A 72,089-nucleotide genomic window follows, 5' to 3' on the forward strand; every position below is an offset into this window, starting at 1 on the left:
AAAACCCCATCTGTACATCACCATCATCAAAGACCAAAGGTAGATAAAACCACAAAGATGGGGAGAAACCAGAGCAGAAAAGCTGAATATTCTAAAAACCAGAGTACCTGTTCTCCTTCAAAGGATCACAGCTTCTCGCCAGCAATGGAACAAAGCTGGAGAATGACTTTGATGAGTTGACAGAAGTAGGCTTCAGAAGATCGGTAATAACAAACTTCTCTGAGGTAAAGGAGGATGTTCAAAGCAGGAGGTACAAGGAGGGGCTGGTACCATTCCTTCTGAAACTATTCCAAACAATAGAAAAAGAGGGAATCTTCCCTAACTCATTTTATGAGGCCAGCATCATCCTGATACCAAAGCCTGGCAGAGACACAACAAAAAAAGAGAATGTTAGACCTATATCCCTGATGAACATGGATGCGAAAATCTTCAATAAAATACTGGCACACTGAATCCAGCAGCACATCAAAAAGTTTATTGATCATGATCAAGTTGGCTTCATCCCTGGAATGCAAGACTGGTTCAACATATGCAAATCAATAAATGTAGTCCATCATATAAACAGAACCAAAGACAAAAACTACAGGATTATCTCAATAGATGCCGAAAAGGCCTTTGACAAAATTTAACAGCCCTTCATGCTAAAATCTCTCAATAAACTACATATTGATGGGACGTATCTCAAAATAATAAGAGCTATTTATGAAAAACCCACAGCCAATATCATACTGAATGGGCAAAAACTGGAAGCATTCCGTTTGCAAACTGGCACAAGACAAGGATGCCTTCTCTCACTGCTCCTATTCAACATAGTGTTGGAAGTTCTGGCCAGGGCAATCAGACAGGAAAAAGAAATAAAGGGTATTCAATTAGGAAAAGAGGAAGTCAAATTGTCTCTGTTTGCAGATAACATGATTGCATATTTAGAAAACCCCATCGTCTCAGTCCAAAATCTGCTTAAGCTGATAAGCAACTTCAGCAAAGTCTCAGGATACAAAATCAATGTGGAAAAATCACAAGGATTCCTATACACCAATAACAGACAAACACTGAGTCAAATCATAAGTGAACTCCCATTCACAATCACTTCAAAGTGAATAAAATACCTAGGAATCCAACTTAAAAGGGATTTGAAGGACCTCTTCAAGGAGAACTACAAACCACTGCTCAATGGAATAAAAGAGGATACAAACAAATGGAAAAGCATTCCATGCTCATAGATAGGAAGAATCAATATTGTGAAAATGGCCATACTGCCCAAGGTAATTTATAGATTCAATGCCATCCCCATCAAGCTACCAATGGCTTTCTTCACAGAATTGGAAAAAACTACTTGAAAGTTCATGTGGAACTGAAAAAGAGCCCGCATTGCCAAGACAATCCTAAACAAAAAGAACAAAGCTGGAGGCATCATGCTTCCTGACTTCAAACTATACTACAAGGCTGTAATAACCAAAACAGCATGGTACTGGTATGAAAACAGAGATATAGACCAATGGAACAGAACAGAGTCCTCAGAAATAATACTACACATCTACAACCATCTGATCTTTGACAAACCTGACAAAAGCAGGAAATGGAAAAAGGATTCCCTATTTAATAAATGGTGCTGAGAAAACTGGCTAGCCGTATGTAGAAAGCTAAAACTGGATCCCTTCTTCACACCTTATACAAAAATTACTTCAAGATGGATTAAAGACTTAAATGTTAGACCTAAAACCATAAAAACCCTAGAAGAAAACCTAGGCAATACCATTCAGGACATAGGCATGGGCAAGGACTTCATGACTAAAACACCAAAAGCAATGGCAACAAAAGCCCAAATTGACAAATGGGATCTCATTAAACTAAACAGCTTCCACACAACAAAAGAAACTACCATCAGAGTGAATAGGCAACCTACAGAATGGGAGAAAATTTTTGCAATCTACCCATTTGACAAAGGGCTAATATCCAGAATCTAAAAAGAACTTAAACAAATTTACAAGAAAAAATCAAACAACCCCATCAAAAAGTGGGTGAAGGATATGAACAGACACTTCTCAAAAGAAGACATTTATGCAGCCAACAGACACATGAAAAAATACTCATCATCACTGGCCATCAGAGAAATGCAAATCAAAACCACAATGAGATACCATCTCACACCAGTTAGAATGGCGATCATTAAAAAGTCAGGAAACAACAGTTCCTGGAGAGGATGTGGGGAAATAGGAGCACTTTTACACTGTTGGTGGGACTGTAAACTAGTTGAACCATTGTGGAAGACAGTGTGGCGATTCCTCAAGGATCTAGAACTGAAATACCATTTGACCCAGCCATCCCATTACTGGGTATACACCCAAAGGATTATAAATGCTGCTCCAAAGACACCTGCACACGTATGTTTATTGTGGCACTATTCACAATAGCAAAGACTTGGAACCAACCCAAATGTCCATCAATGACAGACTGTATGAAGAAAATGTGGCACATATACACCGTGGAATACTATGCAGCCATAAAAAAGGATGAGTTCATGTCCTTTGTAGGGACATGGATGATGCTGGAAACCATCATTCTGAGCCAACTATCACACGGAGAGAAAACCAAACACTGCATGTTCTCACTCATAGGTGGGAATTGAACAATGAGAACACTTGGACACAAGGTGGGGAACATCACATACTGGGGCCTGTCGTGGAGTGGGGGGAGGGGGAGGGATAGCATTCGGAGAAATACCTATTGTAAATTACGAGTTAATAGGTGCAGCACACAAACATGGCACATGTATACATATGTGACAAAACTTCATGTTGTGCACATGTACCCTAGAACTTAAAGTATAATTTTAAAAAAAGAAGAAGAAGAAAAAGTAGAACTAGTGGCAGAATGAGGCAAAAATCCATATGACATCTGACTTGGGATTTGTAGTGAACTTTTCAGGCATTTTCAGATACACAAGTCAATAACACTGTAGGCTGAGCTTTCATTCTATTTAAAGTCCTATTAAATTCACTGAAAAGGTAGATGTCAGCCGATGTGACTTTTCAAACTGTACTAAGGAGTCCAGAGGATTCTTGGACCTTGCATCCAAGGAGTCAGTAATAGAATATTCTGAAACAGCCTTATTGAGATATAAATCACATACCATACAATTCTCCTATTTATACAATTCAATGGTTTACAGTATATCCATCAAGTTGTGTGACCATCACCACAATCAATTTGATAATATATGCATCATTTCAAAAATAAATCCATCAGCAGTCACTTTCCATTCCCCTCCCTAATCTTTTGTTATGGGCTTCATTTATTTAGTGTAACGTTTTCAATATTAATACATATTGTAGCAAGTACTTTCTGTTGTAGCAGTATTTCAGTCCTTATTATGGCCAAATGATATTCCACTGTATTGTGATGCCATAGTTTGTTTATTTCATTAATTAGTAGCTTCACATTTGGGTTGCTTCCACTTTTTGACTACTGTAAATAATGAGGCTATGAACATTCATGTTCACATTTTTGTGTAAACACGTGTTTAAAATTCTCTTGAGTATATATGTAGAACTGGCATTTCTGGGTCACAAAATTGTATATTTAAATTTAGAGCAACAATAATACACTTAAAAGCTATAAGGTATCTGGAAATGATAGTTTCAGAAAGACTACCTTCTCCTCTGCACTAGAACAGGGAACAAATTCACATCAGGAGTCTAGCAGAAGTTACTGAGATCTTTTAGGTCTGGTTTGGTGGCTTCAGGTTTCCCCAATTCTGGGGATATGACATGCTACCAATTCTAAAGGATTCGTCCCATAGCAAGGTCTATGAGCTGTGTCTCCTGACATATGCTGTGGAAGGAAAGAGAAGACTACTGACATGCCTTGTAGGAGAGTCACCTGACACAAAGTCTAAGGATAAATGAATGGCATGTGAGGATTTAGGACTCAGAACCCTCCAAGAAGGGGAAGAAAAATCCCCCTTCATTTTTATACATAGAGAGAACACACCAGAAAATCTAGTCAGATGAGTCAATCTAATGCTTCTTGCTCACCTAAAGTTGAAATGAAAGGAACCACATTGGCTACCTGATAGACTATGGGAAAATACATTTTTAGCATGTTTGCTTTAATCATCTGAGAGGGCATAATAAAATATATTGAAATTACACTTTTATTTAGCCTTCTATGCTTACCTGCTTCATCTAAAGTTATTTTAAAAACATAATTGGCTACAGCCACTGAAATAGTAACATATGCTTTCATCATGAGGGATAACTTGGTGTGTATATAGTGAGCCTATAGTAACACACCTGCCATAAACAGAAAATTTGGAATGAAAGAAAGAGCAATTCAAGTGACATTTATTTAATACCTCCTGAGCGCCTGGCACCATGGTAGATGTTTGGATATTTTCTCTCATTTAGTCTACCCAGTGATTCTGGGTGATAAGGATAATTATCCCCATTTTACAGATAAAAACCTGAGGCTCAGAAATGTTAAATAACTTTTTCTGGGTCACAGAAGTACTGAATGGCAAAGGTAGATTTCTAACTATGATCTTCTGATTCCCAAATCTGGTGAGAGCTGAAGAAAGTTGTATTAGAAACAACTTTCCATTCCTTAACTTCTCATCAGTGAAGTATGCTAACTTGTATGGTGGTGAGTTCCTCTATTAATAGAAATATTAATAAAAGTAGTCAAGAATACATCAGACAACCACTTACAGGTGATATAGTAGAAAGAATTTAAGCATGTACTATCACCTGGATAACATATTACATTATTTCACTGTGTTTTAATATTACATGTATGAGTGTGTATGCTAGCTTTGATGATTTATTGATGAAAGTTGTTAGACAAAATATTTCATCATCATGCAAGATTTTAATGAAATGCCCCCTTTCTCATCAATAATAAAGCATAAATATGTAAAGTACATAAAAGGAAATGTATAAATTACAGTTTAATTCACTCATTTACTCAATATTTATTGAGTGACTACTATGTGCCAGACACATAGTAGATATTACGATATATCTGAAAACAAGACAGATAGGGTTTCTTCTCTCATGTGTCTTATTATCTAGTGATGAGAGAAAAGCAATAAGCAAGGAAATAAGTAAATATATATGTGTATGTGTGTATATGTATACACATTAATATGCATATACATAGTATACATATACAATAATGTTTTATCTATACAGCAGGTTAGATTGTAATATGTGGTATGAATAAAAATAAAGCAAGATAAGATGATAATTAATGACTAAATGGGATTTACTTTAGATTAGCTGAAGAGATGATCTTTGAGCAGAAATGCAGATGACAAAAGAAGTAAGCCACGTGACATTACATGGGATTATTGTCCCAAGACCGAGGAGGCAGTAAGTGCAAAAACCCTTATATAGGAAGGAGTCTAGGTTTCTTTAAGAACATGAAAGAGGCCAATGAGGCTGAAGCAGAGTGAGGAAGAGAGATATGAATAGGAAAAGAGAACACAGAGAGTACTGTGTCAGATCATGTAAGATGTTGTAGGCCCTGGTAAGGTTCAGTGTATTCTGAAAGACACAGGAAGCCAATTGGAGTTCTACTTAGGGGAATGGCATAATCTGGATTCACATTTCATGAAAGCTGACTTTCTCTACTACATCGATGGGGAGAACAAGAGTAGAAGCATGGAGTAGAGTTAGAGAACTCCTTCAAAAGTGAAGTCACGATTATTTAGACCAGAGTGAGAGTAGTGAAACTGAAGAAAAGTGGACATACAAGCCATGTTAGGGAGGTATCCCTGAGAGTATGTGGTAATGGATTGGATATACAGAGTGAGGAAAACGTAGGAATACAAAATAACTGAGTTTTATGGCTTGACAGCTAAGTGAATGGAGATAGCATTTACAGACAAGTGGAAGCCAGGAGTAGGAAGGGATTGGATGTTGGTGATGGTGAATAAAGAGTTAAATTTTGGACATACTACATTTGAGATTCTGTGCTGGCTATGGATTTAACGCCTTTCAGCTCCAAATTGACTATTACAGTCTCCTCTGTGAAAATGGGTCTGGACCCTTTAAATATTTTCCCTCTCAACTGGCATGATATTATTTGGTCAATAGAGGGCACTGAGGAGACATTACTGGAGAAAGGAATTTTGTTTTCTGGTTCCTGTGTGCTCTCTTGGTAGGATCTTGCAGTAAGGTAGCTTCTGCTTTAGCATCTACCTAGCTCCTGCAGCGTGGGCACCTTACCCAGTACTCAGCTCCCAAACTGCAGGCAGATTTCCTGGTGCCCATCTCCTACAGGGTGGACAGATTTTCCAGCACCCAGTTACTGTGACAGTTGCACCTTTGGTGTCCAGTTCCTACAGTGTATTGCAAACAGCATTCAAATGTCATACAGTTTCCCTTGGGGTAATACAGTGAAAATCTAGGAAAAACTTAGTGATGTGAGATAAATAAAATAGGAAAAGAAAATGATATATGTCAATATTTCAATGGAATATAATCTTATTTCTTTTAATTGATTTCTAGAATTTGATATATTGAATATTTTTGATGGTTGAACAAGGTTTTCTTGACTATAATCCAGTTAAAAACTGAGCACTTCAATGTAGGGTGTACAAAAGCCTGGCAGACTGATGGGAATGACTAGGATAAACTTCCTTGCTCATTTAAATGTAGTACATAGCTAATATGACTGCTTCTTTTGTTGAAGTTCTCCATCTGTGACCAGAGGATGCCGATAGGGTTTGGCTCTGTTTCTCCCCTGAAAGCTCATTTTAAATTGCACTCCCAATGCAATCTTATACCTGATGTAAATGACGAGTTGATGGGTGCAGCACACCAACATGGCACAAGTATACATATGTAGCAAACCTGCACGTTGTGCACATGTACCCTACAACTTGAAGTTTAATAATAATAAATAAATTTTAAAAAAAAAAAGAAAAAAGAAAAAATCCTCAAAAAAAAAAAAAAATAAATTGCACTCCCATAATTCCCACGAGTTGTGGGAGGAATCCAGTAGGAGATAATTGAATCATGGGGGCAGTTTCCTCCATACTGTTCTTGTGATAGGGAGTAAGTCTCATGAGATCTGATGGTTTTATAAAGAGGATTTTGCCTGTACAAGCTCTCTTTCTTTGCCTGCTGCCATCCATGTAAGATGTGACTTACTCTTCCTTGCCTTCCACCGTGATTGTGAGGCTTCCCCAGCCATGTGGAACTCGAAGTGCATTAAACCTCTTACTTTTGTAAATTTCCCAGTTTCGGGTATGTCTTTACCAACAGCATGAAAAATTGACTAATACAGGTGCCAAGCTAAGGCCCAAATGGTGGTATCAGGAAGATTCAGGTTGAAAAGAGAATCCAGTTCAACATTCTTTCAACTATATAACCTGCAGTATCTAGATGATGTGATTGTGCCCCTCTTTATTTGTTTTATTAAACCTGAGAGTATTTCCTTAAGGATAGATAAAAAAAGTCATTGGCACATTTTGGAAAGCTGTAGGATAGGGAATAGAGGCAAAATGGCTAGTGTGCCTCAGAAATTTGAGTTGGGTGCAGGAGTTTAGAGCTAAATACAGACATAAGTCTTACTGGAAACTTATATTATTTTATATTGATCTATCTCATCTATATTATGTATTATATGTATATGAATATATGATTATGGATATATATATGCATATATTTATAATATATATGCATATATTTATTATATATGCATATATAGATAGCATATATGTATATATTTAAATTTATACACACACCCTGGTCCTCTCTCTGTCTTATCTCCTTCTCTGCCTACATGTTTCCACTGCTTATTCTCTGGTTCTGGAGTTGAGGTGGGTAATTCTGGAAGAGGTGTTGGGACAAGCGGTAGACAGAGGGCTATAAGGATGACTTGGATGATGCTTTCCACTGAACAATTAATTTTTGGAGAATTCAAACCAAGTTTTAATTTGCCAATCATATCAACTTGCAACTGTGAAAGATAATTCAGGCAAGGATTCTAAGTCCCAGAGTAATAGGAAAAAGTGAAAAATATATTCTCTTCAGACCTGAAATCTGTCACATAAAAGATGTCTGTACTGGGGATATAAACACAGAAAGCATTTCAATCCATGGATATGACAAGAAGTAACCATAGATAGGACCAGATGGAGTCATGGAGCACTAGAACCCTCAGACATGAAGGAGAGGAGGAGAAGCCAATAAAGCAGAACTGAGAAGCGATTGCCAGTGAAGGAAGAAGAAGATCTGGAGAGTGTGGGTTCCTAAAAGACAAGTCAACAATACTGGGCCAAGTTGTGGAAGCTGAGGCAAAAGTAAAATTGTTCCACTGAATATACATGTTTTGGATGTACTTTTTAAATTGTCTTTTTTTACCCCAGAATATTAAAGTAGATTTAAAAAGTTGATTTTTAAATGTTATGTGTATGAGCTCACTTCCACTGTGACCAGGAAAGTGAAAATATTTTAACAATTTGGATGTAAACATTTAAACCTTATACAATGTTATGACTTTTACTAGACTTACTTTTCAAGTTTTCAAGATGTTTTAAATACTTTAATGTCCTGGTACAAATACTGACATAGTTGGGCTCTGTGTCCCCACCCAAATCTCACCTTGAATTGTAATAATCCCCACATGTCAAGGGTAGAACCAGGTGGAGATAATTGAATCATGGGCACAGTTTCCCCCATATTGTTCTTGTGATAGTGAGTGAGTTCTCACAAGATCTGATTATTTTATAAGGGGGTTGCCCCTTTCCTCAGCACTTTTTCATTCTCCTGCCTCCCTGTGAATAGGTGCCTTCTGACATAACTGTAAGTTTCCTGAGGCCTCCCCAGCCATGCAGAACTGTGAGTCAATTAAACCTCTTTTCTTTATAAATTACCCAGTCTTGAGTATTTCTTCATAGCAGCATGGAAACGGACGAATACAGTAAATTGGTACTGAGTAGTGGGGCACTGCTGTAAAGCTACCTGAATATGTGGATGCAAGTGTGGAACTGGGTAACAGGCAGAGGTTGGAACAGTTTGGAGGGCTCAGAAGTTAGAAAGGTGTAGGAAAGTTTGGAACTTCCTATAGACTTGTTGAATGGCTTTGATCAAAATGCTTATAGTGATAGAGACAATGAAGTCCAGGCTGAAGTGGTCTCAGATGGAGATGAGTGAACTGGAGTACAGGTCACTCTTGTTATGCTTTATCAAAGAGACTGGCAGCGTTGTGCTTCTGCTCTAGAGATCTCTGGAACTTTGAACTTGAGAGAGATGATTTAGGGTATCTGGCAGAAGACATTTCTAAGTGGCAAAATGTTCAAGAGGAAGCAAGACATAAAAGTTTGAAAGATCAGTAGCCTGACAATGTGATAAAAAAGAAAAACCGATGTTCTGGGGAGAAATTCAAGCTGGCTGCAGAAATTTGCATAAGTAACTAGGAGCCGAATGCTAATCACCAAGACAATGGGGGAAAATGTCTCCAGGACGTGTCAGATATCTTCGTGGCAGCACCTCTCATCATAGTCCCAGAGGCCTAGGAGGGAAAAGTGGTTTCCTGCCAGGTCCAGGGCCCACCTGCTGTGTATATCTTCAGGACTTGGTGCCCTGTGTCCCAGACACTCCAGCCATGGCTAAAAAGGGCCAAAGTACCGCTTGTGTTGTGACTTCAGAGGGTGCAAGCCCCAAGCCTTGCCAGCTTCCAGGTGGTATTGGTTCTGCAAGTATACAGAAAACAAGAATTGAGGTTTGGGAACCTCCACCTGGATTCCAGAAGATGAATGGAAACCCCTGGAAGTCTACTGCAGGGGTAGATTCTGCATGGAGAACCTCTGCTACGGCAATGTGGAAGGAAAATGTGGGGTCAGAGCCCCAAATAAAGTCACCACTGGGACACGGCCTAGTGGAGCAGTGAGAAGATGGTCACCATTCTCCATATCCCAGAATGGTAGCCATCTGGAAATGGTAGCTTGCACCCTGCACCTGGAAAAGCCACAGACACTCAACCCCAGCCCATGAAAGCAGCCAACAGCGGGGCTGTAACCTGCAAAGCCACAGGGGTGGAGCTGCCCAAGATCATGGGAACCCACCCCTTGCATCAGTGTCACCTGGATGTGAGACATGGAGTTGAAAGAGATCATTTTGGAACTTTTAGGCTTAATGACTACCCTATTGGACTTGCATGGGGCCTGTAGCCCCTTTGTTTTGGCTAAAGTCTCCCATTTGGAACAGGTGTATTTTCCCAGTGCCTGTACCTCCGTTTTAACTAGAAAGTAACTAACTTACTTTTGTTTTTGCAGACTGATAGGCGGAAGGGACTTGCCTTATCTCAGATGAGACTTTGGACTTGGACTTGGGTTAATGCTGGAATGAGTTAAGTGTTTTGGGGACTGTTAGAAGGGCATGATTGTGTTTTGAAATGTGAGGACATGAGATTTGGGAGGGGCCAGGTGTGGAATGATATGGTTTGGCTCTGTGTCCCCACCCAAATCTCATCTTGAATTGTACTAATCCCACATGTCAAGGGTGGGACAGGTGGAGATAATTGAATCATGGGGGTGGTTTTCCCCACACTGTTCTCATGATAGTGATAGTGAATATGTTCTCACAAGATCTGATGGTTTTATAAGGGACTTCCCTCTACACTGGGCTCTCATTTGTGAGGCAATTAAACACCTTTTCTTTATAAATTACCCAGTCTCAGTTATTTCTTCACAGCAGCATGAAAATGGACTAATACAAATACATTAAAATGAATAAATATAAAAGAACATACATACACATACACACAGACACACCCATATATACAGGAGTATGTGTGAGGGGGCTCAGGCTCCACAGCTCCATTATGGCTTAGCCCAGCACTGTTAAACATCATCTTTATTTAAAATTTTGATGGTTTGTTTGTCATAGATATTTTAATTGATTTTAATTCTTTCAAATGTTACATCAAAGTATTATTTATATTGATTACTGGATTTCTGGCATGCCCCTTAAATTTTGTGCCTGAGTCAAGCAAAGCACCGAAATTTTTCCCCCAATCTCAGCCTCATGAATGAATACAGTGTTACAAGGAAGAGAGAAGCAATCCACTGGGCCAGATGCTGCTAAATGGCCAAGTAAGCTGGGAATACAGATTTGACCATTGGGTTTAGCAACATGAAGGTCATTGGTGATCTTGACAAGAACAGTTTTTGTTGGAGTGCTGGAGGTGAAATCCTGACAAGAGTGGCTTCAAACCTGTGTTAAAATGTACCAGTGGGATTTTCATTTATGTAAGTGGCTCACTGACAACATGGAGAGACCAATGCCACTGAAAGAAGATTTTTATTACTTACAGTTCTTGAGAGAAATAGCTTACAATAACATGCTGGGAACACAGGCATGCCACATAGGGAAACACAGGTTTGGTCAGGAGGCAGAAGCAGGACTGAAGAGAAAGCATGGCCAAGAGTCTTTATTGTGCTTTCCAGCCTGGGGAAATAGCTCAGGGTTTTCCAGTTTTAATAATGTCAGTGGGTTCTAGGCTATAAGGATGGCATCTACTTATCTGCTACTTGGTTCTGGGTGATTTAGGGCAGGATAAATATTTACTTAGTGTGTGAAAGTTACATAAAGGAGGTGGTTGAGGATATGGACTTGGGATTGTTTGGAGGACTTGTAATATGATTTTCACATACCCATGAAAGCTGGATAGCAAGGGAGATGTAAACCACTTTGGCCATTAGTTTGGCCCTGTGATTAATGAACACCAGGTAGACAAATACATAAACTAAGAAAACACAGAACAAAGTCAGACAGGTTGGTAAGGACCAGAAGGCAAAAATGTTTTTATCTTTGCTTGTTTATTTGCTATTTGTTTCAGTCTGGCCTGGTTTATTTTGGGCCAAATAGCCAAGATTTTCTTACAGTTTTAACAAGCTATGTTAAAACATATAAATGAAAATAACCACTGAATTGACATTTCTTGTGAAATGTCCAATACAATAGCTTTTCACAATACCAAGCCGAGGAAAAAGGCACCCTTGAATCAAAAACAGAAATCTAATAAACTTGAGATAAAGTATTACTTCCTGTTGACATTTTATAACACTTAATTTACCTTTAGAAATGTCAAATGGTGTTTTCTCCTTTATTTAGCATGTCCTCCCTGCTTTCTTTCAAAATGACTCCTCTCTTGCCCTCCTAGAATTTCTCAACACAATGTAATAACTCAACCAAAATGAGAGAGAAAATGTCAGCAAGCCACTGCATTATGGCAAATGCATACTATTTCTCAAGACAACTGAAATTAAGGATTCCAAAATATTTAGACTTGATCATCATAACAATCATAACTACCAGAATTCCTATGTGGTACAGTAATTTGCACCTCTCCAGCTCATGGAGCCCTTTAGTGATTTAACCCATAGACAAATAAAAAGTTAAAGTTGGGGCTGGTTGAGGTAGTTCATACCTGTAATCCCAGCACTTTGGGAGGCCGAGGCAGGTGGATCACGAAGTCGGGAGATCGAGACCATCCTGGCTAACACAGTGAAACCCTGTCTCTACTAAAAGTACAAAAAATTAGCCAGGCATGGTGGCATGCACCTGTAGTCCCACCTACTCGGGAGGCTGAGTCAGGAGAATTACTTGAATCGGGGAGGCAGAGGTTATGGTGAGCCAAGATCACACCATTGCATTCCAGCCTGGGCAACAGAGTGAGACTCTGTCTCCAAAAAAAAAAATAAAAGAGTTAAAGTTGGAAGAGATTAAAAAAAAAAAAAAAAAAAAAAAACAAAAGCTGAAAGAGCCCTTAGAGATCATGCACCCAACTGTTTCACGTAAATCCTCAGAGACCTGCAAATGTGTCCTGAACATACATGTCCTGAAGATACATGAAGATACAGGTGGTTATTGTGTCTGTTTCAATTTCTATTTTTAAAAATCCACTGACTATAAAATAATTATTTTGATGTTTGGTTTCCTTTAAATAATATATACCAAATGGGTATATTATGGTTGGCCAGATAGATGAGATTGCTCCCAGTGCATTTTTATAACCATCAGCTGACTTCAGGATTTTGATTGGTACGTAATAGAAACTTCATTTATCCTTATCATGTGCCTTATTTTATTCAAGTTTCTGTAATAAAAACCAGAGGCTGGGTAGCTTATAAACAACAAAAATTTATTTCTCACAGATCTGGAGGCTGAGAAGTCCAAGATCAAAGTGCTGGACAATTTGGTGTCTGGTGAGGGCCCACTTCCTCATAGACTATGTCCTCACATAGTGGAAGGAGCGAACAAGCTCCTTTGAGCCTCTTTTATAAGGACACTATGTTCCAACGGCCCCTCCTCCAAATACTCTCACATTGAGTATTAGGTTTCAACATATAAATTTTGGGAGTACATAAACACTCAGACCATTACATCACGTATGGTTAATTTCCACCTTTAATAGACCAAGTTAAAGACAGAAAACGTAGGGAATACTGATGATGATATACAGCATGTGACAGAGGAGTATAGAAATGATAATTTTTCTAATTTGCCTTCAGTGATACGTGACTTATCACTCATTAACATTTTTATATAATACATGACCCTATCTCTAGGACTTCAAAAGCCAATCTTAGAAAGAGGCAATGTAATGAATATATAATTTGTCTATTCCTTTATAAGTAATAAAAGCTATACACAGGCAGAAAGCATCATTTGTGGAGAAATTCTTTCAAATAGCTGCCTGAAATTCTTTCTTTTGTGTCAATATTTAGCCACTGATCCACACTGTAAAAATAAACAATTGATTGGTAACTACAGAGAACAAGCTTTTCAAACATCTATATTTATCAATCAGTAATCCAGATATTTTAAAATCATTTAATTCATTGGTCTAGCAAATTGCAAAAATGGGAGAAAGCAGAGGAAGCCCATTATTTTGCAGAAGAATTTGTTCTTCCAGGCAAAGGAGCTACTATAGCTCTCTGGTGACAATTTGGTAAAGCAACTGGATATGGTACCCTTTTCCATAACACATTATTTCAAAGTACACATTATATGAAGGCAAATGCTGAATTCATTATTATAAGAAAAATGAAATAAAACAACCTATTATGTTTCCTAATCAGATGAGGTGATGTTTCTAATTTAGTTATTGTAACATGCATTTAGTCCCCAAACCAAACATGATACAATATGTGTTTTCAAAGTTATATGTCAACAGAGAGGGGGAAAAAAGGCTGGGAAATTACAGTTTAGCCTACTCACCTAACTTTACATCAGGACGAAAGGAGTCTTGGAGAAGGGAAGAAACTTGTCCAAATCCACATAGCAAGCGAGAGCAGAGGAGAAAAAGAACTCAGGTTTTTTGCCTCCAGGCCCACGTTGGCCCCACTGCACCCTCTGGTATCCCAGAAGGTCTTTAAGGGCTCTCATTCTGTACATTCATTTTAAACAATGTTCCTAATAACATCAGTGAATAAATTAGCTAATCTCACTAACAGAATTAATTCAGATATTGACAGCTCCTTTTGATCCTAGTATCAGTACATGGGAAAAAAGGAATGTATTAATCTGTTCTCACGCTGCTATTAAGAAATACCTGGGACTGAGTAATTTATGAGAAAAGAAGTTTAATTGGCTCACAGTTTTGTGGATTGTATAGGAATAATGGCAGCTTCTGTTTCTGGGGAGGCCTCAGGAAACTTAGAATCATGGCGGAAGGTGAAGGTGGACACAGCACTTCGCTTCACCAGAGTAGAAGCAAGTGAAAAAGCAGGTGCTATGCACTTAAAAACAAACAAACAAACAAACAAACAAAACAGAACTCATGATAACTCACTCACTCACTATCATGAGAACAGTACTTATGATGGTGCCAAACCATTCGTAAGAAACCGGCCCCATGATCCAATCACCTCTCACCAGGTCACACCTCCAACATTGGGGATTACAATTAAACATGAGATTTGGGTGGGGACACAGATTCAAACCATGTCAGGAAAGATGAGAGATAGAGATTAGCAGACCAGAAGCAAGCCAATGAAGACAGGCAGCTAAAAAGTCTATTGTTATTGTCCTAATATAAAGCAGTAAGAGCCGAATAAAATGACAACATGAATGGAAAGAAGGGAAAATTCTGAAGGCAAAGTTGAAAATTTGCCAGGATTTAGTGACCATATGCATGTTGTTGAAAGGATTCTAAATGTTCTTATTTAGATATATAGAGAACATAACTGAGTGTGTGTTTTGTGTGTGTGTGTCTGTGAGAGTGTAAAAGGAGTGAGAGGGCACAAGCAGAAAGAATGGGAGTGAATGAATTGAGGTTTGAACCTCAAGGGAAATGTGGGTCAGATGTTATTGTTGATACTCAACATTACCCCTCATCACTTTTTTTCTCAGGGGTTGCAGGACTGGAAACTAAATTTCCCAGACTTCCTTGCCATCAATGTTCTATGATATTTTGAAGGCAAAATACAAGAAAAAGCAGGATCTAATGGCAGATGTGAGGCTTGTGGTACCTCTGAGCAATCTCTTTTTGATGCTGCAGGCTGCTAAGAACACGGTTGACAGTTTCTTACCATTGTTATACTTCCTCATGTCCTCATCTTTCCTGATCTTTGCGCCATTCCTAGAATTTTTTGAGCATAAAATTCCTTGGGTTATGTCCCCCTGCTAAAATACCTAGAGTGGTTCTGTATTTCTAACTATAACATGACTGACATAGACCCTTGCTACTCAAAATGTGGTTCCTGCTAATGTAACATCAGCATCTCAAGGGAGCTTATTAAAAACACAGAATCTCAAGCTCCACCCCAGACCAACTGAATTAGAATCTGCACTTTAACAAGATCTCCAGGTGAATGGTACGTGGATTCAAGTTTAAGAGGCCTTGCTATAGAGCAATTTGAGGGGTGGGAGGTCAGCTTTTGGAGAAGAGTTTTGGTGGGTTGATAGGGAAAGAGAAGTCAAGTTGTAGGAAGAAAGCCATAAATGGGAAGGAGGAAAACTGAGGCAATAAATAGACATCACTGTTTAGAATAATTTATCCGTAAAGTAAAAGTGGTCAATTGTAGAAATAATTTATCTTCCTCCTATCATCTGTGGCTCTAAAACTAATTGCATAGTTTTAGTGCAATTAGATAGTGGTTATTACACAAGTGTCATTTCCTAAGGTATTTTTGTCTTCTACTTCCCTTTGACAGTAGCTATTGTGCACTTGAATTGTGGTTGGTTCCACTTGAGATATGCAGTAGGTGTAAAATCTACAATGAATTTCAAAAATGTAAAAGGAAAAAACAATGCAACGTATCACATTTGTCTTATGAGATGTTAAATGATAATATATTAGATATACTCTGCTAAATAAAATGTTTTAATAAGGTCATCTATTGCTTTTTATTTTTAATGTGGCTAATAAACAATATACAATTGCATATATAGCTAACATGATATTTCTAGTAAACACTGCTGTCCTAGACAGCTGAGATAAGGTCTTCATCATAGCTGGATCCCCAGCACCATGAGTCCTGCCTGAAAAACAACATGTGCACTGTTAGTCAGCACTGAGTTGTTAAATACAGGTAAAAACTCCTAAGCAATCCAGTCAAAATCTATTTCCCTTTCTTTCCTGAATGCCCAATGCACTTAATATTTTCACATCCTTGTACCTGTATTAGTCTGCTCTCACCTTACACCTGTATTAGTCTGTTCTCACATTGCTATAAATAACTACCTGAGACTGGATAGTTGATACAGAAAAGTTAAATTGACTCACAGTTCCTCAGGCTTCACAGGAGGCATGGCTGAGGAGGCTTCAGGAGACTTACAATCATGGTGGAAGGCAAAAGGGAAGCAAGGGAAGTGTCATATCTTCACATGACAATAGGAGAGAAAGAGAGAATAGGGAGGTGCTGCACACTTTTAAACAACCAGATCTCATGAGAACTCACTATCACAGGAACAGCAAGGTGGAAATCCATCCCCATGATCCAATCACCTCCTACCAGTTCCCTCACCCAGCACTGGGAATTACAATTGGACATGAGATTTGGACACAGAGCCAAACCATATCACTGACTATATATAATTTAGAACTTATCTGGCATAGTTTCATATTGTTAGTTATGTCATGTGTATAAGTATGTTCACCACTTTTGTGCATTCTATTATGCCTAACATAATAGAAGAGACACGGTGGGAACTGATTAAGTGCCTGTTAAATTAAACATGATTTTTTTTAGCCATGTTCTTGTAGTGAACTTTGCTACCACAGTAACAGAAGCTTGGTTTACATATGACATGTAGAACTGACATACTTAAAGGTAACCTACCTTTAACATCAATGTAGCGGCATAACAGTGAGTTAGCACAATGAGATATTTGTTTATGTGATCAAATTCTTCAGACTTATGTCCCAAAATTAAAATCTCACTTAAAACCACTATCAATTAAACAAATTATTTTTAATATATGTTTTTAAAAGAAGCAATTATAGACATCTTTCACCTCCCTAGTTGTATTCATAGGCATTTAATTCTTTTTTTGGCAATTGTGAATGGGATTGCAATTCTGACTTGATGGTTGTTGATGTATAGGAATGCTATGGATTTTTGTATGCTGATTTTATATTCTAGGACTTCACTGAAATTGTTCATCAGCTTAAGAAGTTTTTTGGAAGTGACTATGTGGTTTTCTAGATATAAAATCATGTTGTCTGCAAAACAGAGATAGTTTGACTTTCTTTCTTTCTAGGTGGATACCCTTTATTTCTTTCTTGTTCCTGATTGCCCTAGCCAGGACTTCTAATACTGTATTGAATAGGAGTTGTAAGAGAGGGCATCCTTATCTTGTATCAGTTTTCAAGCAGAATGCAAAACACTGCTCAAAGAAATCAGAGATGATACAAACAAATGGAAAAACATTCCATGTTCATGGATAGAAAGAATCAACATTACTAAAGTGGCCATACTGCCCAAAGCAATTCATAGACTCAATGCTATTCTTATCAAATTTCCAATGACATTCTTCACAGAACTAGAATAAGCTATTTTAAAATTTATATGTACCAAAAAAAAAGAGCCCAAATAGCCAAAGCAATCCTAAGCAAAAAACAAAAACAAAAACAAAAACAAACAAACAAAAACAAAACAAAACAAAAACTGCTGAAGGCATCATGCTACCCAACTATACTGCAGGCTACAGTAACAAAATAGATAGTACTGGTACAAAAACAGACCACTGGAACAGAACAGAGAGCTCAGAAATAAGACCACACACTTACAACCATTTGATCTTCGACAAAGTTGACAAAACAAGCAATGAGGAAAGGTATTCCCATTCAATAAATGGTGCTGGGATAATGAGCCTGCCATATGCTGAAGATTCAAACTGGACCCTTTCTTTACACCACATACAGAAATCAACTCAAGATGAATTAGACTTTAATGTAAAACCCAAAACTATAAAAAACCCTGAAGACCACCTAGGCAATACCATTCTAAACATAGGAACAAGCAAAGATTTCATGATGAAGATAACAAAAGCAATCACAACAAAAGCAAAAATGATAAATGGGATCTAATAAAGCTAAAGATGTTCTGCACAACAAAGGAATCTATCAACAGAGTGAACAGAGAACCTAAAGAATGGGAGAAAATTTTTGCAAACTATGCGTCTAACAAAGGTCTAATATTTAGCATCTATAGAAACTTAAATTTACAAAAAAAACCAAAAAAAATCCCATTAAAAAGTGGGCAAGACACACGGACACTTTTCAAAAGAAGACATATATGTGGCCAACAAAGCACATGGAAAAAGCTCAATATCACTGATCATGTCCGTACATGCAAATCAAAACCACAATGGGATACCATCTCACACCAGTTAGAATGACTATAATTAAAAAGTCACAAAATAACAGATGCTGGTGAGGGTGAGGAGAAAAGGCAACAGCTATACACTGTTGGTGTGAGTGTAAGTTAGTTCAACCATTGTGAAACACAGTGTAGTGATTCCTCAAAGACCCTGAACCAGAGATACCATTCATTTTCGTAATCCCATTACTGGGTATATACCCAAAGGAATATAAATCTTTCTCTTATAAGGACACATGCATGTGTATGTTCATTGTAGCACCATTCACAATAGCAAAGACATGGAATCAACCGAAATGCCTATCAATGGTAGACTGGATAAAGAAAATGAGGTACATATACTCCATAGAATATGCTATAGCCATAAAAAAGAATGAGATCATGCTTTTTTGCAAGGACTTGGATGGAGCCAGAGATCATTAACCTTAACAAACTAATGCAGGAACAGAAAACCAAATATCACCTGTTCTCACTTATAAGTGGGAGCTAAATGGTGAGCACATACGGACACATAGAGGAGAACAACAGAACCTGGGGTATACCAGAGAATGGAGGGTGGGAGGAGGAAGAGGATCAGGAAAAATAACTAATGTGTACAAGCTTTAATACCTGGGTGACAAAATCATCTGTACCACAAACTCCCATGACATGAATTTACCTATATGACAAACATGCACATGTCCCCCAGAACTTAAAATACAAATTAAAAATAAGTAAAAATAAATAAATTAAAAGTTAATAAAACAATTAGTAAAATCATGATGACCCTGAGCTCTCATATTTTTTGTTTTTACAATCATATTTTTAAATTTTCTAAAATGTAAGAGTCTGTGTCACACTTGCCCAGAGTTGTTTTTTGTAAATATGGTTTTTTTTAATTGTTTTTCTTCCCAGCTACATAGATTGACTCAAAGAAGAACAGATGAAATGTATTGAATAGCTGCTGTGGAATGATCAATTCTTCTCACAGCCTTTCTTGAGGGCAAGTCAGAGCTTGGTGGAGTATATTTAAATGGACGGCCTGATCAACAGAAAGGTCTCAGCATTTCCCCATTTCTCACTTTCCCACTAAAAAATGAAAGAGCTATGGTTTTATCTCCACCTTTGACATATAGTAATTTAAACATCAAAGAGGGATTTTCGTAATGGGTTTCACACTTTTGAAGAAAAAAAAAGATTTCCCATAGCTATTTTGGCAACATAAAAATGTTGAATCAAAGTAACCTAGATAAACTGCCTACAGAGCTCATCTGTAAAATTCAGGCTTTTTGCCCAAAATTTTACTTAGGTCAACTTGTTCCTTAAGAGAAACAATAACCCAATTCGTGTTTACTAAATTCACAAACAAAAAGCATATATTTAGATTCTTAAAATTCCCCCAAAGCCCAACAATGGCTGAAGTCATATCTACTCATCCTCTATGCCTGCATGCCAAATTGCTCTGTGGAAAGAGCTTGCTCTGTTCTCTCATGTGTCATGTCCAACTGTCATGTGGTAACTGCCTCAAAGCTTTTATCTATTGCCTGGCTACAGGGTGCAGACATGAATATTTTTGTTAGATGCTGAGTGCCAACTTTGGAGTCAATGGGTAGAAGCCTTTATACTCTGACTTATTCTTTCTCCACATAATAACATGCACACAGACAAAAGTGCATATGTATATATCTAATATATGTAAATAATATAGGGAGGGTCTCAGGACAGCTTAGGATAGTTTGAGGTGGACATTAGTAAGTTACAGGCAGTATTTTCACTGCAATTACTGTGGTTGGAGTCAACATCACTCTCACTCAGTTAGTTAAATATGCTTTTTAACTGGTCTCCCTGTTTCAACCCTTGCCCCTTTATAGTTTGCTCTCCCTCTGAGTGAAATACAAGATTCATAAATTGAGCTATATGGCCCTAAGTCCCTCAGTTCTTAATACTTTTTCCCGCTCACTTTACTCCAGGCCCTTGTCTCCTGTCACTCAATCATGGCAAATATAGTCATGCTCATAGTCTTCACACTTAATCTTTCTTCACTTGGAAGGGTCCTCCACATATCTACATGGTCCAATTTCTTACGTGCTTCAGGTCTCTGGTAAATTGACACCTTATCAGTGAGACTTTCTGTAATTACTGAAACCTTTCTATATGAAATAACAACACAGATCTAACACTCCCTATCCCCTTTTCCATTACATTATTTTCCAAAGCACTTATCACTACATGATGTTACATTATTTACTTGTTCATTTACTTATTATATTTCTCCCTATTTGAGTATCAGCTCTATGGGGACAGAGATGTTTTTACGGCTATATCTCACACCTAGGACATAAAAAGCACTCGCTAAATATTTGTTGAATTGATGAATGTATACATACATTCATCAGTGAATAAATAGATACTGTTTAAAGACCTGGATTAAGCACATAGGATTAACATTGAAGAAACCTAATGTAACTGAACTACAGGCTCTGTATTAAGATGAAAAACCAAAGTGACCAAAATATGGTCACATACCAGGGCAGATGTGTTTGGAAGGTCTGAGCGATCTTAGAGACATGCTACCTGGAAATTTTCTTATAGAATCCATACAAATAAAATTGGGAGCCAGATATCAACGCACAGAGCATGAGTCCCCCCCCCCCAAAAAAATGATAAATCAGAGGGCTGAGGAGGAGATATAAAAAATAACTTGGCAAATGAAACAGTGAAGAAAATGGCATAAGATGCTGGATGCCAGGTGAAGTAAGCCAGGTATTTCACATACTTTAAATCCAGTGGCCAGAGCAGAAGTAATAGGCAATGTACCAAGTCTACGTTGGTGGATCAGGGTTAGACTACAAAAATCCATAGCAGGCAGGAGAATTTAGGCGGAAGCAGAACCCAAAATGAAAGCAGAATTTGACACCACAGTCTTATTTGGGGAAATGCTTTAATGGGTAGAAAACTGGAATATCAGGAGAACCAAGATCCAACTTTTAGTATCCAATGTAAGTGAAAGAAATGCACAACCAAGCAAGTATCATAAGGTTCCCATACCCCAGTGAGGTTGTCTGTCCTCTGGCCATTCCTGAAGCTCTCTACTCTAACAAGTCAGAAAAGGCCTGTTCTCCCAGTGGTGACTAGTTCTGTTACTTTAGAGAGGATATATAAGCCACACATGAGAACTCCTGTATCTTCACCTCATCATTCCCTAACCTAATATCTTCATTGTCTACATAACCACGTATCCTTCCTTTCCTTCTATTGCAAAAGAATAAATACCCGTACTTTTGTCAAAAGCTAACCCTTCTGCATATCATGTTTCTCCTTTACAAGAACTTTCTCTTTCTTTCTGTGGTAGACAGAATTTTAAATGGGCCCCAAGATTCCTGGCCACTTGATTTATATCCTTTACATAATTTCCACCCCTTGAGTATGGGGGTAACACCTGTGAATATGGTAAAGAGTGAAGGGATAGCCACTCCTTCTGATTATCTTATAAGATATAAGACTCTATTGTAGCAGACTGGAGAGATATCCTCCACTTAACCTTGAAGATGTAAGTTTCTATGTTGTGCAAGATCCATATGACTAGTATCTGAGAGTAGTCTCTAGGAGCTAAGAATTACCCCTTGTTGACACCCAGTATGAAAATGAGGACCTCACTTCTACAATTGCTAAGACCTGATTTCTGCTAGTAACCTAAGGGAGTTATGATGCAGACAACATTGCAGCCCCAGGTCAACACCTGGATTTTAGGTTGTTGAAACCGGAAGCAGGGAATCCATCAAACCCACGTCTGGATTCCTGACCCACAGAAACTATAAAATGACAAATTGTGCTTTTTTAAGCTGCTGAGTTTGTGATCATTTATTGAGTATTAATAGAAAACGAATACAGATTTTGATACCTGAAAGTGAGGTGCTGTTGTAACAAACACCTATATTGTGGGAGCAGCTTTGGAATTAGACAGCTGAAAAGTCATGAAGAATGTTAAAAAACAAAAACAAAACAAAACAAAAAAACCTAATTGAGAAATCCTAAATCACCTTGAACAGACTATTAGTAGAAATATGGACTTTAGGGAGGGCTCAGAAGAAACTGAGGAAGACATTATCAGTAACTGGAGAAAGTGGAAATCTTTTTATATAGTGGTGGGAAGCTTAGCTGAACTATGTACTACAGTTTTGTGGAAAATAGAAGTTGTAAAATGGTGAACTTGAATATTTAGCTGAAGACATTTCCAAGCAAAATGGTAAAGATGCAGGCTAGTTTCTTCTGGCTTCTTATAGTAAAATGCAAGAGGAAAAATAAATTGAGGCAAGAACTGCTAAACAAATATACCTTCCCTCATCTATATCATCCATATCTCTTTTTGAGAATGATTCTCAATAACATACAAACGTGCTTTAATTATCCCTTTCATCTTAAACATCTTTCCTTGATACAGTATCTCCCTCCAACTTCTAACCAAAATCTTTGCTTCCCTTCATAGCAGTTTCCCAAATTTCTACTCATGCTATGTTTATATTCTCACCTCACATTATTTTCCTCAACATACTCCACTCTTTTCTGTCCCATCACTCCATAAAATCTGCTTTCACTAAGGATATCAGTAACTTTCATGTTGTATGTTTATCATTTTACTTGACTTAGCACTATTCGATAAAGTTAATCCATTCCTTTCTGTGTGAAACATCCTTCTCACTCAGCTTTTATGATTTGATACTCTCATGATTATCCCCCTCTCTTCATGACCACTGTTTTTTTTCTTCTTTCTTTTTCAATTATAGGTTCAATGTTCTGTTGCTTGTCCCTTGGTACTTTTCCTAACTAAACTCTCTTTTTAAGTGATTCTTCTATTTTCATAACTTTAAGGCCAAACCTTGCCCTTGAATACCATACTCCAACTGTGTTTTACATATCTCCATCTGGATGTTTCTTGATCTTAAAATTAATGTCCAAAATAAAACTAACAATTTCTTCCTCAAGGTCACTCCTATTTCAGTCAATAGCACATCTATTCACACAAATGCTACAGCAAGAAGCCTTGGAATCATCGCTGACTTCTCTGTGTCTCTTTCTGCACCTTCAATTACTCACGAGGTACTGTAGATTATTCCTTGAAGCACATGGCAAGTCTGTTCATCTATACTACCACCATCCTTTTGTTTGCACTCTTGTCTTCCCTCCATTCTCCACATAGTGGCCAGAGTAAGTCTTCTCATATGTAAATCTGATGTCACTCCCCTGCTTTAAACTTTTTGAGGACTTCCCATTGCTACTAGTTGCTCCAAGAAAAAAATCTCAAAGTCTGTAAGACCCTGTATTGTATGGCCCCTGGCTGCCACTCTGTATTCACATTCTACCATTCTTCCCTTAGCTACCTCAACTACACTGGATTCTCTTCCTTCCAGGAATGTTTCAAGCTCCTGATCTGGGCTATACTCTCTGTGAGAAATCCTCTTCCACACCACCCTTAGCCTATCTCTCACCTAATCATGTATCAAATTGCAATCTAAATGTCATGGTCTCAGAAAGGCCTTTATAAGCTCCCAAACAAGATACTATCTGCCTGCTATCATTTTTTGTGCTTCCAATTGTATTTTCTCAGTGCTACCATTTCATTGTTATAAATTTTAACTGTGAAAATATTTGAATGATGTCTATCTCAACTATTAGGCCATAAACTCAGCAAAGGGTTTGACTGTCTCTAATTACTGTAACTCTGGTGTCTTACAGTGTGTGATACATAGTAAGTACTCAGTAAATGTGTGTTAAATACATTGCTAGTGATGTCCAGAAAAGCAAAAAGCTAGATCCTTTGAGTGGTTATAATAATCTTAACTAATCCTCTGGAGGATTTCTATCCTTTTCCAGTCCATAATCTCTAGATGAGTTTAACAACAGTTAATTATTTACAATAGGCCTTCTTGGACATTAGCAAGGTTCCAGCCCCCAAACCTCCACCAGAAAACCAATTTTAAGAACTACCTACAGACAGGAATGCTTTTATGGAAGCCTGAGGTTCAGCTGAGAGGTCCCAGCATATCATTGAAATGAAAAATCTGAGAATAGTTGCATTTAGGAGTATAAGAAAAACAGTTTCACTGTACCTACATCACTCCTATCCCAAAGTGGCCCAACTCAGTGACAAGAGAGGTACCCCTCAGCCCACAATGTCTCCCATGCAGGAAAAAGAGAACATAGAGAGTGCCCAGCTCCCCTGGCCACAGATGCGGACCAGGAGACACAAAACTGTACCATGTACCCAAAACACTGAGGGTATTGGCATGATTGTATTATCTGGGGACAGCTAGGAACAGAGAAAAGGGGCCAGGGGATGACAGAACCCTGCACATGGGTCTCAACAACTAGCTAAAGATCCTACTGACCAGCTTGCATGCTCCACTAGGAGCCTCACCCATGAGCCATGTGGGGTGCCACACCTGCACATTTACTCCGATAACTGATACATGTCTCTAGCACTCCAGCATCCCCATAGGCAATGCCCCGAATTCCACCACAGATCACACACACATTCCCTCACAGATAGCATATGCAAACCTCATCAGGTGGTTCATGAAGTCCCCATACACAGCAAACAGATATCAGCAGTTGGCTCAACTCTGCTGGATTGGAAGAAGGTGTACAACCTTGAACACTTCAGGACATTGCTCTACAGACAACAAAAGAAAGTCTCTCAGCACCCAACGTGGCTTAGCAGGGCCGATGGAAGGCACACAACTCTATGCCTTCCCCATGCAAGAGGGCACCATTATGAGGCCAGAATTACCTATTACCAAAGTCAGACAAAGACACTATAAGAAAATAAAATTACAGGCCAATAACTCAGATGAACATAGATGCAAAATAAGTCCTAGCGTTAGATAGTTCAGTAGGGTAACTATAGTTTACAATAGTCTATAATATATTTCCAAATAGCCACAAGAGAAGAAATGAAATGGTTCTAGCATAAAAAGACAAATATTTAAGGTGATGGGTATCCCAAGTACATTTACTTAATATTTACAAATATATGAATGTATTAAATTATTATATGAACCCCAAAACTATGTACATCTATTATGCATCAATAACAAAATCTTAAGTAAAATACTAGTATACCAAATTCAATAGCATCTTAGAAGTATTACACATCATGATCGAGTGGGATTTATCCCAGGGATGCAAAGATGGCTTAACATATGCAAATCTATAAATGTGATATACTGCATTTATGGAAAAAAAGATAAATATAAATGATCATCTCAATAAATACAGAAAAAGCATTTTGTAAAATTTAAAATATTTTAATAAAAACAACTATCAACAAATTTTTTATAACAGGGACTTACTTCAACATGATATATAGTCCGTATATAGCAAGCCCACAGCTAAAGTCATATTCAATGGTGAAAAGCTAAAAGCTTTTCCTCTAAGATCAGGAACAAGACCCGGATGCTCATGGTCATCACTTCATTTAACATTGTACTGGAAGTGATAGCCAGAACAATTATGCAAGCAAAAGAGATAAAAGACATCCAAATTGAGAAGGAAGACGTAAAATTGTCTTCGTTTACAGATGAGAGGATCTTATAGAAGAAAAACTCCAAAAACTCCACTAAAACACTGTTAAAACTAGCAAATGAATTCAGTAAGATTGAAGGATACAAAATCAACAAACAAAAATTAGTTGTGTTCCATACATTATCAATGAACTATCCAAAACAGAAATCAAGTAAATAATCCCATGTACAATAGCCTCAAAAAGAATACTTAGGAATAAAATTAACAACGGATCTATATGCTTAAAACAATAAAATATTGACAAAAGAAATTAAAAATGACACATATGGATGGAAAAATATCCTGTGTTCAGGGATTTGAATAATTAGTACTGTTAAATGTCTATACTACCAAAAACAATCTACAGATTCAATAAAATCCCTTTCAAAATTCCAGTGGTATTTTTCACAGACATAGGAAAAAAACAATCCTAAAATCTTATAAAACAACAAGGGACCAAGAATAGCCAAAGCAATTTTCAACAAAAAGGACAAAGGTGGAGGCATCATACTTCCCCCTTTCAAATTATATCACAAAGTTATAGTAATCAAAACAGCATTGATGGTACATGAATAAAAACAGACACATACACCAATGGAACAGATTTGAGAACTCAGAAATAAACCACCTGTATACAGTCAACTAATCTTTGACAAGGTGGCCAAGAATACACAATGGGGAAATGATACTCTCTTCAATAAATGGTGTTGGAAAAACTGCATATCCATAGGCAAAATAATGAAATTGATCCCATATCTTACAACACACATACACACACATAGAAATTAACTCAAAATAAATTTAAAGACTTAAAAATGTAAAACCTGAAACCGTAAAACTTTTAGAAGAAAACATAGTAGAAAAGTTCTTTGACATTGGTCTTGGCAATGATTTTTTGAAAGTGACAGCAAACGTACAAGCAACAAAAGCAAATATAAAAATGGAATGACAATAAATGACAAAAAGCTTAGGAACAGCAAAATAAACAATCCACAAAATGAAAAGACAACCTATGTAATGGGAGAATTACTTGCAACGCGTATGATATAGACTGAATGTTTGTATCCCTCCTAAATTCATATATTAAAGCCCTATACCAAAAGTGATGGTATTAGGAGATGGAGGCTTTGAAAAGTAATTAGAATTAGATGAGATTATGTGGGCAAAGCCCTCATGAATGGGATTAGTGCCCTTAAGAGTCACAGGAAAGCTTGCTTCCTCTCTATGTTCTTTGCCATGTGAGGATACAAGGAGAAATAGACAGTCTATAATCCAGAAGAGGGTCGTCACAAGAACTCCATCATGTTTTCACCCTGGTCTTTATCTTCCAGCCCCCAGATAATTAAAAAATTAAATTTTTATTGTTTATAAGCTACTCAGTTTATGGTATTTTGTTATAGAAGCTTGAGCTAAAATACCATATATCTGATAAGAGGTTAATTTCCAAAATATACAAGGAACTCCTACAACTCAAGGGCAAAATAATAATAATAATAATAACACAATTAAAAAAATGCAAATGTGCAAAGTTCTGAATAAACATTTATCCAAAGAATACATACAAATGGCCAACAGGTATATAAAACAATGCTCAATATCACTAACCATCAAGCAAATGCAAATTAAAACCACAAGGAGACATCACCTCACACCTGTTAGGATAACTATTATTAGAACAACAAAATATAAATGTTGGCGATAATCAGAGAAATGTGATCCTGGCACACTGGTCTTGGCAATGTAAATTGGTACAGCCTTTGTGGGAAACAGTATGACGATGCCTCAAAAACTTTAAAATAGAACTAATTATGACCCAACAATCCCACATCTAGATATTTATTCAAAGGAATTGAAATCGGAATCTCAAAGAGATATATGCATTCCCATGTTCATCATGGCATTATTCACAATAGCCAAGATGTGAAAACAACCTAAATATCTCTTGACAGGTGAACAGATGTTTAAAATATGTTCTATACATAAATGGAATATTTTTCAGCCTTAAAAATGAAGAGGTAATCCTGACATTTGCCACAATATGATGGACCTTGAGAAAGAATGTTAAGTGAAATAAGCTAGGCACAGAAATACAAATACTGCATGATCTCACTTATATTTGGAATCTAGACTAATCCAACTCATAGAAACAAAGAATAGAAGAGTGGTTGTCAGGGACTAGGAGAGGGGGAAATCAGGAGATGATGATCAAAGTGTACAATGTTTCCGTTGTACGAGATGAATCAGTTCTGTAGATCTACTATGAAGCATAGTGTACATAGCTATCAGTACTCTATTATATACTTATAATTTTCTAAGTGAGTATGTCTGATGTTAAATGTTCTTACCACAAAAAGTAATTATAATACAGGAGGTGGGAGGAATCTTTGGGAGGTGATGGATATACCTATGGCCTTTATTGTGGCGATGATTTCGTGAGTTTGTACTTGTCCCCAAACATATGGGGTTGTATAAATTAAATATGTACAGCTGCTTACATGTCAATCATATCTTAATAAAGTGTTTTTCTAAACAGGCCTTTTTGTCCTCACTATAATTGACACATGTGTTAAAATTTTGTTCGGCTGATTAGGTTGCCCATACATGCTATGGCATGGGCAACTCTTCCCTCTGGTGATCTAAATCTTAACACGTATGTTTTTCCCATCATACATTTCTCAGAATGCAATTAGCATATATTAACAAATGGCAAAAATATCCACCCTGAGTTGTACCAATATTTAATTTACCTATGCCTGAGTCTGCTCATGTCAAGATGCAGGAAGAAGCAGGAAGGAGCCAATATCTCAATGTCATGGTAGTTTTTGTTCTAATTTATACTTACTTGGCCACTTCTCCTAGAGAATGCATACAAGTGTGTGTATGTATGCATTTTATGGACTACATATAGCTCAACCTCATATAGCTCCTTTTCTACTGGTACTGGAGATTATGAGAATAATATAACAAAGGGAATCTCCCCCTCTTTGATCTTAGGCTAATACTGTAGCTCACCCTAATATAATGTACAAACTGGTAAATCCTGTATGTACATGTCTATAAAATAGGGAAAATATAATTATATATTTTATGTTTTGTGACCCCAACATTTTTGTAAAGTCTATGTAGCTGCCACAATTTTATTAGTATTAATTAGGCAATTTGACATAAATAGAGAAAGCACTTTTCTTACAATGACACAAAGACAAGGCAGCAATATTTTGTACAGAAAACCAAAATGGTTTTCAGAGATTTTTAGTGAATCCAGATTTTCTCTAATGCTGCCTTATGAGCAAGGCTTGCAGTCAGACTCTGGAAGGCGGTTCAAATAGGTAATTAAATTCCATCTGTGCAGTGACTGGCACAGAAGGTGAGAAGACAAGAAGTTTTACCTGCCAGAGATGCTCTCAGTTGCTGTGACAACCAGACTTGAGGAATTGGATGGTATCTAACACAAAGATTTCCCACTCCAGAGCTTCCCACTTTCCCAGTAAGCGATATACATGAATGACTCTTGTTCATTTCATTCTGGGAAACGTCCACTGGAGGTGTGTGCAAACTTCTGCTCTCTGAAAACTATTGCCTTTGCATCACTGCTGAAGTCAATGCTGCAAAAATCAGAAAGATCAGTTCCTCTGCCCACTGCCACTCAACCCAAAGCTCCTCAGTCACTGTTGATCTTGTTCTACACCCAACATTGCCCTTTATCTGTTTCACTGAAATATATAATTTGCCTTTAAAAAAAAAAAAATAGGGCAAGACATGGTGGCTGATGCCTGTAATCCCAGCACTTTGGGAGGCTGAGGCAGGAGGATCATGAGGTCAGGAGACCAAGACCATCCTGGCCAACATGGTGAAACCCTGTCTCTACTAAACATAGAAAAATTAGCTGGGCGTGGTGGCATGTGCACAGCTACTCAGGAGGCTGAGGCAGGAGAATCGCTTGAACCTGAGAGTCAGAGGTTGCAGTGAGGCGACATCACGCCACTACACTCCAGCCTGGAGACAGAGTGAGACTCCGTCTCAAAAAAACAAAAATCAAAAAACAAATAAAACAATAGAATGCCTATGACCAAAGCCTACAACATACTAAATATAAAGGTTTTATCTAGTTGTAGGATGGTGGTTGTATACTTTTAAATGTTTTTCATAATTTTACCATATTATTTTCTGAATGAAACAATTTAAATATTATGCAGTTTCTATTTTTGCCCCATGATGTCAGGGCAAATATCCTTATATGAATTTACTTCTGAGAAATACTATCTGGAATGTTGTGTGCAGTCAGGTTGTTAGCACTGTAACTCCACATGCCACAGTCTGTTAAGAAACTCTAAAAGCTCCATCCATGACCATTGCATGACTATTCAATTTCTTTTTGCTGTAGAAACACAGAATGAATGAAAGAAAGAAATATACAGGAGTTAATTGCTGATAAATCCCAAAGTTTAACCTCAGCCAAGGGCAAAGCTTAAATAATATATCTTCAGAGCCCTCACCTTATGCGTCTTACATGTTTTCTTGGTAGCACCTAAAAATTATATATATTTCAACATCCCCCTTGTCTATCAAAACCTTGTCACATTTTCTTAGGATTCTAGTCATGGCAATAATAGAACAGGTTGTAATGGATTGATTATAGAATTTGATCCCTGATACTATCTATACAATGTTGTAACTCCGGTAAAATGCCTTTAAATAGTGACTGTTCAGTCTAGTTAGAAAAGAAAGGTTGAGTAGTTACACCAATACATTTTATATCATATTCCTAACACAGCTGCTTAATGTACTTCTGGTTAAGTATAAAATTACCCAAGAACTTCATTATCATTCCTCATCAGGCATCAGACAGCCTTCCCTGTCCTTCATCTTCCTCTTTATTTAAAGCATTCCCAAATGATGATTCAAATGTCCACAGACAATAAGCCAGAGAAAATTAAGCAAATTTAGCCAACCTCTCTCCTACTACAGCCAGTCAAACTATCTTTTCTAGCTCTGCAACAAATACAGAGTTTGCCAAACAGAATTGAACCTCTCTGAGCATCAGTTTCATTATGTAGGAAAAAGTTGTGATTAGTAGAAATGATGTATGCAGAGTTGCTAATCACAGATCTGGTTTTCAGTAGGCAATCAATACACTGTAACTAATTTTATTTTGCTTATAGTCTATATCCTGTACTAGCATGGCATACACTATGAAAAACTGGCACAGTCTCAACGAGGAACAAATATCCAAACTTAATTAAAGCCACAACCACCAGAGTCTGTAATGAGAAACAGACCCTCAGTAAATGTTTGCAAACCTTCTAAGATATTTGTGACGCTAGTGATCAGGCCCTGGACTAGAGCAAAGCAAGTGATGCATCCGGGCACAAAATTTAAGGAGGCACTCACTTTTGTGTATCTATCCTGCATGTGCATTATCCTGAGAATGGGTGCTTCCTTAAATGGCATGCCCTGGACTCTACTTATATTTCTCTAGTCTAGGCCCTGTCTGACTTCTGTCTCCTTTTCCTTTCCTTTTGGAGGGAGTGGGAGAGAGTGTGGTGTACCATGTGAAGTTGCCTGGGGAGTCACACCAGCCACCAAGAGAACACCTTGACTTGAGGTGTTAGTGGTCACAGGAAAAAGTGGAGCCAGGGAACAATTATGGAAGAGAAATCATGCTGGCTCACTACTGTGTTAAACATCTTTTAGCAACATACAACAGAATGTTCTCATGTAAAGAGGGTCGGTTATCTTGAAGGAAGATCCGTCTTTTGGCAGAAGTACCTGTACCAAAGGAAATAGGCTAAGACATGTATTTTAGTTGCCTCTGGCATAAAGATTATTAAAGTAATACCCCTAAAGAGGTTAATAATTAAGAGGTCTTAAAATATTCACAGCTCTGCTAAGACTAATCTGTGAGCGTTACATTTTATAAAGAACTTTCAAATTCACTATCTTGATATTCTTCACAACTCAGACAAGTGGAAACCTAGGTACAGATGCTCCTTTGCTTTTGATAAGGACATGTCCCGATCAACCCGGCATAAGTTGGAAGTATAGTAAGTTGACAATGGGCATTTTGTAGACATGATGAAATGCAAAACTACAAAACGCAATAGCAAAAAAATGCTGGCAACCAGTACACTGGAGACCGTGGGTTGTTTAGTGTTGTGACTGCACGGCTGACTGACAGCAGTGGCTCACTGCCTCTGCCCAAATCTTGGGAGAGTATCACATTGCATATCACTGGCCCAGGAAAAGATCAAAATTCTAAATTTCAACTATACTTTCTACTGAATGAATATCGCTTTTGCACCATTGTAAAGTTTAACCTCCTAAGTCAGGGAAATCAGCACTATTATCTCCATTTTACAAAAGAAGAACCCTGGAGGCAGAGTGGGTTACCGCCTTGGTAACAGCCAAAGCCTGGCTGGGGAAAATGCAACTTCTCAGGAGGGATCACGGAAACGTGGTAAGAGTTTGAATCAGACCTTGCTTTGGATTCAGGATCCACCACTATTAGCTGTAGGGCCTTAGGCCCCTAATTTCACCCTTTCTTGCTTCCTATTTCCTTATCTATAACTGTTCAGAAATACATCTAGCACATGATAAGTCCTCAACAAATGCTACGCTCTTTTCCTCTTCAGATACAGCACTGTACTGATTCCTGGTCTTTGTGCTTCAGATATTTTCATGAGCCCTTTTCTGGATTACTTCCCCTCTGTATGCAATGGTCAGTTTCTCCAACAGAAAGATGCAAGACAAAGAAAGGTCTTTTGTTCATTAAGCAAATCCTTTCACACAGCTAAATGGGATGGGGCCTGAGGAACAAAGTTTCAATGAAGATGGAGGCAGGCTGTTATTCTCATTGGAAATAAATCAATGCATGAATTAGAACAGTGCAGCTCAGGGACTAGAGTAAGAAGCATTTTTAGAACTGTCACTTTAAAAATATGTTCCCTCCTGCCTTGCGGCTCTCTCAGTGGGCGGATTTTAAAATAGAAACAAGTAACTTTAATTAGGCTCTAATTAGCCCCACAAATTTGGTGAGCTAGGATAGTTTATTTTAGAAAAAAAATATAATAACAGAAGGAGGATTTTCCAGGCGCCACAACTTTAATTACAACCCCAAACACCTCAAGCATGCTTACTGGGCCAATTAAATCAGCAGGGCAATAGCAAAGCTAATGCACTATGTTAGACCCAAGCTATGATGATGCTTTCTCCTTGAGTTTGTTTCCAAAGTAATTTGAGAAGCAGATAACTTACAATGCTTACTTAAACAGAAGCAGGAGGTCTTTAAACTGTCGTTAATATTCAATTAACTGGGATCTCGAAGATGGGGATTCTCTGGATCAGATCAGCGCTGCTCAACTGCAACACATTCACGTTTCTCTCATCTTGTTTGCTTCCACCCATCACCTAAGTTGGAGCTGCTTGGGTCTTCTCTCTCCCATTCCCCTTTGAACCTTGGTTGGAAATTTAGATAAGTACCAGTCTCTGGAGTGAGACCAGAGAGAAACACTGCCCTAGATGCCCTTCTGGCATTTTCTGGTGCATCAGTAGAGTGAGCCCACAGGGGACTTCCTCTGAACTCAAAAAGAAAGAGAGCAGTTTGAGGAAAAGCACTGCATCCTCCAGCACCAGTTACACACCTAGAAAGGGAAGAGTGATGAAAGTTGCCTTGCATTTTCTTGATCATGTTTGAGAGAATGATGAGGGTGAACACCCATGTCCAAACTAGTGAGTCAATCTCTACCAGAAGTTGAAACAAGAAGTCTATGCAGGTAGGGAAATGTTTTTCATTCCTTCTCAAAAATGCATTTTCCTTATCATGTGGGAGAAATAGAACATTCATAGCCAATGAATGGCCTGTTGGTCCCTGCCCACATTCACAGATCTAGTGAAATAAAACCATTACAGCAAGTTAATGTTCTCATTTTAAATGATGAATTTGATGAGAATAACATAACAATCAATATATGGGTGTCTACGTATGCAATCACTAAACACTGAACACATTAAATGATTTCAATTTTTTCCATATTTTCCATGGCATTGTATGTTGATCTAAATCCAATTTTGGCCAGGTGTGGTGGCTCATGCCTGTAATCCTAGCACTTTGGGAGGCTGAGGCAGGTGGATAGCTGGAGTTCAGGAGTTTGAGACCAGCCTGGCAAATATGGTGAAACCCCATCTCTACTAAAAACACAAAAATTAGCTGGGTATGGTGGCGGGTGCCTGTAATGCCAGCTACTTTGGAGGCTGAGCAGGAGAATCACGTGAACCCAGGAGGCGGAGGTTGCAGCAAGCCAAGATCACACCATTGCGCTCCAGCCTGGGTGACAGAGTGAGACTCCGTCACTAAATAAATAAATAAATAAATAATCTAATACTCTGTGGATTCATTCATTTATCTAACAAACAATTAATTAAATGTCAAAAGTGTGGCACTGGGCTAGATTCTGAAGTTACAAAAAGGAATAAAATGGGGTACCTCCACTTGAAGAGACACGCTGCCTAGAAAGAGTGAAATGCAGGACAATAGATTCAGAGAACAAAAAGAAAAAGCTGCCCAGAAAGAAAAAGGAGACACTTATCAAATGTTGAACCTCTGAAAATTGGCACTTCAATTTAATAAAGAATCAAACCAATGTTATTCAAAACCATTAGGTCTATTAGGTTCCATTTGACATCAACCAAATAAAACAACCCTTGGACAAACACACAAAAAAGGTAACTTCCTCTACCTTTCAAGTTGCCAAAGGAAAATACCCCCAAGGCTAGTGACCTCGTCAACGCACTTACTGTGACCAGTACTTCTCCGATCACTTCTGCCTAGAGGGCAAAGTGACAGTCTCAGAATGTTCTTTCTCTGGTTCTGGACCACTTCTCTTCCCTACCAAACAATTACAGTGTTCCTAAGGAAGACTCTCATTCTCTTACAAATACTTTGACTATGAAAATGCATGCCACTTTTTCCATTTGGTCCTCCAGCATTAATAAGTAATGCTTCTGGTCTGACAACACCAAAAGTTATAATAACATTAATAATAAGAATAATAACCAACAGTTAATAAATATGTACTATGTGCCAAACACTGTCCTAACTGATTTACATTTGATTATAAATTTAGAGCTTATTTAATGTTTAAAACAACCCTCTGAAATAGACACTACTATTTTCTCCTATTTCCTCATAAGGAAACTGAAGCTATAAGAAGTAATCTCACCCAAAATAAAAAGTAGTGGAGCCAAGATTCTAATTCAGAAGGTCTAAATCCACAGCAAACATTATGCTCTCACTAGGTGCTTTTGATACTACACAGAGGTGGATCATAAAGGTTACCGGTGCTAATGTTTGTACCAAGAACCCTGCTGCCTGATGTTATGTACTGAAGGCAGTAACATCCTGACTACCACTGTTGATGTCACCGTTGGGTATAAAGAAATACTGCTATTATCACCATCACCAAGCTGAATGAATCCCTCCCAATGTCCTTCATTAAAGCAAAACATTGACTTTTTATAGATCTCTTTTTAACATATTAGATTTCTGGATACCCCGTATTTCCAGAAGAACAAGGTATTAATTTATAGGAGCTGTGTCAGAGGATGGTATGGTAGACACTGTTCTCTTGAGCCACTGGTCTATTGCTTTTGAACCAACTACCTTCCCTCAAATCTTACTTGTCCAAAGGGGAGTTTTCTCCCAGAGAGCCTCTCAAGCTTCCTATAAATACTTCCTCGTGAATCCCCCCTAATCACACTCCAGACAGTACAGGTGCTACGGCCACCTCTAGAAGCAAAATGGGCCTCCCATCATTCTAAAATTTGGCTTTAATGTTGAGACTGAGGAAGCCACACACAAACACACACACACACACACACACACACACACAACCCAAGAGGGTATGAAAAGGTTTATTACTCACACTACTTTAAATAGAGCAGAGTAGATGCCTAAGATGTTCTGGAAATGGCTTGGGAAAACAGGAAAAGGAGACTGGCTTAAGCTTGTGTGGTTTTAACTTCTCACTGGCACCAAAAGAGGGAGCACTCAGGCTTTCTTATGAGGGAAATGGGGCATACTGGGATGTGAAACTCATCAGCAACCAAACATCGAAAATGGAATCAGCCTCCTTATTACAAAAGATATGCCTGAATCTTAGAATGAAGCAGAACTTAGACTCAAGTTAGCTGTCCTCTTCTGCTCAAGCTCACACAATTACTTTGCCGATGGAAAGCAAGAAGACCATACCTCCACCAACATATTCCCCAAAATCTGATCTATAAAAAGGTACAACTTGATGTAATTTTTATCATAATATCATTTATATTTCAGATACTTGGGACCAATATTATCTAATTCATAACATTTAATGTTTTGTATCATTTGATTGTTTGTGGATGTAAAATTCCATTTTTTTCATTAATGATAGAAATTCCCTTGACTTCCAACTTTGAAAGTCTCCTTCCTCACTTCCTTCCCCTTGCCACCTGCCAACTTCTAACCACTATAATTTTATTTATACATTATGTAGGTTGACACTATTGATATTCAATTTTGTTAACATCATTTCTCTGTGCTTTGACACAAGGATGACACTCAAAGATTCATTAGCAGCATTTGTGTTATTATAAGTCAGTATCAAAAGGTGCAGAGTCAAGTCATGAGCTATGATTCCATTTTCTTCTCTGTGATTCCAACCTCTTATCCATTGTGATGCTCAAGTAGTCATATCAAAAGTAAACCCTAATAAAAACTATGGATTTTGGGTGATGATAATATGTAAGTTCATCAATTCTAACAAATTAAACAGTAAAAGTCCATTTTTAAACAAACAAAGAACATTTACACAGGTTTTCCTTTCTTACATTCAAAATCGTGTCATAGGTTAGCTAGTTTCATATTGGACTAACATGTCTTTACATTTTTTGTTTGTATATTTTTGGGACTTTGAGACTTCCTTTCCTTATTTCTTGTTGGGAAAGGGAGTTACATACAATATCTTCTTCACCACATCCCTAATGCCTTCCAATTTGTTACTCATTCTTTCTATTGTTTGGAATTTATTTATCTTTTTTCTTGAATCCCTCTCATCTCCTGAATTGGTTGTTTTATATTCAGAACATGCTTCTTACACAACTTTTCTTTATTCTGAAGTTTGGAGTTTTCTATTTCTATTCTGGTTTTGTTGTTGTTTTGCTTTTTGTCTTTTTGATTTTTGTTTTTGCCTTAATCACATACTCATATTCTTGCATCATCTCCCTCTATTCTGAGAAATCCTTATTTTCTGTGAAGCCCTTCGTCGCAAAGCCCTCTATTTTCCTGATTCTGTCTGAACTGATTGCTCTGACGACCTACTGCACACCTCAAATCTTGGGACTACAATTCATTCCTCTCAAGAATTAGAGACATTGTTTTTGTGTACTCATTCCCTTTCTTTGTTTACCGTCTTGATTTTATGGCTTAAAACCCTAAATAATTTTCCTAAGAAAGAGAGCAGGCGAAGTGAATTTTTCTGAGTCCATGCATATATGAGAAATGCCTACGTTCTTCCCTCACACTTAATTAAAACCTTGAGTGGGATAGTAGAGACTATGAGTAGTCTCCTAGTATCTATTCTCCCTTCTTCAATAGTACTAAAATACTTAGCTGGTCACAGGTCTGTCCAGAATAAAGACATTGCCCAGCTTCCCTTGTAAGTAAGTATGTGTGGCCAATAAAATATGAGAAGCTGTATAATGTGGTAGCTTCCCACAATTATCCATAAGAGACACCTCACGAGATCCATTTAAACTCTTCTGTGTCAATACTTTAGATGGGGCCTGCAACATGAATGTCACTATCTTCACAATATAATTAAGCTTGGATCTCTGAGCTGAATGCCACAGTAGCTCTGGAATGCTTACCAGAACTTTTGCATGAGAAAGAAACTTTGAACTTATTCACGCCGCCAATGTTATTCTGGGGTTTCTCGCAAAACTACAGGTAATTTCAGGTAAAACAGGTTGAGTATAGAAACCTGTGGTGAAATAATTTTCACGAAGTATACACAAAGCATTATTCTCCTGATTTCTACTATTCAGTGTTGTGGATATAAAAAACGGTTTTCATTCTTTATATATAGCCTGCTTTTCGTTCGTGTTTTTGTTTTTGTTTGTTTGTTTGTTTTCTATCAGAGATCAAAGGAAGTTATCAGAGGCTCTGAAATTCACAGTAGGTCTTTTTGTCATTCTTTCTGATTTGCACTTGGTAGGCCCTTGCAGTTTTCAAACTCACCTCTCCATTTCAGCTATGAGATTCTTGTTTGAATTTTAAGCTCACTTCTTCCTCTTTATTTTGTCTGCTCTGTTTCTGAAAAGATCCTTTTTCTACTAGCTAGATGCTAGACCTCCTGATTTGAGCCTCTGAGCTTCATACTTCTTTCATAATTTACCTTTCTACATTTTTTCTATGTCCAATCCTTCCACTGAATTCTAAACATGACAATCATTTTCTAATTTCCAAGAGTTCTTCTTTTGTATTCCCTAATTGTTTGCAGTATCCTCTTTTGGTGTAATTATGCAATTTCATCTTGAACCACTCCATATTTGTTTTCTACTGTTAAGAGAAAAACTTCAGTCAAATTAAACTTAAAGGAGTTTAATTGAGTAATGAATGATTCACAATCGGACAGCGCCCCGAATCACAGCAGATTCAGTCTCCAGTGCAGCCACATGGTGAAAGAATATTTACTGACAGCAAAAGTAAAGTGATGCACAGAAAATGGAAGTGAGGTACAGAAACAACTGGATTGGTTACAGCTTGGCCATTTGCCTTACTCGAACATGGTTCAAACAGTCGGCTACGTTTGATTGGCCAAAACTCAGTCATTGGTACAGGGGTGGGCTATGGTCGGTTTACAACTCCGCTTGTTACAGTTTATGATGTACAGGAAAATCTTTAGGCTGAACTTAAATATGTAAGGAGGCAGCTTTAAGACAAACTCAATTTAACACTACAAATATATATTAATACCCCAAACCTAGTGGTTTAAAACAACAAACATTTATTATCTCCAAATGTTCATGTGCCAGACATCCAGAAGCCACTTAGTTGGGTGGTTCTGGCTCAGGGTCTCTCACAAAAATGCAATTAAGATGTCCACCAAAGCTGCAGTCATCTCATTGAAAATCAGTTCCAAGCTCACACATGATTATTGGCAAGATTCAGAAGCTGTGCTTCCAAGCTCACTCATGTGACTGCTGACAAGTCCCAGTCCTCTCCACATGGAGCCCTTCTCAACACATAGATGCTGGTTTTTTTCTTTCCAAGGATGCCTCAAGATGTGGCAGCTGGCTTCCCCTAGAAGAGTAAGCATTAAGAAGGAGAGAGGAAAAGGAGGAAAGGAGAGAGAAATAGAACCCAAGATTGAAGCTCTAGTCTCTTAGTATTTTTACAATCTAATATTCCGAGGGACATCCTATTACTTCTGCCATTTTCCATTTGCTCACTAGAGAGAATTCACTAAGTCCAGTACACATTCAAAGTGAGAGAAATTAATGGGAAGAGTATCGAAACTTCTGTGGACATATTTCCAAAACATATTCTCTAGGATGCTAATCAGTTTGCTTTTTTAGGCTCTTTCATGATCTCTAAATTCTCTCTGTTTCTTTCTGAGTAAGTACCTTTCTTGGCCATGCTGCAGGCTTTCTTCAAATACACAGAAAATTTTAGTTGTTCATTTAAATAACATAATGAGAAAATGTGAAGGTTGACTGGGCTTGCACGTGGGTGGATTTGGGACTGGTAGGTTTTAGGGTGAATAATCAGAGAACTGATTGGTTCCCAATTCCAAAATGAAGAGGGTTTTATGTGGAGATATAATCCCTAAACTACCTGCCTTAGTTCTTCCTTTACCATTAGTTCCAAGGTTTTAGAAAAGTTTCTGTCAAAATACTTGCTTGGAGGCAAATGCCTGGCCACAAACTGTATAAAGGTAGGAAAGGGGAATGAAGAGATTATTCATCCATTCATAGACTTTCAATTAATCACTCTCTTTTCAGATTTGCTGTGGCCCATGCCATTTCCGGTTCTGGTCAGCTGGAGATGACAGTGCAGAGATTTAGCAATGAGTCCTTTTCCTCCCATTTCCTAGCATCAGACTGCTCTAGAGCTGCAAAATTGTTAAGATGAGAGTCTAGAACTTGTCAATTACTTCTGTAATCTAAGCAAATAATTTTCCTATACTTGTCTCATCTAGAAAATCAGAGGAATGGACTAGAAACTTAAAGTTTCTTAAAATAATGGTAACCCAATTCAGTTAGGATGTGTAGCTCTGCTTACAGCTATATGTCATATATTTTCAAATATAAAAAAATCTATTACATGGGAAAAAAATTAAAATAAACTCAAGCTGAGAATATACAGGAGAGTTAAGAATAAGCTTCCAAAATGGATGGTTCTGTATTTTTTCAAGATGAGAAATATTGCCAGAGCCTACCTATACGTGATAGAACTTCTGTGTGAGGAGGATTGAGATAAACAGAAAGTTTTTTCCCCAAAGGAGACCAGTGTTTAGAGCATTTCAGTCATGTAAAAAGAAAATATGAAGCTGAGAAACACCATCATTTTCTCTTGGGATATAGCTTGGACTCTGGACTTCAAAAGATTTTGCAAGAAGTAGTTCTGGGTAACCTACACTGTTGTTATTAGACACTAGTTTCTGAGAACGTATAGTTTGGATAACCTTTCTAGCTCCTATTCTAATGCTTTGATTGAGTTTTCTAAAGTTGAAGAAGATATCCTTTATCCTCTAAACTATGAGTAATTAAAAATCACCGAAGTATTTTTTTTTTCAAGCTGGTGGATTGGAAGCAGTATTGGCATACCTCTCCAGCTTGGAAGGACAGGATACTGTGCAGAGATTCACCCTGTGAACTTTTTTCCAAGAAGCAACACGGGAACTTAACAGGAAAACTGAAAGAATTCACAGACCATTTGAAAGAAGTGGCAGCCTGCAGCTTACTCTGTGACACAGGCAAAAAACTGTAAGCTCCCAGAGTATAAGAGGGGAAGAGTCTGCCTCCAGAATACACATCCCCACTGGGGAATCTGAAAATCCAGGCCATGGGAGAAGGCCTTAACCCTACCCAGAACTGGAACTGATTTAGGGAGCAACGAAAAATATAAAAGTAGAAGCAGCAGTGGGAAGTGTCTTGCAGGCATTCGCAGTCACCAGGGTGGACCAAGTGAAGTCATTTCTTATTATATCTCACAGGGGACCTTGGGGAAGTCAGCCAGCTAGCTCAGGCAGGGGTCATAGGGTGAAAGAAGCTCCCAACTGAATTTTGTGATATAACTTCAAGTGGAGATAAACTCCTTTGACCAGAACTGGGGTGGAGGATGGGAAGGGGGGTGCAGGTGGGAAGTGTGTGGCAGACACATGCATAGGAGCTGGGCACCCCGCCTCGCGGCCTTGCAGGCAGATGGGGAAGGCCATGGCCTGAAAATAGTGGCTGTTGTCTATGCTGGGAAAGCTGACGGCACGGGGCAGGTCTGAATTCTGTGTGCAGACTGCCTGGATCTTAATCCAGTGTTGTTCGCAGAGCAATGCAGGAGTGCTATCTGCCCCGCCAACTGCATGGGGGCTGGGTGAGGCTCCTTGTCACTTGCTACTTCTCACTCCCTGTGCAAACTCCTGTACAGCAGAGGCAGTTATACTCCCCTCCGGAACATGACCTCAGCAGCCTGGAAACCACTCCTGTCCCAAGGTCCACAGCTTGCCCCTCTCAACAAGAGTCAAAGTGCAGACCCACCTTACCCTGCCCCACCTGGCTGTGTCTCTCTACCTTCCCTAGTAGCTTAACACAAAGGTCAGAAACCTGGGAGCGTTATAGCACAGCCCATTGTCAGAGAAACCAGAACACTTCCCCTGGGCAACTTAGGGCAAGCTCAAATCCCACTGCTGTTAACACTACCACGGCTGGTGCTGTTTTGCAAGCACCGCCTTCTGGCTGCAGGCCAACCAACACAGTTCATTACAGATCTCTAGGTAGAGTAACGCTGCACTCAGGAAAAAGAAAATGGCTGCATGACCGCAGCTATCACCACTGTTTGCAACATCCTGGTAAACCTGGGTCCTGAATCTGCCCGTGTGACAAGTTCACTACAATTATCACCAGCATTCAAAAAAGCCAGCACACTAAGCTTATCTACAACCGAAGATTCTCACAGAGTCTACATCAGTCATGAGAACTACGCAAGTACTCACTACTGGGAAACTTGAAGACAGGTCACATCACAGGATCCCTTGCAGACATTCCCCAGCACCAGCCCAGATTGTGGCAGCCCCACTTTATGGCTAGACCCGGAAGAGCAATAGCAATCACTGTAGTCTGGCTCTCAGAAACTCCCACTTCTAGGGGAAGGGAAAGAGCACAACAGCAAGGGAACAAACCATGGAAGAAAAGAATCTGGACAGCAGGCATTGAGTCCTAGATCTATTCACTGGTGGGAAGTTTCTTACCGCAGAGACACAATTGTAGTATTGGGTGTAGCACGCAGTCTGCAACTCTACCCCAACCGTCAGGCAGCCTTTCTGCTCATGAATGGTCTTGGAGAAGGGGTCCTTTTTCCCCTCTTGCCCACCACTGCAGACACAATTGGGGCTTTTCCTATGGGAGCTCAGCATGGATACACCTATAGACAGCTTTCCTGGAACAATTTAGGGTGATTGCATCCCCATAGGAGGAGGCCTGCCCAGGTTCATGCTTGCATGAGAGGTAGAGTCACAATTCCTTTCTACTCAGAAGATCAATCATTTTTCAGATGAAAAGAGGTGCCTGTCTGATCTGAATAAACAGAACACTGGGACAAGAGTGAGGCTGGGAGGTGGATACCTTTCCTGCTGGCCAGGCATGGGGGCTGAGGTAGCTCCCACCCTTCACCCTGATGACACCTCAGTGCATCTAACTGACAGCTCCCCCAGGCATGCTCATCAAGGCTGAGACTTGTGTCCACCATTGGGTATTGTATCTACCCACCTGCTTTTATTACAACTGTTGCTTACCCGGGGATACCTCCCATACTGGTCTGAAGCCTGAGCCATCAACTCAGTAAATAAAATATTGGGAAACAATTACATAAAGAAGTGCACAACATAGGTGAATGAGATATGTTTCAATGATCCTTGCCATTTCAATCAGATAGGAGACAGTGAACTTGCCCACACATCAAGTATATAACTGCTATAGTCAGCAACTAAGAAAGCCAGCACACAAAGACTTGCTATAAACAAGGAATTCATACAGAGTCTTCACCTCTAAAAGCACCAAAAATCAAATTAGGCAATAATAAACTATAAACATTAAAGTCACATCTATAAGAGGGAAAAACATTTTTAAAACACAGTCAAATCAAAAATAAATTCAAGACCAATTTTAAGAAATAGTCTATCCAAATGAGGAGAAATCAGAAAAGTAATTCTGGTAATATGACAAAACAAGGTTTTATGACACCCCCGAAAGATCATACTAGTTCCCTAGCAATGGATCCAAACCAAGAAGATATCTTTGAAATACCAAATAAAGAATTCAGGAGGTTGACTATTAAGCTACTCAAAGAGGTATCATAGGAAGGAGAAAATCAACACTATAAGAAAGCCTAAAAGGAGTTCTAAATCTTCAAACAAAACCTCGATATACAAATAAATTTAAAAAGAGCAAGAGAGGATATGAATGAAGAATTTTCCAGAGAGATAGATATCATAAAGAAAAAAACAATCAGAACTCCTGTAAAGACACGTTTAGGGAAATACAAAATGCAGTGGAAAGTTTCAATAATAGACTCAAACAAGTAGAAGAAAGAATTTCAGAGCTTGAAGACAAGGCTTTTGAATTAACCCAATCAGACAAACATAAAGAACAAAGAATCAAAAGAAATGAACAAAGTCTCTAGGAAATATGGGATTATGTAAGATGGCCAAACCTAAAAGTAATTGGTGTTCCTAAGGGAGAAGAGAAGGCTAAAAGTTTGGAAAACTTATTTGAGACAATAATTGAGGAAAACTTCCCTGGCCTTGCTAGAGATTTAGATTTCCAGATACAAGAAGCTCAAAGAAATCCTGGGAAATTCAATGCAAAAAGATCATCACCAAGGCAAATAGTCATCTGTCTATGCAAAGTCAAGATGAAAGAAAGAAGTCTAAGGGCTGTGAGACAAAAGCATCAAGTAACCTATAAAGGAAAACCTATCAGATTAACAGAAGACTTCTCAGCAGATGCCTTACAAGACAGAAGGAACTGTGGTCCTCTTTAGACTCCTTAAATAAAATAAATGTCAGTCAAGAATTTTGTGTCCAGAAAACCTAACCTTTATACATGAAGGAGAGATAAAATCTTCTTCAGGCAAACACATTCTGAGGGAATTTGCCACTACCAAACCAGCACTATAAGAAAGGCTAAAAGGAGTTCCAAATCTTCAAACAAAACCTCGATATACACCAAAATAGAATCTCCTTAAAGCATAAAATTCACAAGGCCTATAAAACAATAAGGCAAGGGGGAAAAAAGTACTTAGGTAACAACTAACATGATAAATAGAACAGCACCCCACATCTCATATTAACGTTGACTGTAAACAGCCTAAGTGCTCCACTTAAAAGATACAAAGTGGCAGAATGGATAAAAAAAAAACACAAACTAATTATCTGCTGTCTTAAAGACTCATCTAACACATAAACTCCATATACATTTAAGGCAAAGGACTGGAAAAAGCTATTTGACACAAATGGAAACAAAAAGTGAGCAGGTGTAGCTATTCTTATGTCAGAAAAATACATACTTTATTTCCCTGAAACTGCTCTGATCTCCCTAATGAGGCCTTACCATCTCCACATGCTGACTGGGTGGGGGAGCTAGATTAAACTCAATCTAGTAATCTGAGACCATTCCATAATTTAAATTGGACTGTCCCTGATTTTAGGTTCTGGCTGTAAAGATCAATTGACTGTTTTATCGTGAACATGTCGCTTTACTTGTATGGACATCAGATTTCCCATCTACAAGTGTTAAAAATAAGTAGGCATCCCTTCATGATAAAAATTCTCAAATAACTGGGTATAGAAGCACAACATACCTCAACATAATAAAAGCCATATATAACAGAGTTATAGCCAGTATCACAGTGAATAGGAAAAAAAAAAAAAAAAAAAAACTGAAAGCTTTTCCCTTATGATCTGGAGCTAGACAAGTTTAAGGTCAAGGATCTGGGCCACATTAACTTTGGAATAGCAGTCCAATTTAAAGATATAGACTTCTTTTCTGCCAATTTATACATAAGTGCATTAATTGGCCAGGCTGTTTCACAAAGCAGCTTCCCTAGGAAATGTCATACTTTAAAGCAATAATATTTGTAAAAGACAAAAAGCACATGTAATGGTAAAAGGATCTGTCCAACAACAAGATATTATAATCCTAAATTTATATGCACCTAACGCTGGATATCCCAGATTTGTACTTTTCTACCACAATTACAACTAGACCTAAGAAATAAGATAGAAAGCAACAAAATAATAGTGGGAGGCCGGGCGCGGTGGCTCAAGCCTGTAATCCCAGCACTTTGGGAGGCCGAGACGGGCGGATCACGAGGTCAGGAGATCGAGACCATCCTGGCTAACACGGTGAAACCTCGTCTCTACTAAAAAATACAAAAAACTAGCCGGGCGAGGTGGCGGGCACCTGTAGTCCCAGCTACTCGGGAGGTTGAGGCGGGAGAATGGTGTAAACCCGGGAGGCGGAGCTTGCAGTGAGCTGAGATCCGGCCACTGCACTCCAGCCTGGGTGACAGAGCCAGACTCCGTCTCAAAAAAAAAAAAAAAAAAAAAATAATAGTGGGGGATTTCAATATTGACAGCACTAGACAGATTATCAAGACAGAAAGTCAACAAAGGAACAATGAACTTAAAGTACACCCTAGAAAAAACGGTCTTAACAGACACTGTCTTAGTCCATTCAGGCTACGATAACAAAATACCATAGACTCAGTGGCTTATAAACAACAACAAATATTTATTTCTCCAAGTTCTGGAGGCTGTGAAGTCTAAAATCAAGGCACCAGCAGATTCAGGGTCTGGCGAGGGAGGGCCTGTTCCTCATAAATGATGCCTTCGTTCTGAATTCTCACATGGTATAAGGGTCAAATAAGCTAACCCCGGCTTCTTTTATGAGGACACTAATCCTTTTCATGAGGGCTCCACCCTCATGATACCTAGTCGCCTCCCAAAGTCTTCACTTCTTGATACCATCACATTGGAGATTAGTTTCAACAGATGTATTTACTAGTCGGGGGAACACAAACATTCAGAGCATAGCAAGAATCTAGATGGTATAAATGGAGAGGTATAGCATAAGTGATCTTAGAGAATCGCAGAAGGAAGTGAGTTGCTGTCTACAACTTTGCTGGTCTCTGATGCCGACTGGCTAGAATGGTTTGCAACCTAGAATTGTGGGTGGCCTCTGAAGTGTAGCCTTAGGCATGAATGTACTGTTATCCACTGTTAGAGCCCAGAGTTACAGCAAATTGTCCCCTCTTCAACATCTCCACCTGTGGCTGCCTTTTTGTGGATCTCAGTTTCCTAGAAGATGCTTTCATTTCCTTAGATGCCCAAATATCCCCTCATAGGGCACTCTGGAATTCCTGGTTTACCTGCTGCTATGATCTGAAGGTTTTGTCTGAATCCCTCCAAAATTCATGTCGGAACCTAATCTTCAATGTAATAGCACTGAGGAGCCTTTAGGAGGTAATTAGGTCCTGAGGGTTCTACCCTCCTGAATGGGATGAGTGCCTTTATCAAAGATCCTTAGGGGCACCTGTCTGTCTCTTCCTCCATTTGAGGACACACAGATGTCATCATCCATGAAGAACAAACCAGACACCGAATCCACTGGTGCCATGATCAGAAACTTCCTAGCCTCCAGAACTGTGAGCAATAAACCCACCAATGAAAAAGAATGAATTACTTCTATAGGAAGTGACTTATTTGAATCTTGCAGATACTATGTTGAGCAAAAGAAGTCAGATGCAAATGAATGCTTGATGATTAATTCCATTTATATTAAATTCAACAATAATCCTTACAAAATTATGGTGATTCAAGTCGGAAGAGTGGCTACCTCAGGGGCAGCAGGTTGTAGGGGGGTGGGTGGCATTAGAGCTTGACTTGGGTAGCTGCTACCATTTTCAGTTGACTGACAACTCCTTAAATTGCACATGTACAAGTCAAGAATTTATTAAATAAAAACTTTAGTGATGAATCAGATGACTAGAATTTGTCTTTGTTACTAAGTCACCATTTAGTTTCAACCGCATCTACCCAAAGACACAGTCTTTTCTAACCCTGAGAAGGTCAAATCCAAACCTTCCATCTCAACAATAACAGCATCTGCCAAACTCCCAGGATTGCTTCCTCTCAGTGCCCCTCAGTTTGAATCTAGCCCTCCTTTACTCCATGCTGAATATACAAAGATTCTCGCAAAGAGCTTCCAGGCTATTGAGGGGGAAGACAGATAAATTAATTAGGTATGGTGCATCCATCTATCCAGTTTACAAGGATATTGAAAGTGTCAATCTGTATTAATTGCTATCTTGTGCTTTGAGAGCGGCGGTATAAAGAATAATACAGCTCAGGCCCTGTAGTGAGAGGTTCTCAGTCTCCTGGTCTCATTGATTCCATTTCGGGTTTCCACCACTTCCCACATCTCTGCCATTAAACTTTCAACAAGCTTTATGACCATGCCTTTCTAAGACACATCTTACACATCTAAGGTACTCCATTTTTGACATCAGAACTCAGGGTAATACAAAATGAGAAACTGCAAGAAATTTAAAGGAAACTTGACATCAGATCAAGTGCATAGAAATAACAGTCTCATAAAATATTCGTTAAATATGAGCATACACTGGGACTCTTATTCTGTCTAGAAAAGGTGAGTCTCTGCGGAAGCATTTCTCCCTCAGAATTTTCTGCTACAGAAATATCTGAGCAATTTGTGTGCCTTTCCAGTAGTCAAGAGATATATTACTTGCCTCAGACACTCTCTAAGGCTTCTGACCTTCCCTGAGAGCTGACAGTTCCCTCTGCAGGCTTGCAGCAGTTCCAAAAATTGAGAGAGACTCTCCAAAACTAGATTAAATTTTAGGACATGTGGACATTGCTGATTGGTACGGATTGGTGGCATTCAGGATAATGTCTCTGCCAGGTCCATCGATTTGGCTTATGTCACTAAACAATTAGGGTATAACAAATTGTCTTGGTTCTGTGTACTCAACCCAAGGAATTCTATTCTATTTGTACCTTAAAATTAAACCTGACTAAGAAGTCTCAGTGGAGGACTAGAAAGCACTAAAAATATATTATTATCTACAAACAGACATGAGGCATCTTCCTGGACTGTCTTAGCAAGGATTCTCCAGAGAAACAGAACCAATAGGAGATATAGTTATATCGATATCTAGATAGATATATTACATATTGTATTGTATATTATATGTATCTAGATCTAGATATATTCAATAAGATATAGAGAGATAGATACACCTATATAGATAGAGATATAGATATCCATACATATAGACAGAAAGATTGACTGATTATGAGACTGGGTGATTACAGAGGCTGAGAAGTTCTGAGTTCTACAGTTGGCAAGCTGGGGACCCAAGAGATTCCATGATATAGTTCCAGCCTGAGTCCAAATGTCTAAGAAGCAGGAGAGTCAATGGTACAAGTGCCAGTCTGAATCTGAGTCTGAAGGAAGGAAAGCAATATCCCAACTCAAAGACAGTCAGGAAGAGAGAGAGTGAATTCTCCCTTACTCAGAGTTTTGTTATACTCAGATTTGCAGCAGATTGAGTGAGGCCCACCCATGTCAGTGATCTACGTTACTCAGCCGATAAACTAAAATATTAATCTCACCCACAAATATTTTCACATACACATCTAGAATAATGCTCGACTAAGTATCTGGGCACCCCATGGTTCAGTCAAGTTGGCACATAAGATTAATCATCACATGGATCATCATATTCCCTGAGCTCTAGCATATCCTATTGGGCTTTCTAATCACCTTCAGCTATGGTTTGGCTCTTAGCCTTTGGCAGGTAGTCAAAAAGCATATGAACAATGTCATCTTCTAATAAGGTAAATGATCATTGTTTTCACATACTATAAGTGAAAAATCAGTACTCACACACTGAATTGATTTCAAATGTTCAAATGCATATACAGAGAACAGATGACCATATACTAGGGTGGGAGACATCCTAAACAAACCAATAATAAGGACAGTTACCATTTATCTAGAGTTTCTATTTTATTTTATTTATTTATTTTGAGATAGGATCTCTGTCACCCAGGCTGGATTTCAGCGGTGTGATATTGGCTCACTGCAGCCTTCACCTCCCAGGCTCAAGCAAACCTCTCACCTCAGCCTCCCAAGTAGCTGGGACTACAGGTGCGTGCTACTACACTCAGCTAATTTTTGGATAGACAGATAGAATTATTTACATATTTATTAGTTTTTATTTTATTTTTTGTAGAGATGGATTTTGCCGTATTGTGAAGGCTGATCTCGAACTCCTCAGCTCAAACAATCCACCTGCCTCAGCCTTTCAAAGTGCTGGAATTACAGGCATGAGCCACCACGCCCTAATGTTTTTAATGTGCTAGGCGTATTTTCTTATGTAATACAACAAGCTGGAGCTGCTGTATTATTATTATCTTCATTTCATGCATGAGGAATTGGAGATCCAGTGAGGTGAGGTGACTTGCTGTCACATAACAGCCGAGTGGCAGAGCTGCAATTTGAATCCAGGACTGGAGATTCCAGAGCCTCTTAGCCACTCTAATTTATAGCCTCCTAACAGGAAATTTTGTTTTGTAGAATTTAAAAACCATAATTAACAAAATTCAAGAATCCAGTGAGCCAAAAACAGTTCAAAGATGATCTGTTTGATCACACAGGGGAGAACCATAATATTACCAGACCATGGATGGGTGATGTTCCATGATTGATAGAATGAAGGCAACATGAAACAGACACTGAGAATCAAAAAAGTCAGTTTGATTGTGGCTCACGCAGAAGTCATGTGACTTCTCACCCCGTTCTGGCATTTTCAGCTCCTCTCATCTGGGCTCACTTTTGCCTGGACCTGACAGTTGGGTCCCATTCAGTTTGCATACAGGTCTTTATAACAGAGGAGAAACAATGCACCTGTCTGTCTTCCCACATCTTTTCAATGGGGACTTTGGTCTCATTCCCAGTGCTGACTTCTGGACCCCTGAGTTACTGCCCCACCCCACACATGAAGCACACATCTCCCCACCTAATGAGCCCCGGTTCCCACAATTGGGTTTCTCCTTGCTCCCTGGTGTCACTGAACTGCTACTACAGGGAGTAACGTGCCACTCTAACTCCTGTCCAAGGGTGGCAAGGAGAGAGTGGCTCTCTGGCTGCCACTTGCCAGACCACTGTTCTATAATCAAGCTAAATTCCTGGGGCCCACAGCAGTGGAAGAATGTGAGGATTTAAAGGAAAAGATTTTATTTTAGTGCTGGAAAGGAGTTTAGAGATTGTCTCCTCAAAAGTGAGGTGCAGTCAGGTGCCCAAGGCAAAGGTGCATGGGAAAAGGCCATCCTTCAGTATCTAGATTATGCCAAGGAGGTAGCTGACCACAATAGTCCCAATCCTCTTCACTGAAAAGAATGGATTTGCATCTCAGAATTGCAGCATTTGCTATCTTGAGTTTACATCAGTCCCTTCAATAATCAGCACAGATGAGATCAATACTTGAGAAGACCACATGGATAAGATAAACAGAGAGAAAGATCTAAGTCAAAGTGGGCTGTCTTGTGTAAATTGCTCTCTCCCAAACAAAGGATTTCCAAAAATCTCAGGTGGTCAATACAGATTAAGCAAGATGTAGTATATTGTTAATACAAAGGAAGGCTGTTCAAAGTGATGAAAAATAACCTTGAGGCAAATTTTGTCACGAAGAAATCATGACAACCTTGGTCATGAGAGAGGGCCTATGCTGTTTAGAAAGGCAAACAAGAAATGGATTATGACAAGTAGAAAGTAGCAAAAAATGTTTTAAAATTCAGAATCAGATATAGATTTATTATCTCTCTATGATAAATGCTGAGGAAACAATGCTGAGTGCCTCTAAATGCTGCAGTCCTGGTTAACTATTCTGAAGAAAGCAGGCTCTGCAATTATACTGCATGCCTTTGAATCATGGCTTGGGAAAGAGATTTAAACCCTCTGAGCCTTGTGTTACTCATCTTTGAAGGAGGGATAGCAATAATGATGAGGATGACGATTATGACAATAATACAGCTAGGTTGCTAAGATTATATAATATAATAGATGAATGTACCTAATACAAGGTTTAATCAGGAACTCACTTAATGGTAGGCTCTTATGCCTAAATTATAGTTAATGCTTTCTGATCAAAGCTAAACCAAATATTTCAAGGTTCTTTGGCAGGACAAATGCAGCACAGTGTCCCTAATTATTAGAAGGAGAACAGACACTCCAGGTCAACATTGCCTTAAAGATGGCCACGAGTACACTCTCCACTTGCAACCTCACTCCTGATTGTTTCTCTAAACAAATGTCAAATGTAATGGAGGCCTTTTTCACATTAATCATGTGGTGTTCAATGTAGTCAACATGGTAGAAAGATTTAGAGTTAGAGGATACAAACCTAAGTTCCAACTTCACCACTTACTAATTGTAAATGGTAATTTCAAACAAGTAGCTAATATAACAGAAATTCCATTTCCTCAGTTAACATGGCAAATTCGATAAATGGAAGAGAAAATACATTGGCTACTGGAAAGCATCGTATTTGTGAAGGAGCCATAGTAAGCGGTGAGGATGCAAGGGCATGATTATATTCCCCATAATAACTTTCATCTCTGAATCACTACCACTGGCCTAAAGAGAGTAACTTGGCCCCATCCAACTCTGCCCCATCATATCCTGCCGAAGTACTGATATTCATTCTAATTTACCTGTCTATGGTCTTATGTTCAACTCTTAACCAATCACTGTGGTCAGGAGAATGATTTTTGCTGATTTGTGTAGGCCTGGGACACATGACCAACTTGAGAAGGTATAGATGTGAGTGAATAATGGTCTCCAAAGATGTCCACATTCTAAACCCTAGAACCTGTGAACATGTTATCTTTCATGGCAAAGGAGATTTTGCAGTTTTGACTAAGTTAAAGATTGGAGCCCGTGAGATTTGGATATTTTTAAAATTATTATCCAGATGGGCCCAGTGTAATCACAAGTGTCCTTGAAAGTGGAAGAGAGAGGAAGAAGATGAAATCAGAGTGATACAATAAGAGAAGGATTTGATTCTCCATTGAAAGCTTTGAAGATGGAGGAACAGGCTGTAAGCCAAAGAATGCAAGCCGCCTCTAGAAGGTGGAAAAGGCAAAGCAATGAATTTTCCCCTAGAGCCTCCAGAAGGAAAATGGCCCTGCTAACACCTTGATTTTAGCCCAATGATACTACTGATCCTCAGGACTGTAAGATAGTGTGTATTGTTTAAGCCATAAAATTTGTGGTAATGTGTTACAGCAGCAAAAGGCAACTAAAACATCATTCTATACTTTCTGAAACAATTGTGAAGAATCTGCTAGTTTAGATCCAAATTTTCAGTGTCTGACCACCACTGAGGAGGGCGAGTCCCAGCCCTCAGAGTTCAGGAACTAAAGGTTTACATGAACAAAATTCTTATTTTCCTGGTAGATAAGGAAAACAAGAATTTTGTTCATGTAAACCTTTAGTTTCAACTACCTAAAATGATCCTTACCAGGGAAAGAAAAACCACAGTCTGAGGAGGGTAAGAACAGGGCTGCATGGCCTGCTGCACTGAAAGCAGGCTGGAGAAATGGCCCAGATACTGCTCTCTGACTCTGCCAATGGAGTAAGTGGCAAAGTGATACACGTGATTGCCACAGGGAAACCAGGTACCGACTTCTCCTTCCATAAACTCTCCCTGTGGGCTGTTGGTGTGGTGCAATTGACAATACATCCAGCAGTGCTTCGTGGTGCCACAGGTAAAGTGGTGCCACAGGTTTTGAGCCAACAGGCAGAGTAGAGAACACAGTTCATCCCAGGAAATTCAGGACACTCATCATATACAGAGTTGTCAGCTTTCCAAGTCAGGCATCCCCTTCCATCCTTTTTCAAGGTTATAACTGGGACAGCCTCACATGGGCCATACCAAAGTCTGCAAGCTCCATACCCCAGGGGCTTGAAACATGTTTGAGACACAAAGGGTCAAGTGTGAGCAATACAAGCCACAGCTGGAGAAACTTCACTGTACAATAAAAAGAAAATCAATAGTCACTCTGCTTGCCTGCCAATTTGGGATTTACTCTAATATTCGGGCTTTATTGTGGAATCTGAGTTGATAGAGCCCCTCAAATAAATGTGTTCTCTAGACCAGCATCATCGTCATCACCTAAGAGATTTAGCAATTCTGAATCTCAGACCCTACTCCAGATATGCTGAATCAGAATTTGCATTTCATGTGCACATTAAAGGTGGAGAAGAACTGAGCAAGTCTATTCATTTCTCTCTTGGTATAGATGGGTAAACCGATACCCAGGGAAAGGAAGGAACCTGCTCAAGGCCACTAGCACCACTTTTTTACAGAGCCAGGATTAGCGTTCAGATCCCTTGTATTATTCTTGTTTTGTTTCCAAATTTTTCTTTAAATAACATTTGATCATTTTTAAATGACCTTGCCCTGGTAAATAAAAAGTCTGAAGCAATGAAACTTTTCTTAATGATTCATCACTGCTTGCCTGTGAAATGTTTTTAAAGTTCTTTAATTCTGTGACTACCAGCAGCAGTATGTGGGTCAGTATAGTGATTACGAACCTGGGTTTTGTAGTCCTATGGACCTGGGTTCAACTCCGCATTGTGAAGACTTGTGAGGAGCAGCATGTCTGGGGACAGCTATTATCCTTAATGCCACTCAGTTTTAGGGCTTTTTATTTTTCCTTCCAACCACTTGGCTTTGTTCTAGATGAATAAGGTCAGCAGACTAGGACCTAGGGTGTAGTGCCCTCATCATATCTGCTGTGGGAAGCCCAGTAGAAATGAAACAAGAAGGAGCTGCTTTTGATCTCAGTCCTATCTCAGTGGTGGTCAGACATCGAAAATTTGGATCTAAACTAGAAGATTCTTCACAAATATGATGCTTTCCAGTAGCCGATGTATTTTCTCTTCCATTTATCGAATTTGCCATGTTAACTGAGAAATGGAATTTCTGTTATATTAGTTACTTGCTTGAAACGGAGAAATGAAGACACAGAGAAATTAAGTAACTAGCCCAAAACAATAGTGCTATGAGTGTCACAGCCAAGATTTTAATCCAAGCTTGACTACTCCAAAGTCTGTGGCCTTGGCATTGGTCCCCACCCCCTGCATGTACTTGGCTCATTGATCTGGAGACTCAAAATGCAGAAAGAGGAAAGTTAGGGCTAGTGAAACTGCACTGTCCAAAGTTGCATTAATTGCTCTTTGTTATTTCATTTCAGGCTCCACTTTGGAGTTGATGAGTTTCCTGAAAACTGTGATTTCATCCTCTCAGGCTCAAGGTTGGACCTTTTGTTTTTTAGCTGTTTGTGCCAGTATTTGGTCAAGCCCTAAAGCTGTCAGCTCCTTGACATACTGCTTGAATTACTAGTATCTATTCCTAAGGCATCCAAGTACCAGGAACTCCATAGTTGTAATTAACTTATTTGAACATAATTCCCTAGTTACAATTCCCAGTGTTCTCCAAAGGAGCTATCAAATCACAATATGCAACTTCTCGTAATAATGCAGATTACCAACAAGAATCTAGAATGGGCATCAAGAGAGTTAGTGCTGCCACAACCGTGGGACCTTGGACAAACTTCTTTCCCTCTCTGCGCCTCAATTTTCTGACATCCCCACTCCCCTCCCTAAATGCCCAAACCAGTGTGAGTTAAATGCTGCTCCTCTGGACTACAATTTACTCACAGGTTTCAAGTCACCATAGCATTTAGCACTCTGTGTTGGCAACGTTAATTTGTGTTTCATTCTCTACCGATCACCCTGTAGACTCCCTAAAGTCATGGACAATATCATGTAAATTTCTACATCCCTTGGGCCTAGCATGGTGCTCCACATGTAACTGGTACTAGATAATGAGCTGTAAGCTTCCTTTTGCTTCTCTCAGTTTCAGATGGTATCTTACCTGAATAATACAGAAAGAGAACAACTGGATTTCTCAGTAGCAGAATTGAATTTGTTATGATTCACACTTCACAGGGGAAACCATAAAATAAGTAGATATGCATCCATGCTAACAGGGGACCTCAGGTCTCTGGGAGATGGAAGAGTTTGAGGTTTAGGAGAGGGCTGAAATCAATCTGATAAGATCAAAAGCATTGATTCCTCTTTCATCTTGTGATCATAATTTCCCCCATTTCACATATTTTACTGCTAAAACAGGGGTGGCAGATGGAATAACATGATAATGCTTTCTGGAAGCATCTGGTAAAGTACATTGTTCATTTTTCTAGTGACTCCTGAGCTCTGCAGAATTTCAAGGGGCAGGGTCCGTTGCGCACATTATTAGGATTCAGCTTGACAACCCTGAACCTTGGAGCTAAACATGCTACATTTTACTTTTTATTCAGTCAATCACATATACAGATTTAGAATGCTGCTTTTGTGTTCATCACTGTGCCAGGACACATGGAATCCAGAGATGAACAAGATAAGATTTGCACCTTGGATGGGTTCACTGTCAGCGGGAAGTGCAGTGATTTTTGACATAGAAAAAGAAAAATTATAATACTAGCATAGTAACTGCTTATACTGGAATAAGCACTAACTTTGGTGGGAGCAGAGAGGAAGTATTGACTAACCCTGCTTGTGTGGGTGGAGCTTCGAGGGAAAAGAAAGGGGAAGGAGGAAGGAGAGGATCAAAAACACTAGATGAGAGAGAACAGTTGAGCAGAGTCCACAAGAATTAGCGTCTGTTTTGCAGATGAAGAAGAGGGATGGATAGCCAGAGAATTTCTGGCAGAAGATGCCACCTGTGCATAGCATGGTGAGAAGGCAGAGTGTTTGCAGCTAAGTGTAGCTAAAGAAACTGGGGGAGGCTGTGGAAGCAAAAGGAGACTAGCGAAGCAGTTTGCAGCCAAACCTGTAATGTGGAATAAAAGGAGAATGCAGAGGATAGAGAGGAAGGAGAAGTCGGGAAGTAAGTCAGAAAGGCATGAGAGCCTGAACAAGATTGGTGGAAATGGTGGTAGAGGACAAAGGAGAAAGAACAGTTTCTTTAAACCTAGAAATAATTGAGAACTTCTGAGATATCCGGGCTAGCTAGGGAGTCAATATAGTAAATAGCTTCATGTTCAACTATAAACTAATGAACACCAATTGTTTGCCAACTGCAAACTGGCCACCATGGAAGGGCATTACAGTGGGTGGTTTTTCAAACCTAGGAATAAAACGGCACATGGAGGACATCTATTTGCAATCTATTTTCAAAATAGTAAATATAAAATTCCTGATGCTATCATGCACAGTGATCCAACCCAGAGTTTTTTTCTTCCTATGATAGCAAAGCATCTTCCTAGAATAAATACCCAGGAAAATCCTGAATCTACTTTCTTGAAGTCAAGTGTATTGGTTTTCTATTGTTGTCTAAAAAATAACCATAACTTAGTAACCTAAAAATACTTTTATTACCTTACAGTTTCCATAGGCGTCCTATAGACATAATGTAGCGGGATCTTGTGATCCCGATTCTCATCACTTTGCAATTCAGGTCACAGCCGGAGCTGTGGTCTTATTACAGGCTCAACTGGGAAATGGTCCACCTACAAGCTTCCTCAGGTTATTTGCAAAAATTCATCTCCTTATTACTGTAGGATTACGGTCCCCATTTTCTTCCTAGCTGATGGCTAACGGGGGCTGGGGTGGGGAGTGGGGCTACTCAGTTCCTAAAGGCCATCTACGGTTTTTTGCCCCATGGCTCTCTTCATGATTCCTGTAACAACATGGCAACTTGTCTTTTCAAGGCCAGCATTCGAGAGTTCCTCTTACCTTAGGGAGGGGCCCAGTCCTTTTTTAAGGACCCTTTGCATGATTAATCCAGGCACACACAGGAGAATATACTTTTTTGTGAACTCAAAACCAGCTGATAAGCAAAATAAGGCAGGCATAGAAAAACAAATACTTCATATTCTTACTCATATGTGAGAGCTAGAAACGTTGATCTCACGCAGGTTAAGAGTATAATGGTGGTTACTAGCTGCTGAGAAGCGTAGGAAGGTGAGGAGAATAAAGATAGATTGGTTAATGAGTACAAAAGTACAGTTAGGTAGAAGGAATAAATTGTAATTCTCCATAGCACAGCAGAGTGACTATAGTTATCAATAACTGATCACATATTTCAAAATAGCTTGAAGAGATTTGGTATGTTCTCAACATACAAAAAAATAAATGTTTGAAATGTTTGAGGTGATGGATATCTCAATTACATTGATTGGATCATTACACATTGTATGCATGTATCAAAACATCACATGCACCTCATAAATGTGTACAATTGTTATATATCAACAAGACTAATAAACTGAAAAAAAAATGATTAAGGACCTTAATTGTATGTGCAAAATCCCTTCATGTTACCCCATTCCATTTGCTAGAAACAAGTCACAGGTCCCACCCACATACATGGGGTGTGATTATGTGGGAATGAAGAGCAGGAGGGCTGGGTCGTTAGGGAGCACCTTGGAATCTGTGTGCCACACAAAATTCTGCTCTTAGTCATATTTGATAAGTTTCAAAATAAACACATCATAGATTTGAAAAAGACTAACTATGTATGAAAATAATAACTATATTTTGCTTCTGCACTCATTATCTTGTCAGATTTTATCCATACAAACCCTCAAATACCTACTAGCTGACCAAATCTATTCACTAGTTAAATGTAAGGTAAGAGTGGCCATTTGTGGTCATCAAAAGTTTTCTCCCTTAACCCAAGTCAGCATTCTAACACTCCTTCCACAAACTGCTGCACCACAGGGGCCTGCTGGTGCCAAAGTAGAATTCAGCTTCACTAAGCTGAACAAATGGGAAAGTTTACCTAGGTATATCCCAAATTATATCTTACTTCATCTCTCTCCCCAACAACAATTATAACAATAAAATTCTAAAGGAAACAATGTCAACGGTTCAATAAATTGCAAATATCCTGAAGATTACAAGAGGAAAAAGAAGAGTTCTGGAGATTGCCATTTACATTCTAAGTTATCTTTGAAGAGGCCAAACTTTCCTGGTGCTTCTGGAGATAAATGAGCAAGAACAGCATTTTTCTGTTTGTGTAGTCCTGATTGCTCAAGGGGCTATGGGAACAAAGAACCACCACCAGTAAGTGCTGACATTTTCTGAAAAATGCTTAGTAAGTTAAGGCTACATATACACATGGAGATCAAAGACAGTGTCTTTAGCTGTTTAGACTTTCCAGAAATGGTTCCTCTTAAATTATTTATGCAGGCATAGAGTCAAAAAGAAAATTCTCATATTCTGCGCATTGGAGCAGTAGCCTCCAAAACAGTGATGTAAATATAAAGATAGTAAATAGAATGATTATGTTTTCAAATGAAGAATCCTTATTCCAGTAAAAATATTAAACAGATCAAAATCTTTTTGAGAGGCATACTTCTCCCTCAGCACATATATATGCAGTTTCAGAATCACTTCAGTTCTGCTGCATAACGTTTCTTGTCAAAGGCACATTCACTTAAGAAGAAAGTTGCCTTCCACCATGCCCTTGGCTCTACCTTCCCACTAACCAATGACAAGTCAAGAGAAGGGGCTTAAGACCCTCATTTAAGAATAGAAATAATATACTGTGCCTAAGATAGATTCTGACACCTTAAAGAAATATTCTTAGAGTGAGTGAATGAATGAATGAAGGGAGGGGGGTGCTCTGAAGTCCGACAAACCAAAATCCCAATCCAGTTCCTCTCCTCACATATTGTGTAACCTTAGTAAAATTTCTTAACCTTTGAGTCTTTGTTGCTATATCCATAAATTGGAAATATCAATACTTCCCAACCAGATGTGGAATGGGGTAGTTGTGTGAACTATTGAAGCTGGCCTCTGGAGTTTATTCCCAGTTTTCACACTTACTCATGGCTCCTCTTGTGTCTCTGGACTAACAATAGAATCTGTCTCATCATCATGGTGCAAAAATGACATGAGATACTACTTATAAAGGTTTTAGGGCAGGGCCTAGCAGTTACTGTTCAGAAAATATTAGTGTTGTTACTGTTATTATCATTCCTGGAATCTACTAATGACTATAAGTAAAATGAAAGACTGTTACTGTGACTATTGGATAAATGATATTTATATCCAGGCACCATTAACTCTTTTCCTGTCTGTTCTTAGTGGATGAAGACCTCACTCTTTCTCTTTCTCTTCTTCCTTCTCTTTCTCTTCAAATTTGAAGCAGCAAGTGGTCAAGAATTAGATTAGACAAACAAAATTACTAATTTTCAATTTCTTTTTCAAGCCATGGAATGCTTTTTCTTCAAAGGAAATTCTATTGGGAAGACCTATAAGATTAACACAAGAAAGTGGCCACTCTGTTTAAGGCTGGCTGGTAAGGCAGAGCACTGGCTTCCAGTCTTTCTCTCTCTCTCTCTCTCTCTCTCTCTCTCTCTCTCTCTCTCTCTCTCTCATTCTCTCTATCTCTCTCTCTTTCTTCTTCTTCTTCTTTTCTTCTTCTTCCTTCTTTCATCTTCTTCTTTCTCCTCCTCCTCCTCTTCCTCCTCCTCCTTCTTCTTTCTCTTCCTTTTCTTCTTTCTCTTTTAATCTTTCTCTCTTTCACAAACACACACACACACGCACATGAATATTGGCCCTCTGATGAAGCTTTAGGGTTCTAAATAGTGTGGTTTGATAACCTCTAAACAAGTAGTTCGGTTTTTTTTTTTTTTTTTTTTGAGACAGAGTCTCGCTCTGTCCCCCAGGCTGGAGCGCAGTGGCGTGAACTCGGCTCACTGCAAGCTCCGCCTCCAGGGTTCATGCCATTCTCCTGCCTCAGCCTCCCGAGTAACTGGGACTATAGGTGCCCGCCACCACGCTTGCCTAGCTAATTTTTTGTATTTTTAGTGGAGACAGGGTTTCACCGTGTTAGCCAGGATGGTCTCAATCTCCTGACCTCGTGATCCACCCACCTCGGCATCCCAAAGTGCTGGGATTACAGGCCTGAGCCACTGCGCCCAGCCTCTAAACAAGTAGTTCTTAAACCTGGTGATAAACAAAATTAAATACAGAAAAATGGCACCTGCGGCTCTCACAGACATTGTCATTGTGTAGGACTGGCTCCCTATAGTGATGTCTCCTATGACAATATCCAAAGTAGGGGCTAATCTGCCAGAGATCACCATTTATTGTGGTAAAATGAAGGTGCAAAGAATAATGGTGATGCAGCAAATTTCTGTAAAAAAATAATATTTTCTATTTTGATGTCATAGACCAGGGTATCTTCCTCTCCACCCCAAAATTGCTGACATCTCTGCAACAGGCATCATCATTTGGATAATCAACAACATTTGTCACTGCTTTCCTTGCTGGTAGAGTCCTGATTTTGTCCAAGTAGCCATTCCTCAACAATGTGATTCAGGAAAGAGAAGACTCTCCAGCTCCAGAGGAAAATCTGATGTTCCTAAATTAACAGCATGGTCTCTTATCTTTGCTAAGAATTGGATTCAAACTGAGCATATGAATCAATTCTGCCAATGAGGAGAGGTATGCTGAGGAACTTCCTGGAAGGTTTCTTCTACTAATAAGAGAAATACTGAGAAAGAGACAGCTCCTCTTCCTCCACTGGACTCTGCCTGGATATGATGCCTATAGCAACATCTATCTTATATCTGTGAAGAGAGCTAATCTAAGGCAAAGCCACCACATAGAAAATGGCAGAGTGAAAGTTGTAAAGAATCTGTGCTCTCAAAAACACGATTGAACTCTCAAATAAGCATGCAGTTTCCTTTCCTTGAGATGCCTTGTTGTGTGAAGTAACCATTCTTCTTATTGTTTAAGTCACTATTTCTCAAAGAATAAGTATCAGCATCACCCTGTTAGAAATGGAAATTCTCAGTCTGCACTCAACAACCATTCTATAAACTCTTGTGGATGGGGGCCAGCACTCTGGGTTTTAACAAGTCCTGGAGAAATGCTGATGCATGCTCGAGTCTGAGAACCACTGGGAACCAAGCCATGTTGAGTTGTTTTTTTTTTCTGTTACTTATATAGCTAAGCATCTGAACTGAAAATAAAATCTCTATTAAGTCTTCAAAATTTGAGATTATTCTTTTAGTTTTTATACATTCATTCATAGTCACCTCTGTCACAAGCTCAGACCTGAGTTCATGAAGTTGGTCCACAGACAGTCTGAGTGACAGGCTATGAATGCTGTCCTTAGACTCCTTCTTTTCCTTTTAGCACAGATTCATGACCCTCAGCCAAATTTGTGATATGTCTCCTTTTCTCTCCCTCCTACCTTTCCTCAGGTAGGGGTCTCACCCATGGGAATCCTCTCAGTCCCTCTTGTAAGTAAATTTCTTGAAAACCCATCAGGCCCCCTAAAATACTTTAACATGAAAGCCATTGCTGCATCCAACTTATCTCTTAAGCCTCGCAACAACTCCTTGAGACAAATATTGCCATATATTTTACATGAAGGAAAAACTTGAGGCTCTGGAAAGATAAGGAACTTTTCATGATCACCCAGTTAACAGGGTGTGAAATCTGGGTTTGGGTTTGCATGTTCCTGATTCCAATGACTATCCTTTCACAGCAGCCACACCACAAATGGCAATGGCTATGTGGATTATATTTTGGCAATTTTTATCAGATAAATCTAGACCTGTTCAAAATCATTCATAGGGTACCAGGACCTGCCTGCAACACGGTTGCCTAAAATGTTATTCAGAAATGTCCCCAGTATAAATCCTACTTTTAGACAGAGATGCTGCTTAAGAGAAGCTCTTCCTCTTTGGAAGACCTAGAACTAATGGTGGTAGAAAAGGTCGAGCAGGAGGCTAAGAACACAGACCACTTACTCACAGGTTCTGGTAAGTTAATTAAATACTTTACAGACCATGAACTTTATATAGACCTGAGACCACAAAAAAGTATTGTACATAATATGTATTCATTTAAACTATGATTGGGAACTACAGGAAGCACTAACTCCATGAATAATTTACTCATTGTCTTGGGGAGAAATTCTAAATACAGTCCTATGCTGTTTTGAAAAAAAAACAAAGAATAATTGAGATGCAGATGAAAGAAGATGTCCCCTGACAGCAGCTACCTTCTCTCTCTCTTTTCTTTCTTTCTCTCTGTCTTCTCTCTCCCTCCCTCCTCCCTCTGTCCCTCCCTCTCTCTCCTTCCCCCTTTCCATGTCTTTTGGCAGCACTTTACATATAACAGAGAGGCAGGAACAGTGAAAATATTTGTAGACAGAAGACAGGTTGATTTTCCAGCCATGCCATTTATTAGTCACTAGTGGGACTTTGTGCAACTCACTTAACCTCTCTGAGCTTCAGTTTCCTCATCTATAAAGTGGGTATTTTAACCCAAATCCTTTCTTCATAGATCTTTTACTTGGCAAGGGGGTTGAGTACTCGATGAGAAAACATATGTACAAATATTTTATCTGTGGTAATATAGTGGATTGGAATTAAATATTAATAATGAGAACAGTCTCCATATATTGGATATTTTCTCTGTGCCAGGTTCTGTGCTATGGTTTTAAATGTAGCATTTCATTGGAGTCTCACAACAATCCTATGACAACCATTCTATTAATATCCCCATTTTACACATGAAGATGCAGACTAAGATTAAACAGTAGCTTCCCCAAGTATAAATAAACAGCATGTGGCCGATCTGAGATTCATTCCTAAGACTGACTTTAAAAACAATTAGGTTAGTACTATTACTGTCTCCATTTTACAGGTGAGGAAAAGCAAAAGCTTCAAAAGATAATGTAACCTGCTGTAGTGGATAGCAAAACTGGGAGTCTTAATATCAAGCTCTTGGTTACACACTGTTTCACTGCTTCCAGAAGATTTTTGTTAGAAGAATTAGCACAGCATGAGTTAAAGGTAGAGCCAAAAAGTACCTTTGGAACATCTGGGTTTCAAGTACTGACATCTATCTGTTTCCTTGCTCCTATTCTGACCAGCTTGTCAATGGTCTCAGCAACACCTAGGAATTCTTTATATAGCAGGGTTTTATAGCTGTTTTGCCTGGAGACAAAAAAAGTGTGGTAGCATTTATTTAAAATACAAAATACAAATGGTTCAGGAAGCAGCAACCACTCTAGCTTTAGGAGTCATTGATCCAAACTTGCTAGATAAAAGATGGGATTATTGAAATTTTTCATAGATTCAAATATTCCTTTCATGTATGTAGATAAAATGTATCCCAGGCCATGGCTATTAGGAATAGCTTGCTTTCTTAAAAATGTGTAGTTTTAGTCCATTTGTGTTGTTATAAGCAAATACCTAAGGCTGGGTAATTTACAAAGAGGTTTATTTGGCTCACAGTTCTGCAGGCTGTACAAGAAACATAGTGCCAGCATCTGCTTCTAGTGAGAGAGTGTCAGGCAGCTTCCAATCGTGGTGGAAGGCAAAGGGAGCAGAATGTGTGGACAACACGTGGTGAGAGAGGAACCAGGAGAGATACGGGGAGGCGCCAGGCTCTTTTTAACAACCAGCTCTTACAGGAACTAATAGAGAACTCACTCACCACTCTCCCCCCACCAGGGCATTAATCTATTCATAAAGGATCCCATTAGAATCCTTGACTCATGACCCAAACACTTCTCACTACCCAAATACCTCCCATCAGGCCCCACCTCCAACACCTCCAACACCGAGGATCAAATTTCAACATGAGATTTAGGGGGACAAACAGCCAAACTATATCCTGTGTCTTTTGTACTAAACAAGCTAGCATTTGTTCCCATGCTGTACATTATTGCAAGCATCCCTGACGCTGAGAAATACTCAGACATTAAATTAACATAAAACAATGAATGTCAGTAGTAATTCATTGACTGGAGTGCAGAACTGGACAATCTCGCAATCTTTGGCTACATTCTCAAATACCATTGCCTTATGCATGAGACCACAGATAAAGCCATTTCTTCCAGTTCATCTGCCAAGCTCTGGCCCCTCAATAGTCAATGGTTACAAGTCTTTTCCAGTTATTATTTTGTCTTCCCTTTCACATGTTTTTCACTTCAGCCTCCCAGGCATGTCTCTTCTCTCTAACCTGTTGTAAGATTGCCTCCAAATGACCAGTCCAACAGCATGGTGCTACTCCCTGCTCTGGCTAATTCACACCTACATACAGCTGTGTAAATGGGAAAATGAAAATAAAAACCACTACATTAGATTACTGTTGTACTGACTAGGTAGGTGTAAGTAGCAGAAGCTTGCTTATTTCTGGTCACCATGGTCCTATAGCAAACAGATCAGTAGGAAGCACTGACACATGATCAGAATAGAGCAACAAACAGAGACTCAGATCCAAGACAAAGCAGACAAACAGAGGGAATGAGGACAGAAACATCTGAAGAATAGAGAAAGTTGACAAATTGAAATGAAACATACGATGGTCAGCATTGGGATTAGTTAAGATTAGTCTCACTTCCCAGCATTAACTCTGAGGAATAAATAAGGATGCAAAAGTCCTGGCACATAGTATGTGCTCAAAAATTGGTCATTCACGTTTTTTCTTTCCTTCCTGTAAGAGGCAGAATGAGGGCAAAACCAGAGAGAAAGATCAACTACAGGTGGATGAGGGCCAGAGGAAGCCAACGTCTGGGCACAGTTTTTCCGGGAAGTTACCCCATCTAGGCTTAACTCACTCCTCAACCCGACAAACCCCAAATCCTCCTGTTTCACAGTAGAATGTATACAGTAGGCCTCACAATAGCTTTTTAATCCAGCAGCTAGGATTTCCGGATTCTAGCTTCTACTGTGCTTCAAGGTACTTGAAACAACTCTCTCTTAAGCATATAAAATATCACTACTGAAGAGTTTTTTTTCTCTAGAAATGTGCTTAGTGAATATTTTAACTGTTTGACTCAAGAGAATACCTGCATTCATTCATTTGCAATGGAGACGAGGAGTGAGGAAGAGTGGGAAGGAAGAGACAGTAGAGAAGCTTAAAAACAAACATGGATTTGAGCATTCATTTGGCTTTGGGAAATCACCACAACAAATCAAATCAAACGTAAAAACAACAAGTGAAGATATTTGGAAGGCTCCATGCAATTGCAGGAGAATAGAGGACACTTGGACTCCTTCAAAACATATCTTTCAAGTTTCTAGATACTTTCATGTAATAGACAGATGATATGTAATCCTTGACAATAACTGTCTCATTACATCTAAATTAGATGCCTCAGATACTTAAAATGTAATCAACTTTGTGCTGGATCATGTTTTCTTCTATGGCTCAAAATCATGCAAAATGTATTTATGGTGTATTTCTGCCCCAGTAAACCTGACAAAAGAGATGGTTATTTATTATATCCTACTCCTGAATCTGACAACTGTGTATTATATAAAGAGAAGTCTTAAGAGGCAAACTCATAATTCAGAAGAGAGATGAGTCATCCAACATATTTAAAAGAGAATTTGAATTAGACTAGCCCACCCATTAATGTGGTTAGGAATAGTGACTGGACATGAATCAATTTACAAATAAAACTTTCTTTTCTTTTTGCTATTTATTCAAATCAAGACACAAGGAATATGGGTACCTCTATGTGCCTATGAGGTCATATGATAGTCATTGTACTTGTCTGGGGATATCATTTCTCTTTTGTCATTAATGAAATTAAGAAATAGCTAATGGCTTCATGATAAATCATTTAGTCAGGATATAGTTCCAAAAACTTACTTTTTAATCACAATATTAATGGTGCTTTTAATTTATGTGCCTGCTTAAAATGAACAATGCTAGTGAAGCAGCTCTAGAAACAGTTAAGTTAATCCTGTCAAAACGAATAGAAGTGACAGATTCTTATTAGCTCATAAGGCCTGCTGGAATCCAGGATTCTGTACCCTTGTTTTTATTTCCCTATTCTTCTAAAAGATTATCTATTGAAAAGTAGCCAATTATCTCAATTGTTGCTGACTCCACGTAAAGTTAGCAAGAGTAAGAGATCGAAAATATCAGTTACACTTGGGGGTCAGGACCTGCTGCTCTCCTGTTTTTACCAGTACTATAGTCTATTAGAGGTAAAAAGCAACCCGGCTCTTTACGAAGAAAGACTGTCACAATTAATCCAAGGGTATTTTATTAAGGATGAAGCTACATAGATTTTGAACTGAGGCCTTTTAAGGCTACCCAGGTCCAGTGAAAATGTGGCACCATTTAAGATGAGCAGTGTCTTTCCGTAAACAGTGCAGCATTTATAGTTCTTTTATTCATCTAAGTGTTTTTAGAGGAAGTGTTTCTTGGCAAAAAAATCCATTCCATCCCCTTTATTAAGTACTTACTATCTGTCAGGAACTAAACTAAGGGCTTTGATTATACAGTAGTTCTTATATATTTCAAGACCCCCAGTGGATACCTGAAACGGCAGATAGTATTGAAACCTGTATATACAATGTTTTGTTTTTTCTTTCTATACATACATACCTATTGGAAAGTTTAATTTATAAATTAGGTACAGTAAGAGAATAGCCACAATAGGTCAGGTGCAGTGGCTCATGTCTGTAATCCCAGCACATTGGGAGGCTGAGGTGGGTGGATCACCTGAGGTCAGGAGTTCGCAACCAACCTGACCAACATGGTGAAACTCCATCTCTACTGAAAATACAAAAATTAGCTGGGTGTGGTGGCGCACACCTGTAGTTCCAGCAACTTGGGAGGCTGAGGCAGGAGAATCACATGAACCAGGGAGGTGGAGGTTGCAGTAGGCTGAGATCACACCACTGCACTCCAGCCTGGGTGACAAAGAGACTCTGTCTCAAACAAACAAACAAAAAATAGCCACAATAATTAATAAAAGAACAATAATAACAATATGTGCTATAACTTTTGCAGTTTGAGATGTGTCAGCAAAACCAGCACAAATTAATTTTTCCTTCTTCATAACGTCATGGGTAGAAGATTCATTCTTACCATATGCCTTAGCAACCTCAGCATACAATTTTGTTTCCTAAGTTGAGAAATGTCACCTTTTCAATTAAAAGAAGCACTTGACAGACTCTCTGTGGCATATTTGAATTGCCAGCATCATTCCTCTTGTGCTTTGAGGCCATTATTAAGTGAAATAAGGATGACTTGAACACAAGCACTGTGATACCACCACAGTGGATCTCATCGCCGACATGACTACTAAGTGGCTAATGGGTGAGAAGTGTCTTCAGTGTGGATACACTGGACTCAGAATTCACATCCAGGTTGAGATGGAGTGGGATGGCATGAAATTTCATTGCACAACTCAAAACAGCAGGCCATTTAAAACTCATTCATTGTTTATTTCTGAAATTTTCTACTTAATATTCTCATATCTTGGTTTGACAACAGGATAACTCAAATCATGGAAAGTGAAGACATGGATAAGGCGGTACTATTGCATTACCTCATGTAACTTTAAAAACAATCCTATTTGGAGGTGTGGCCATGCCTGCTTGCTGCCTGTCAAATGTTCATTCTTATTTTTTGCTTCTTAAAGAGAAGCAATACCTTTATTTGAGGTTGCAATGTGAACAACTAAACATTCTTTAGACTCCCATGCAGCAACATGGGTTGATGCTAAGTTCTGATCAATTAGACATAACTGAAAGTATTATCGTTATGTCAGACCTCAAGACAGACTTATTAAAAAAGACTGTCTCAAAAAAGAGATGTGCCCTTTTTGCCTTGCTACCATTTTTTCTCCATGCTGCTTGGAATGTAGTCCAAGTGTCTGGAACCTCAGCAAATTTCTTAGACCATAATGTGACATGAAGATGGAAGCCCAAGTGCTAGTGTGGTGGAGAATAAAGACACAAGGGGACAGAGTCCCTATTAATCTTATTTTATTTATTTTTTTCTTTCTAGATGGAGTCTCACTCTGTTGTCCAGCCTGGAATGCAGTGGCGCGATCTCAGCTCACGGCACACTCTGCCTCCCAGGTTGAAACGATTCTCCTGTCTCAGCCTCCCGAGTAGCTGGGATTACAGGCATGTGCCACCATACCCGCCTAATTTTTGTATTTTTACTAGAGACAGGGTTTCACCATATTGGTCAGGATGGTCTCAAACTCCTGACCTCAGGTGATCCATCTGCCTCAGACTCCCAAAGTGGTGGGATTACAGGCGTGAGCCACCACGCCTGACCCAGAGTCCCTATTAATCTTAAAAATGCCACGCTATTCCTGGAATTCCTGCCTCTAGACTTCTTTACATGAGAGATAAACTTGTATCTTTTTTGAATACCACTGTTATTTTTGATTTTCTGTTTTGTGAAGCCAAACATAATTAATCCTAACTAATGTAGGAGGACACTATTATCACCCTATTTTATAGATGGGAAAATTGAAGTAGACAGAGTGTCAATAACTCACCCAAGGTCCTAGAGCTACTAATTGATGTAGCATGGCTTTTAACCCAAGTACACATACTCTCTCTCTCTCTCTCTCCCTCGCACACACATATACATCCCAACTACTGCTTCAAGTGAATATTAACTACATACACATTTGGTACCTTTCTGTTTATATACCATAATCTGCAAAAGAAATCATATAATTAACATCTATGAAATACCTAATATGTTCAGGAATATTATTAAGCACTTTTCATGCATTAATTTGTTTAATCCTCACAGCAACTACAAGAAAATAACTACATTATTATTATTTCCATTTTAGAGATGAGGAAAATAGGAAGAATCAGAAATGTCAAGTAGCTTTCTCAAGGCTCCACAGCTAGGAAATAGCAGAGCCAGAACTCAAAGTCCGGTCTGTCCAATATACCATACCCTCACAGAAACCATATTGTTAAATGTGTCTGCCTACTACCCACATAAGAGTAGGGAATATCCATCTTTCACGGTTTTGGTATCTGGTAGCAAAGAGAAGTTGGCAGCCTCAACAATGAAGAAAATACATCCAGGCGTTCCAATCCTTAACAGAAAAGCCAATTCAGATGATGGTATCTTTCTATTTGTAACTTACCAATGGCTTTTCATTAGCTTCAGAATAAAAGCCAGACTCTTCACCAGAGACTACAAAATCCCGCATCACCTGGTGCTATACTACCTCTTGCTTAATGTGCCCCAGCCCCATTGTCTTGGTATTTCTCAAACTACTTAAGCACATTCTGGTCTTAAGGACTTTAAGTTTCTATTCCCCATGACTGTGGTTTTCTTTCCCCATTATTTTCACATGGCTTTTTCCCTTTTCACCATTTAGGTTTCTGCTAAATGATACTATTTTCACATAATTTAAAGTATCTGAGTAAGTATCTCAGATACTTTCACAGAGAGAAATTTCCCTAAAAATCTAGTCTAAAGTAGCTACTGTCAATGCCATCATTCATTTTAGTATCTGATACTGTCTAGTTTATTCATTAACTTGCATGTTGTTTATCTCAATTAACTGAAATATAAGCTCCACCAAGCTTATTTAGTAGAATGGCTGATTCTTTTCTACCTAGTCTTTTATGTAAGAATAATTAAGTCAGCAAACATTTACTTAATATCTCTTTTGTACTCTTGCATTTTATGGCTATTTCACTTGGGAGACTAAGGAAATACCGGTTTATAGATATCCTTTTAGAAGCAGAAATCTCAGTCTTGTTCTCTGATGACAATACTGCAGGTATAACCACTAAGTTTCTGTTCAAGGATTTCTTTTAGTATAAGAGAATTGTTCTACACAATTAAAGGCAACACTCCTGATCCTCCAAGGTTTGAAGCTCTGCTCCTTCCTCATTCTCCTACTCATTCTCTCATGATTAAAACACACATATGTGAGACAACTGACTAAGAAGGAGGATGGGGGATCTGTGGTCAGGAATTAGTATAAAGTATCTAAGCAAGGAGTAAATTCGTGACCTCAGTCTCTAGAGTATAACCAAATGAGTTACATGGCATTTGTGGTTTCAAAGAATATGCTCTTAAGAAATATGTTCCCATTTAGAATAAAGCTATTACTTCATATACTACAAGTATAGTTCTTAAGTTATATGTCCTCATAATCAGGCCTTTTATATCCAAACTGCTGAAAAAAAATTGTACTCATTGCTATTGTTTCTTACATGCTGTCATCTGCAAAAATAGGATGTAGCTTTGAGGGAACAAATGATGAGATCCTTTTCATTCCAGTTACTAGTTTATATATAGTTTGTATTGCGTGATAATTATATATTCATATATGGTTATAAGGAAGAATACAGAGAGAGGCTGGGCGCGGTGGCTCAGGCTTGTAATCCCAGAACTTTGGGAGGACAAGGTGAGCAGAACACTTGAGGTCAGGAGTTCAAGACGAGCCTGGCCAACATGGCAAAACCCCGTCTCTACTAAAAAATACAAAAAAATTAGCCAGGCATAGTGGCATGCACCTGTAATCCCAGCTACATGGGAGGCTGAGGCAGGAGAATCGCTTGAACCCAGGAGGTGGAGGTTGCAGTGAGCCAAGTTCATGCCACTGCATTCGAGCCTGGGTGACAGAGTGAGACTCCATCTCACAAAAAAAAAAAAAAAAAAGTAGAGAATACAGAGAGGCATTGTGCACACTTTACGCAGGTTCTTCCAATTGTAACATCTTCTGGGAACTGTAAAAATAATATTTTTTCATTATCCAATCAGGGATTGATTTAACAATCAGGCTTATAATTTTGTATTCCAGTGTTTTGGAATTAAAGTGCCTTCCACATAGATTGAGATGGAAGAGCTTTACTTGTAAGATGAGCATTGTCTCAGCTCATGATACTAATGATTTTTAAATTTCTTACTAACATAGTCTACACTGGAGATGTGAGGCTAAAAGCAAGCATGTTTGCAGTGAACAAAACACTAGCTCTTCTATCAGACCACCCTGGGGCCAGGACTTATTAATATTCTCTGCACAAGAGCAAATATTGTGCAATTATAATTTCATAAGTGGGTCTGATTATAATTTTTATTGAAAATAACTCCCCTAAATGTAATACACACACACACACACACACACACACACATATGCATACTTCAACCAAGCATAATCACAGAACAAAAGCTTTTTTGGACACATTTTGCTGACTGAGCTCCACAAGCACAGGAACTGTGTCTGTCATAGTCACTGCTATAGCCCCAGCATATTGCCCATCTCATAGTATGTGGTCATTACATAAATGTTGAAGGACCTTTTGAATGAATAAATACCTCATAAGTAAGTCACAATGCTAACTATATTGAGGCTGATGATCACTAGAGAGGACATAATAAGGTTTCTTTTCCATACTTAATTGCAATCGTTTTCTTAAAAATACTTAGCACAAATTTCTATATTATAGTAAAGACACTTAGGTAATCTGCCTTAATGTAATTTAGATTATCATGGTTAAATGACAGGAAATTCTACTAATCAGTCTACCCT

The sequence above is a fragment of the Chlorocebus sabaeus genome, chromosome X (assembly GCF_047675955.1).
Source record: "Chlorocebus sabaeus isolate Y175 chromosome X, mChlSab1.0.hap1, whole genome shotgun sequence".
NCBI classification, from domain to species: domain Eukaryota; kingdom Metazoa; phylum Chordata; class Mammalia; order Primates; family Cercopithecidae; genus Chlorocebus; species Chlorocebus sabaeus.